Raw genomic sequence first — 70,140 nt, forward strand, 5'->3', positions numbered from 1 at the left:
AAAAAGAACTGCAAGGAAAAAGGGAGAACCCGCACAAGGGGAGAATGCAGAGCTCCGTTTTCCAAAAGGAGGGCAGCATTCTTTCCACCCTGGCCTGCAGCCACCCTCCAAAGGAGCAGCCAGGCTGGAATCTCCCCCATCTCTCCCCCCCCCCCCCAAATCTCCTCCGGCCCACGGACAGAATAAGACACTTGGAATCCTTACAGCGCTGGAGAAGGGAAGCCCTTCCTAGCAAACGCTTCCTCTGTTTCCACAGGAGTTCCTCTTTTCTCCCTCACGTGCGCTGCTGGCTACACTCTGCACAAGCCCAGAGGCACCGTTGCCGCACATGTTCCTGGGCTGAATGTGGGCCTCGGAAAACAGGCATCCCGGCTGGCTTGAAGCCCAGAACGGGCAGCTGATACAGCACAGCCTCCAGACCCTACATTCAAAGCCCAGCATCACAGTTAGAGGGGTTCCTCAGTGGAACAGGCTTCCTCGGGAGGTGGCACGTGCTCCTTCCCTGGAGGTTTTTGCAGAGGCTAGATGGCCATCTGTCAACAGTGCTGATTCATGAGCTGGAGGGCATCTTGGCCGTCTTCTGGGCATGGAGCAGGGGTCACTGGGGGTGTGTGGGGGAGGTATTTGTGAAATTCCTGATTTGTACAGGGGGTTGGACTAGATGACCCCGGGGTCCCTTCCAACTCTTATGATTCTATGATCACAAGCATATGGCTGTACATTTGCCCTCAAGGCTGACTTCATCTGCAAATGGGGATAGGATTCTGCCCTATCCCCCCACTTCCTTCAGCAGTAGCAGTTGTTATGGGGGGCTGCTTTCTTTGGGCAATCTGTTTTGAGACCGCCAGTCTCTGTAATAGATTATTTCTTTCCAATTATATAGGTTAGCCAAGCATTACTGGGCCCACAGAAGGAAGTGCCCAGGCAGGCAGAGATGGCCCTAAGAGTAACCCCCCCACCTCTTCCAGACGCAGCCAGCAAAACCACCACTGCTAGGTATGACCCCCAGTCTGGACAAAAGACATCAGGACCGTCTTCTGCCTGATACATGCAGCCAAGGCCACTCTTCTTAATAAGACATCTCAAGTCTCCATCTACAAGGGAAACCAGGACTTAAGCATCCGGTAATCCCTCTTAGCCCCTCAGGTTCTTAGAGAAGCAAAGGCAGTGTCATCTTTGACAATCTTTAGAGGGGGAATACACAGAAGGCTGAATTATTTAAATGGGCTGGTGGAAATTGTTTGAATGTTGCGTTGGTTGTCTGAATGTATTGTTGTGGGTTTTAATGCCGAAGGCAGGGTGGAATCTGATCTGGAGAACCGGGTTTGATTCCCCACTCCTCCACATGAGCAGCGGAAGCTATTCTGGTGAACCGGATTTGTTTCCCCTCGTATACACGAAGCCAGCTGGGTGACCTTGGGCAAGTCACAGCTCTGTTAGAGCTCTCTCAGCCCCACCATCCTCACAGGGTGTCTGTTGTGGGGAGGGGAAGGTGATTGTAAGCTGGTTTGATTCTCCCTTAAGTGGTAGAGAAAGTCGGCATATAAAAACCAACTCTTCTTCTTCTTCCATTGTTAAAGAGATCCAGATATGACATAAACGCCACTCGGTCGGGCCGGGCCATGCCTCGCCAGCCCAGATCAAGAGTGGGGTGTGTGTGTGTGGTTGCCTCCGCTGGATTGCAGGTCGGGTAAAAGTTCTCAAGGGGCCGGGGACGGCCCTTAGGCTTGACAACCGTTGTCTATGGCATTACCTGTATATCTGGAAATCGCTTTGAGTGTATGACAGGAAAGTGATATATGTCTCTTTTGAAGAAGTAGAAATTCCCACACTGCGGTGCTGTCCCTCAGTCAACAAGCCGACAGAAAAGCACTCGCCAAAGCAACTATCCTTGTCCCTTTTGCTCATTCCCTATTGTCCCGTTTCTTTACGATGCTACATCCATCCCTCAGACCCAGTGTACAAAATGGCTGCCACACACAGAGGTGTGCAAAATGAAAGCCAGGGCAAGGAAGAAGAAGAGTTGGTTTTTATATGCCGACTTTCTCTCCCACTTAAGGGAGAATCAAACTGGCTTACAATCGCTTCCCTTCCCCTCCCCACAACAGACACTCTGAGAGGCAGGTGGGGCTGAGAGTGTAACTTGCGCAAGGTCACCCAGCTGGCTTCGTGTGTAGGAGTGGGGAAACAAATCCAGTTCACCAGATTATCCTCCGCCGCTCATGTGGAGGAGTGGGGAATCAAACCCAGTTCTCCAGATCAGAGTCCACCGCTCCACCGCTCTTATGAGGTTGGGAATCTGATACACCCCCTTTTCTGAGCAAGAAGCCTTATGCACGAAGTCTCAAATTTGGACAAAAATATGTATTTATATTAATATTTATTTTGGGGCTGGTGGAAGGATCCCTCCTTTCGGCTGGAGTCTGTTGTGTTGCTTTTCCTCAGCCTGTTGCTCTTGTTCCTTCTGCTTGGCCTCCCACCTCTCAAGCCCGTGGTCCATCTCTGAAGAGATCATGGCTATACGACGCTGTGAGGGGAAGATGAGGAGAAGGGTTATCTGTGTCTGAGAAGGTCCATCCCCCCCCAAATGTTGTCCGCAGAGCAGAAACACACAGAGGAATCCTACATCCCATAATAAATACTCTGAATGCCTGTCTGCGGCACACACTGAAATAGGTTTCAAGCTTCACCCTCCCACCCAAGAGGCTGTGGAAAGCGGCTTTGGTCCGAATCATAAGAACATAAGAAAGGCCACGCTGGCTCCCCCATCCCACTCAAATTTTTGGGCCTTTAAAATACCCTAAATCCTACCGGGCACAACTGAGACTCCACTTACTGCAAGTTCTCTGTTCTTTTCCTGCCGACGAAGGTAACCTTTCATTGGTGGGGCCAGGCGCCCATCTAGGAAGAAGGGGAAAAGTTTCAGAAGATAACCAGAGCTTCTCTCTTTTGACCTTTCCCTTGCACATGATCCTGTGGGTTTGTCACTAGGGAATTCAGTTCACTTAAGCAGGGGTGTGGGTTTTCAGGAACATTTTGAATGGGAAGGTTTCCTGAGGGCCTAAGGTCAACATGAGTCTCATTTAGCCTCTTGGTTTAAATGATATTTAACAAGAACAACAAGTTGCCCATGTTCATCTCACGTGCTGTATAAATATCGCAACAACTTTCCAGAACCCCAAAATAGTTAAACTGAAATATCTGATTAGGAGAAAGAGCAGACTTCATGTAGCTTAACTGTTACATGTGGGGGACAGATTATAACACAAATTTTAATAGATTTAATTGTTGTTTTTATGTCTTTGTATGTGTTTTCAGCTCTAGTTTTAAATTGTTTGAATGACCTATTTTTTTGGGGTGTGTGTGTGGTTTTAATGGTTTTAAAATGTGATTTTATTATTTATGTTTACATGAGTTAGCCACTTTGTTGACCCTTTTGAGGGCAGACAGGTGAGATATAAATTTTGTAAAATGAGTAAAATAAAAGACCCAGAGATCTCCAACATGGTGCTCAACTGCTTCTTTCCCGAAACATCTCTTTCCCAAAGCAAACAGCGAATCCTCTTTCCTCCAGTTCATTGCCGGTACTTCCTCCAGGAGGTCTGCATAGAGGGCCCACGTTATAAGAGGACGCTTTGCTGAGAACCTCCCAATATTTTGCAATCGCCCTCAAGGGACAGCCATTTGGAGGCAGCACCCATTACCCTCCCTCAACATTTCCCAAAGCGCTCACAGGCTCAACACGGTTGAGAAGCCCTGTGCTAATATACACCCTTGTGAAGGACATTCTCTTGAAAAGACTTTATTCCAGCTTTGAAACTCCCCAGTTTTACCAGTAATTTATTCACGAAACTAGTAACAAATTTTGTGAAACGAGGAATAAAAAAAACAAAAACAAATTCACAGATCTGGGTAGAGGCAATGGAAATCTCCAAGTGGGAACCAGCCATGGCAATCATTCTGCATGAGAAGCAGTGGTTTTGTTCCAGATTAATCAATTGGGGGTGAGGAGATAATGATTTCGTGTACTGAGTTGGTTTGTATATGCCGACTTTCTCCACCATTTAAGGAAGACTCAAATCACCTTCCTCTCCCCTCCCCACAACAGACACCCTGTGAGGTAGGTGGGGCTGAGAGAGCTCTAAGAACTGTGACTAGCCCAAGGTCACCCAGATGGCTTCATGTGTAGGAGCGAGGAAACAAATTCAGTTCACTAGATTAGCGTACGCCGCTCATGTGGAGGAGTGGGGAATCAAACCTGGGTCTCCAGATCAGAGCCCACCGCTATTAACCACTACAGAAGAAGGATACAGGCAACCTCTCCACGCGCACTCCCACACACTTCTTACCAGCAAACGACCAATCAGGCAGGTCTATCATGGGGCCGTACTGCGAACCATTCTCAGGCAAAGCATGCCTGGAAGAGAACAAGGAGGTACAAATGCTAGAATGAAGGTGCAGCAATTATGCAGAACAGGAAGATTCACTTACGGGGAACCTTTGTCCTCTAACAATGCCAGCTAAGTTTTCACATGCATTTCAAACGACACAGCTCAGTCTTACCTCCAGAACCCCCTTCCTGCCTTCACCCCTGGCCAGTGGCCGCCGGACAATCCCCTATAGCAGGGGTGTCAAACATATAACCTGGGGACTGGATCTGGCCCCTTGAGAGCTCTTATCCAGCCTGCAAGCCAGCCATACTCCCCCTCGATCTGGGCTGGCATGACTCAGCCCGGCCGAGTGATATTTATGTCATATACGGCCCTCGTAACAAATGAGTTCGACAACCCTGCCCTACAGTGTCCAACTGCTCCTGAGTTCACTTACAGCCTCCCTATCTGCCATTCCCAGGATCCCCGGTCAGTTCTAACTTTGTATCTTCCATTTCTCGCACTCACTTCAATCTCCACGGCCTACCAGCCTGGTCCGCAGTGCCGCAATGGAAGCTCCGAGACACCCAAGCAACTTTTGCCAGCTGGGATCCTACGGAGCAAAAGCAGGACAAGGAAAAAACAACAACAGGCAATTGTCATATAATTAAGAGGCAGTATGGCATAGCGGTGAGAGTGTTGACCTAGCACTGGGCAGACCAGGGTTCAAACCCTCACTCCGCCTTGAAACTAGCTATCTGATCTTGCCCAGATTTGTTCGCTTGCCTGCTGCCACCCCGTATTTTCACAACAGGGCCAAACTGACTCAAGGACTTCACAGCTGAGCTCGTCTTTAAAATGATGCCAGGAAGCTCATCATTTGGGCAGTGAAAAATGGTATACATTTTACAACAGGCATATCCTCATTAAGATACTAGGTGAATCAAAGGCCACCACCACACAGTATTTGTGGTAACACAGTTAAATAACACAATATTTGTGGTAGCATAGTTAAATTGTGAAACTCCCTGCCCCAGGATGTGGGGATGGTTGTCAACTTGGAATGCTTTAAGAGGGAAGTGGATATGTTCATGGAGGAGAGGGGTATTCATGGCTAATAGTCAGAATGGATACTAGTCATGATGCATCCCTATTCTCTTCAGGATCAGAGGAGCATGCCTAGTATATGAGGTGCTGTGGAACACAGGCAGGACAATGCTGCTGCAGTCGTCTTGTTGTGGGCTTCCTAGAGGCACGTGGTTGGCCACTGTGTGAACAGACTGCTGGACTTGATGGGCCTGGGTCTGATCCAGGAAGACATTTCTTATGTTCTTATGCCACCTTCGAGATTTAAAGTAAAGTAGACTAAGGCTGTTTCCTCATGGTCAACCTGCCGACTACTTTGGGGCTTGCCTTGATTATGCGTGCATTTTCCGACTGTCAGAGGTTGCCTCACTCTTCCCACACATTTTACCCGTGTTTTCTGGATTAACGTTTAGCCCACATCCAGAAAACGCAGGCAAAACTTGTGAAAACACACAGCGAGATGGAGGTGACCTCTGACAGTCGGAAAATGCAAGCGTAATCAAGGCAAAGCCCCGAGGTACTCGGCGGGGTGACCGCGAGGAAACAGCCATGCATAAATGGCCTAAGATCCTGGAGATCCAGGTTCAAATCTCCTTGGGCCAGTCTCCCCCCCCCCCCATCTTTATCTACCTCTCTGGGTTAAGGATAAAACAGAGGAGGAGATAGCAGGATGGCTCCGTGGATGAAGGCTGGGATAAAAATGCATTAGGCACATAAACTCAGTGGATTACATCTGCTGGAAAGCAGTAAAGCACATGCTTCATTTTAGGGTCAAAAGATGTTAGAGCACTATTTCAGTTGCCCTCATAGCTTCTTCGCTTCACACTGCTAGGTAAACTGCAAAACCCCAGTTTTCCAAGGCAGGAAAACGACACAGCAGGCAGGATGGCTACAGCTTCAGTCACGATTGTTATTAACGGTGCAGCGTCGGATCCATTTAGGGTCGCCGACTCTGGGTTGGGAAATACCTGGAGATTTTGGGGGCGGAGCCTGAGGAGGGCAGGGTTCGGGGGAGGGAGGGGACTTCAATGCCATAGAGTCCAACTGCCCGAGTGGCCATTTTCTCCAGGGGAACTGATCTCTATCGGCTGGAGATCAGTTGTGATAGCAGGAGATCCCCAGTTAGTACCTGGAGGTTAGGAAAACAGCACTGGAGATAAAGTGTACAAGGTAACAGTTCTTATATTGTACCTAATTAACAATAACATACAAAAGTGAAATACATAAACACTAACACATCACAAATATATACAATATATACAATACATGTTTGATGCAGTCTCTGTGCAACAGAATAATGCAATTTTCTTGGTATATATTTGTAGCTAATATCAATGTAAATGGTCCAAAAGGTATACATTCAAACAATCCCAGTAGTTCACTTATTGAGAGTAGATATATACATGCAATATACAATACAAATATATACAATACATGTTTGATGCAGTCTCTGTGCAACAGAATAATGCAATTTTCTTGGTATATATTTGTAGCTAATATCAATGTAAATGGTCCAAAAGGTACACATTCAAACAATCCCAATAGTTCACTTATTGAGAGTAGATATACACAATATATACAATATACAAATATATACATGTTTGATGCAGTCTCTGTGTAACAGAATAATGCAATTTTCTTGGTATATATTTGTAGCTAATATCAATGTAAATGGTCCAAAAGGTACACATTCAAACAATCCCAATAGTTCACTTATTGAGAGTAGATATACACAATATATACAATATACAAATATATACATGTTTGATGCAGTCTCTGTGCAACAGAATAATGCAATTTTCTTGGTATATATTTGTAGCTAATATCAATGTAAATGGTCCAAAAGGTACACATTCAAACAATCCCAATAGTTCACTTATTGAGAGTAGATATACACAATATATACAATATACAATACAAATATATACAATACATGTTTGATGCAGTCTCTGTGCAACAGAATAATCCAATTTTCTTGGTATATATTTGTAGCTAATATCAATGTAAATGGTCCAAAAGGTACACATTCAAACAATCGAAATAGTTCACTTATTGAGAGTAGATATATCCAATATATACAATACATGTTTGATGCAGTCTCTGTGCAACAGAATAATGCAATTTTCTTGGTATATATTTGTAGCTAATATCAATGTAAATGGTCCAAAAGGTACACATTCAAACAATCCCAATAGTTCACTTATTGAGAGTAGATATACACAATATATACAATATACAATACAAATATATACAATACATGTTTGATGCAGTCTCTGTGCAACAGAATAATGCAATTTTCTTGGTATATATTTGTAGCTAATATCAATGTAAATGGTCCAAAAGGTACACATTCAAACAATCCAAATAGTTCACTTATTGAGAGTAGATATACACAATATATACAATACAAATATATACAATATATACATGTTTGATGCAGTCTCTGTGTAACAGAATAATGCAATTTTCTTGGTATACATTTGTAGCTCATATCAATGTAAATGGTCCAAAAGGTAAAAATTCAAACAATCCCAATAGTTCACTTATTGAGAGTAGATAAGTGAACTATGGGGACTGTTTGAATGTGTACCTTTTGGACCATTTGCATTGATATTATCTACAAATATATACCAAGAAAATTGCATTATTCTGTTGCACAGAGACTGCATCAAACATGTATTGTATATATTGTATATATTTGTGATGTGTTAGTGTTTATGTATTCCACTTTTGTATGTTATTGTTAATTAAGCACAATGTAAGAACTTTGTTACCCTTGCACACTTTATCTCCAGTGCTGTTTTCCTAGCCATATTGGTATAGACACGGAGGTGCCCTCCATTTCGGACAGTCCCTGGAGGTTGGCAACCCTAGCTCCATTTCCGCCCGTTCGCCCAAACCAAATTGCAATACGATCTCCCACCAAATAACTCTCTCCCCCCACCCCCGCATCCCAGAGCTCCATACCCAGCTTCCTCATCGCGCAATCCGCCATTCTGACGAGCAAAAGAAAGCACGCGTTTGCTTTCACAACTGTGGCGGAGAGAAATCGACGCCGGGAGCCGCCATTTTTCATAGGCGCACGATGGGCGCCGCCATTTTGGAATGGTTCGTTAGCGCAGGAAGCCGCCCCCTCCCCGTTAGGAGTCGCGAATACTGGGCGCCGCCATCTTGTACGGATAGTTTCGGACCTCTGAAAAGAACAATAGGGAAGGCGGGGGAAACAGTTGAAGGCTACAAAAGGGGGGCTCGGCCTGGCTTTTCGCTCCCAACAGCCTGAAATCGATTTATTTTTTCTGAGACACTTTCGCGTCCGCGTATTTATGAGCACAGCCATTTTGGCGCTGCCACGAGACGCTCCAACGGAGCCACCGGAAGTGGCAGCGGACGCCATTTTGTAAACGCGAGAACGTTCTTCTTGCGAAGCCGGAAGTGGCTTGCTCGGCACTGCCTTTTCAGGAGAGGGTTTTTTTTTCCAGTATCCGCATGGAGGATACCGCGATGCCTTCTTTTCTGATTAACTCAGACACCCACGTCCGTAGAGCTAGGAAAGCTGGCGTGGGGTTATTTTTTAACACCATTTCCGCCGCCTGGACCTTCATGAGGGCGGAAATGAGCTATCCCCCATCTTTGAAGTGGGCACGCTTTGGCCGGCGCCATCTTGGACGCGGGTTACCAAGGAAGCCGTCGCCCTTGGCAACGAAAGAAACAGTCGGCGAGTCACGAGGCGGAGGAGCCCCTTTGAAGACTTCTATTTTTTTAATTCTCAGATACGATTTAAGGGCATGCAGCAATGCTTTTTCATTAATATTTGCAAATGTGAAACAACCATGATCATGCACGGTAACTGTAACCCAGGACCTATTCCAAGGACAAAAGACCCAGGCACTATAATAAAAGTGATTTCATTTAAGAGAGGGGAAAAAAGATACAGGAATAGCTAGGGGGCGATTGGTAGGGTTGCCAACCTCCAGGTACTATAGGGTTGCCAACCTCCAGGTACTAGCTGGCGATCTCCTGCTATTACAACTGATCTCCAGCCGATAGAGATCTGTTCCTCTGGAGAATATGGCTGCTTTGGCCATTGGACTCTATGGCCTTGAAGTCCCTCCCCAAACCCCGCCCTCCTCAGGCTCCGCCCCAAAAACCTCCCGCCAGTGGCGAAGAGGGACCTGGCAACCCTAGCGATTGGGTGCCAGACACATCTGGACAGCCCATGTTCACACGACCACGTGTGCGCCAACCACGTTTTAACTCCAGTTTGCACATGAAGCTGTTGATGGAGATGCACGCAAAAGAGGCCAGCCTTTCCCCAGAGGTTTGTCCCCGTTCCAGGAAAAAAGCAACAGCATCTGTTGAATTTCTGTCTGGGATGCAGCTGTAGTTAAAAGTTTAAACATTTGCAATGGTGATTGTAAAGAGGGGGTGACACAAAAGCCCTGCAGTAAGAGATCTGACAATCCTGAGTTTCACTGCTGTTGTTCATGGGGAGATAAGCTGCGGATAAAAGGGATATCTGCTCCCCCACCTCATGTCTTATCAGTGTGATTCCAGTCCCTTTTATCATCTGTGACTATGCAATCTAGTTGTCCAAACATTTCCCAAAGAAACCCTTCCACAAAGGAAAGGGTGTGAGCTTGTTCATGCGTGCCGGGTGATGCATCTGGTTCAAGCATCTCCGTGGCACAGTGGCCTCCCTTTCTGAAGAAGAGTTCATTGAGAATGGGAAGTTTGCTCTCCTAGCCTCTTGACACAACAGAGTGAAGTGTTATTAGCTCCACCACGATGAATCCCCACCTCTCTTTCATTTGCCAAGGTTTTCAGACGTTAATCTCCTCTAGGATCTAAATACCTCAACAGGGCACAAAAACAACGGAGGCAGGAATGTCCCACGATTTGCTGGCTTGGCCACCTTTGGCTGACACCTTTTATTTCGAACCAGCGCCGCTGTTTGGAGTTGCAAGCTTTGGAGATACACCGGTTTCTTCCTCGCCGAAAGAGAGCTCTGTGCAGCCAGGAAAACGTGCTGCGATACAGGACATCTGGTACAGGAAACGGCTGCATTTTTGCCTCTGCGTGTGCAGGCACTTCAGCAGAGAAGCCTGCACTGTTCCACAGGGCACTGCAATAAGGAGGTTCCCGGCTCTGCCAGCCCCTTATCTTTGGTAATGCTGAGGTAGGCTCCCCCTGCCCCCACCTGGCATCAGACGGACCTTGGACCCGGTCAATGGCTCACCCTCCCTTACCCCTTCTCACCCCGCCCCCGCCACCCGGCTTAGTTCCTCAAGTTAAAAGTGCTGTCCCAGAGACTTCTTGTCTCTTTATTACGAAGCTGGCGTGGGTGTAGGCTGCCGGACCGGGAGTGGGAACGGAAGCCGGGAACGGTGAGTCTCTATCAGGTCTTGTGCTCCTGTCCCCTGCAATACCTCTTCCTGTCTTCTAGCAATCCAGATTCCCACCACTCACATGCTTGCCTTGGCAGATGTTGCGGGTCTCAGAGCTGAAACCAGCAACCCCTGGCTCCCTGCCACTGTGTTCTGACCACTAGACGTCACTCCCCTCCCCGTGACTCCTGGCTTCCAGCCTCTTCAACCGCCAGACGCCTGCTTCTTTGGCCTCTCACCTTTAAAGCTGGTGTCGAGGCAGCCTGAGCTCCTCTACTTGGTAGACTCCCTTCAAGACATGACGATCTCCCTCAAGATTCCCATGCAAACCCCTGGACTTTGCTTTCTTCCCAGAAGGAGGGAGAACTGAGCCCTCATTGCCAGTACTTGGAAGGGAGAGGAACTGTGCCCTGGTCCTTCCTAACACCTGCCTCTCCCCTGGAGTAGTGAGCCTACACCCTGGGAAGGGAAAGACTGCCCCCGCCAACTTGTCACCCACCCAAACAAGACTCATCCACTTTCCCTCAAAGCAGCCCATGGGAACCCAGAGGAGAAAGCCCCATGAGAAAGCCATCCTTTGGGTTGTGGGTGGGGCCTTCTACAGACAGCTGGGGTGGGGCCGTGGCTCAGTGGCAGAGCCTCTGCTTGGCCTGCAGAAGGTCCCAGGTTCAATCCCCGGCATCTTCCAGTTAAAGGGATTGGGCAAGTAGGTGAGGTGAAAGACCTCTGCCTGAGACCCTGGAGAGCCGCTGCCGGCCTGAGCAGACCATACTAACTCTGCTGGACCAAGGGTCTGATTCAGTGTAAGGCAGCTTCAAATGTCCAAGGCAGACGTTTGTAACCGCAATGCCTCTCTTTTGACCCAAGCGATGGCCAAGACCACCCACTATGCAGCAGCCTCCCAGGAAGACCCTCCTGCCAAACCGGTATCCAACGGGACCTCGGCCTCCACCCGTCAGCCTCCCGAGGACTCCATGCAGCTGAAGAAGGAGATCTCCCTGTTGAACGGCGTCTGCTTGATCGTGGGCAACATGATCGGCTCAGGCATCTTCGTCTCGCCCAAGGGCGTCCTGATGTACAGCAGCTCCTACGGCCTCTCCCTTGTCGTCTGGGCCGTGGGGGGCCTCTTCTCCGTCTTTGGGGCCCTCTGCTACGCTGAGCTGGGCACCACCATCAAGAAGTCGGGGGCCAGCTACGCCTACATCTTGGAGGCCTTCGGGGAGCTGCCGGCCTTCATCCGTCTCTGGACCTCCCTCCTCATCATTGAGCCCACCAGCCAGGCGGTCATCGCCATCACCTTTGCCAACTACCTGGTGCAGCCCGTCTTCCCGTCCTGCGAGGCGCCGTACCTGGCCGCCCGCCTTTTGGCTGCGGTCTGTATCTGTGAGTGAGACCAGCAGGGGCGTTACTGTGCAGATGGAGGTTGGGGAGGGTAGAACATCTGCTTGGCACACAGGAGTTCCCACGTTCAATCCCCGGCACCTCCAGTTCAAGGGACTGGGCAAGTAGGTGATGTGAAAGACCCCTGCCTGAGACCCTGGAGAGCCGCTGCCAGTTTGAGTAGACAATACTGACTTTGATGGACCAAGGGTCTGATTCAGCATAAGGCAGCTTCACATGTTCATGTGAAGGGATGAGGGGGCTATTCCCAAGCCGTAACTGGGGGGTGGGGTGTCACTGCCAAGCCTTCTGGTGGGTTGAAGGGCACCCTGGTCCCTATTATCTAATCTCTTTCACACATTCTCATCTTCTCCCTCCCATGGCTGGGACCTTCCCATCCAATTCGGTATGATTTCTCCCTTCCTTGGCGCCACTTCTGAATCTTGATAGTATGAGGGGAAAATGTTCAGCTCTTACACATCCCCAGAGAGACTACCTTCCTTTTCTGAACCGGGCAAAGGACCCAGGTGTCCTTAGGGATTCTGGAGCCCTGGGCAGAAGTCCCCCCGTACCCCTTTTATTCCTGCCCAACCTACTCTGAAGAAGAATACAGCACCCAGTTTTCACAATGCATGCCCCTTCGACGCATTTTGAATTAGCTGTATTTTCCACCCCCATGTTCTAGCACACCCACTGATCATAGGGGCCCTCCCAATGCAGATCCCAGGGCAATTGGCCAGGCTGCCTAGGGTTGCCAGGTCCCTTTTGGCAACCGGCGGGAGGTATTTGGGGCGGAGCCCGAGGAGAGAGGGGTTTGGGGAGGGGAGGGACTTCAATGCCATAGAGTCCAATTGCCAAAGCCACCATTTTCTCCAGGTGAACTGATTTCTATTGGCTGGAGATCGGTTGTAATAGCAGGAGATTTCCAGCTAGTCCCTGGAGGTTGGCAACCCTAAGGCTGTCCCATGGTTAAGACCACCCCTGGGCATCCTGGGTGCCACTTCTGCAAATTTGGGGGCAGATTCCAAGTTGTGTGGGCTCCTAGTCGATACCCCTGTTGTCCCTGGTTGGACGCAGCCCTGGCTTCCTGGTCCACTTAGGAGCCTCATTCCCCTGGCTGATAGAAGCATAGAAAGATTTCTAGGATTGCCATCCTTTTTGCCCGGTGGGGCTCTTCTGCCTTTTAACTGCCACTGGCCCATTAGAAATTAACCAAGTAAGGCTCTGCCACTGTTCCTCCAAACTGGAGAGATGCTTCACCTGTTGAATTTCTGCCTGTTGCTCAGTTATTAAAAACGGCTGCAGTTCTGCCAAAGGACAAGAAAAACCCCAATGACATGCTCCTCCACTACCTACTAGGCATTATTGCCCACTGGCAAAGCAGCAGAGACAACCCAGAAATCCTGCCGCTTAGGTCCCCTTGTCCCGAGGGAAGAGGGAGTGGAAAACTAAGCTCTTTGTGCATGCCTGGTGCTCAATGCTTGCTGGGACGTGACTCTCTATGGCTAGGCTATGACTAGGGGTGCGGGGAGAGATGGAGCAATGAGGCCAGGGCCCTCTGCATGTGCTCAGAGGCACTCTGTGCTCCCCATCTGTGTTTGTCTGGCACCGAAGGCAGGCTCCGGGGAGCCCCAGCGACGTCCCGCGCAGCCTTCTCCTCGGCATTTTTGGCCGCCTCTCACTCTGTCTCCCTTCCTCCCAACCTGCGGGTATTTCTGGGTCTCGCTCAGGAAACTGGTGACATCAGCTGAGCCACCAGGCCGTGCTGAGTCAGCAGCTCTTGTCTGGCTCCAGCTGACGGGAAACGCCGTGTCAGGCTCCCCCAAAACCACTCCTGTTGCAACACAGGAATGTGCCGGCTGAGGATGCAGCGGGCCTCTGGGCCAGGACTGAAAACTGCTGCTGGTGTTTACAGGAGGGATGGTAGGGTGGGACAACTGGCTGATCTGCTGCGGCAGGCCAAGAGCGGGGCTCCTGGTGGCTTAGAGTCTAGGATAAGATGCAGCCCCCAGGGTTCCGAGGGCTTCTCCTCTTTGCCCCAAATGCTTCTTTCCTCCCTCTCTCATACGGTAATACTGGAACGTGGGATCATCTGCTGAAGCTGGAGGGTGAGAGATTCAAAACAGAGGAAAGGAAGTATTCCTTCACAAAGCACAGAGTTAAATTGTGGAACTCCCTGCCCCAGGATGGGGCGACGGCTGCCTGCTTGGCAGGCTTTAAGAGGGGAGTGGACATGTTCACGGAGGAGAGGGGTATCCATGGCTACCAGTCAAAACGGATACTAGTCAGGATGCAGACCTATTCTCTCCAGGATCAGAGGAGCCTGCCTGTTATTTTAGGTGCTGTGGAACACAGGCAAGATGGTGCTGCTGCAGTCGTCTTGTTTGTGGGCTTCCTGGAGGCTCCTGGTTGGCCACTGTGTGAACAGAGTGCTGGACCTGATGGACCTTGGTCTGATCCAGCAGGGCCTTTCTTATGTTCTTTGCCACCCACCTGACAGCTCTGAAAGGCGAGCTGGAGTTATGACCCCACCACTCCGCCATAGCTTGGATGGAGGAGCTGAGAGAGAAAGGTTTTCCTTAGGCCCTTCCGGCAGAGCTGAGTCCGGAACCAGTGTCCCTCAGATCTCCCAGAATTACAACTGATCTCTGGACTACAGAGATCAGTTCCCCCGGAGCAAATGGTAGCTCCAAGGACCTGACTCTATGATATATCACAGAGTTGAGGAGAAACAGAAGTCCTAGAGTGACATGATCACAAATTCCTGGGCTCCCTCCTCTCCATAATCTCCACCATTTCCAGGTTCCACCCCAAATCTCCAGGAATTTTCCCACCTGGAGTGGGTAACCTTACTTTCTTGGGTCACACTCCCAATTATGGCTGCTTGCACCAAGTTGCCTAGGAGTAACATTGCCTTTCATGCCAGGAAAACTCCTACTACCTCAGGGCAGACTTTCCTCCTCAAGGCAGGTTGCCAGGCTCCTGTGACTCTTGCAATCAGCAGGAGGAAGAAGCACTCTGCTCATGGTCAGAGGTGCACTTAGGGTCCTTTGGTTTTTCAAACATGGTGGCATCCAGGGCTTGCGTGATCTATTTCTAGATGTCACTGGGATCGTGCTGTTCCATGTCTGGGAAGAGACAGGATTTTGGGGGCAAGGAGAAGAATGGACTGGAGGCAGGCCCTGGGAGATCCCAACCCCCCCCCCCCCAGTGGGGGGTGTCTCTTGCTGGGATGCTGCTGGAGCCAAATGGCAATGCAAACAACTTCAATTGTCTGCGGTTTCTCTGTTCTGGGCATGTTCCACGCCTGATAAGAGAAAGGAATTTATTGCCCTGTTTATAAAGAAGCAAGTGTTGTTTTGCAGTTGTCCCCAATTTCTCCCTCCCAGGACAAAAGCAGCCTTCTGTACCTGGGACCAGGAAGGGGGGGGCTCTGACCTCGGCATGCCGCCCCGTTCCGGTCAGTTCCCCCCACCCCCAGTGTGGTGTCTAGCAAAAAAACAAATCTTGCTTAGATCCTTGAGCTTGTTCCTGGAATAAAGATCAAGGTTAAAAGGAGGGAAACAGTGAACTTCGCGCTCCTCTTGGAAACTCAAGACAGAACCCAGGAAGACTTTCCCCTCGCTCCCGCCCTCCTGTTCATTCGTTCGCACGTTCATCACAAGATTTGTGACCCTTTGCAGACGAACGTGTCCATGGCTACACCCAGGACTTTGAGCAGTGCAGAACTGAGGATGTGCTGATGCTAGGGTTGCCAGCCTCCAGGTGGTAGCTGGAGATCTCCTGCTATTACAGCTGATCTCCAGCTGATAAGAGATTAGTTCCCCTGGAGAAAATGGCCGCCTTGGCCATTGGACTCTATGGCATTGAAGTCCCTCCCCTCCCAAACCCCGCCCTCCTCAGGCTCCACCCCAAAAAACCTCCTGCTGGTGGCAAAGAGGGACCTGGCAACCCCAGCTGATGCACTTGGAAGGCTTGAAATCCACTTAAAACATTTTGTAGTTGCCTTTCTTCCTTACAGAGCTCGAGACAGCTTACAATATAAATAAAAGACAACAAGTAGAGTAAGTGAACATACATAAAACCCAAAATTTAAAATCACAGGCTAGGGCTGCTTTAATCAAACGCAGCCCTAAAATAAAACCATGTTCATCTGCCTCCTAAAGATTGAAAGTGAGGGGGCCAGGCCCTCCTCCCTTGGGGAGGTTGTTTCATAGTTGTGGGGCTGCCACTGATAAGGCCCTGTCACTGGTGCCCACCAAATGAGCTTCTTTGATTGACGGGACAGTCAGGAGGGCCTCTCCCTGCAAACTTAATTAATGTATGGGAGAAGATGGTTTGCCAGATACTCCCTCTCAAGCCACGTAGGGATTTTGATAAGTAGATTAACGGAGGAGAGGTCTATTCAGTGGCAACTAGACATGAGAAATAAACAGAACCTCCATGTTCAGAAGCAATATACCTCTGAATTCCAGCTGCTTGGGGTTTTTGGTTTCCTGCCCTGCTTGAAGAAGAAGAAGAGTTGGTTTTTATATGCCGATTTTCTCTACCACTTAAGGAAGAATCAAATTGGCTTACAGTCTCCTTCCCTCCCCCTCCCCACAACAGACACCCTGAGTGGTAGGTGGGCTGAGAGAGCTGTGACTAGCCCAAGGTCACCAGCTGGCTTCATGGGGAGGAGTGGGGAAACAAATCCAGTTCACCAGATTAGCCTCTGCCGCACATGTGGAGGAGTGGGGAATCGAACTTGATTCTCCATATCAAAGTCCACCTCTCCAAACCATTGCTCTTAACCACTACACCACGCTGGCCACTGTGGGAAACAGGATGTGTGTGAGAAAAGGTTCAAAACAGACAGGCGAGTGGAGAATCCGTGTATCTTATTTGGCTGTTGGATGCAGCGGTGCATGTTTTTGCCCAAAGGTTGGGATCTGATCACATGAAGCTGCCTTATACTGGATCAGACCCTCGGTCCATCAAAGTCAGTATTGTCTACTCAGACCGGCAGCGGCTGTCCAGGGTCCCAGGCAGAGGTCTTTCGCATCACCTAATTGCCTGGTCTCTTTAACTGGAGATGCCAGGGATTGAACCTGGGACCTTCTGCATGCCAAGCAGGTGTTCTACCACTGAGCCACAGTTCCTGTCCTGGGGGGGGGGAACAGTCCGGAGGGCCCTCGTCTTGGGGTGACAGGGTGTGTTCTTTCTTGCAGGCTTACTCACTTTTGTGAACTGCGCTTACGTGAAGTGGGGTACCCGTGTGCAGGATCTGTCCACCTACGCCAAAGTGCTGGCTCTCATTGCCGTCATCATCGCTGGCATCGTTTGCATCGGACAAGGTATGAGGTGTAGGCGTTTTAGTCCATAAATCACTGAGCTGCACGTTGCATTCAGGCCTCACAATCGCTCTGCGAGGTAGGCCTCGCTTCACTTTCTACGGAGGAGGACTGAACCCAAGAACAAGCAACCTGCCTCTAGTAACTTAGGCCTCTTATGCATGGCAGTTTCCTTTGTGGTCACCCCTCTGATGACTTCGGGTCATTGTTTGGATTATGTATGCCGTTTCTGACCATCAGAAGTTACCTCGCTCTCCCGCTGTGTTTTCAAATTCGAGATAAAACAGGTCCTTGAAAACGTGGGCAAAATGCGTGGAAATGCAGGGGTAGAGCAAGGCAACCTCTGATGGTCGGGAATGGCATGCATAATCCAAACAATGACCCGAAGTTGTCGGAGGGATGACAGTGACGGAGAGCCAGTGGGATTTTGTAGTTAGGAGTGGTGGTTTGGAGTGGTGGACTCTAATCTGGGGAATCGGGTTTGATTCCCCACTCCCACACGTGAAGCCAGCTGGGCGACCTTGGGCTAGTTGCAGCTCTCTTTGAGCTCTCTCAGCCTCACCTACCTCACAAGGGAGGGGAGGGGAAGGTGGTTGTAAGCCGGTTTGAGTCTCCCTTAAGTGGTAGAGAAAGTCGGCATATAAAAACCAGCTCTTCTTCTTCATTGTGAGCACAAAGAGAAGGTGAAATTTGAACGGAGGTCCAAACTTAGGCTCCTTATATATTTTTTGCTTCTTATGATGCTTTGGGCCGGTTCGCACAAGCATGTTCTTCATGAAGAGTGCAGACTTAAACCCTGATTTGCATGTGTGAATGAACAGTTATAATTCCACAGACAGGACATTCCTTTCACTTCAAATCTTCTCAGGCACAGCACTTTTATTTATTTATTATGTATTTACTTCATTTATACCCTGCTTGTCTCCCCGGTTTACATTGTCCCCCTCTCCTCCATTTTATCCTCACAGCAACCCTGTGAGGTAGGCGAGTCTGAGAGTGTGTGACCAGCCCAAGGTCACCCAGCAAGCTTCCCTATTGGGGGGGGGGGCTGTGGCTCAGGGGGAGAGCATCTGCTTGGCATGCAGAAGGTTCCAAGTTCAATCCCCGGCATCTCCAGTTAAAGGGACTAGGCAAGTAGGTGATGTGACAGACCTCTGCCTGAGATCCTGGAGAGCTGCTGCTGGTCTGAGTAGACAATACTGACTTTGATGGAGCAAGGGTCTGATTCAGTAGAAGGCAGCTTCATGTATGTTCTTCATCTCCTGCTGCAGGACGTTCCGAGAACTTTGCTGACTCTTTCGAAGGGTCCTCTTGGGAAGTGGGGAACATCGCTCTGGCACTGTACTCCGCTCTCTTCTCCTACTCTGGATGGGACACCCTCAATTTTGTCACCGAAGAAATTAAGAACCCTGAAAGGTCAGTGTTCAAACTGCGGCATCATGTTGCTAGGAAAATACAATTTGTTTCGCCAGTGGTGCTACGCAGAATGTGGCTTCAAGCACCTATAGGATAGTATCCTTGCCGTCTCTGAGAACAAGCGGCAAAACTCTTCCTACACATGATGAGTGAGGAGGGGGCTTATAAGCCTGCTTATAAAGGAGGCGTAGGCAGGCCAGCCTTGAGTGGTTGCGGAAGTTCCTTATCCATTTTAGCACCCCACCCAGTCTTCTGTTTTTGCTTTCTGCCTGGGTGAAATCAACAAGAGGCTTCTCTGTATGTTATTGTCAGTGCCGGATTTACGTATAAGCTAAACAAGCTATAGCTTAGGGCCCCACTCTCTTGGGCCCCCCAAAAACATTTAAAGGAAAAAAAAACCTGGATGTACATTTCCAAAATATAAGATAAAAAACAAATAAAATGAAACCTACATAGAGCAGCAGTGTTTTGTTATGTGCAAATGGCTTTAGATACCTATTAGGTTCATAAATTACCATATAGCATATATTCAACACAAAAAACAGCGACAATTTGTTGTTGACAAAGGACAGCTGGACATATAAAGGGCCCCATTACCTTCAATAGCCTCATGAAACCTAAATCCGGCTCTGGTTATTGTTATTATTATTATTTCTATCTTCTATCCTGCCCTCCCCGATCGAAGTCAGGCTCAGGGCAGGTAAAAACATTACAACCATAATACAAAAAGCCATGATACGTATACATTTTAAACCAATAAATGTTAAACCATATCAAACAGCATAAAACAATATTAATGCCCCATTAATTAAGTCCCTCCCCTCTCCAGACCCCGCCCTCCTCAGGCTCCACCCCCAAAACCTCCAGGTAATTTCCAACCTGGAGCAGGCAACCCTATCACAGTGAAGAATTGTTCACACAGGGTTGCAGAAAACAAGCTGCCTTGACGTTGCCTCTCGGATTATTTAAATTTTGGCTCTTTTTGCCTTCTGGGCACAGTCCCTTCTTTGTGCTAGGACAGACATGCTGTAGTTGACAGAAGGAGAAAATGAAAGTAGTCGAGTTGGGGCACTTCAGTTATCTCTCTCCTTCCTCGGGATTCTGGGAACAAGGCATAATTGATAGAAGTTCAGCATTCTTTTGGGTCCCTAAATTTCATTCAAATGACCCGGCTCTGGGTGGGTTGGGTTTGTGTGGCTAGAGGTTGCCACCCAGTGGTTGACGTCAGACAGCGCAGCTTGGTCAGAGGGAAAAATTGTGGGTGCCCCGGGGATGTCGGGTTTCTCTTCCAGGCATGGTGGTGGAGGGCAGGGTGGGAGAAAACTCATTGGCTTTTGCAAAGCAAAGATGTCCCTTGTCAGTGAAAATCTAAGGATCCTCTTTTGCTTGCGCATTGAAGCAGGGTATGAATATTGATTAGACCATGGGTTCTCAACAAGGGGGAATTTTAGGGTTCAGCGGGGGGAGGGAGGGAATTGGGACCACTATTCAGCAAAGTGTGATGCCCTGAAGATTATGTACAATCTGTAAAATTGTATTGTCCAAGGCTTTCACGGTCAGAGTTCATTGGTTCTTGTAGGTTATCCGGGCTGTGTGACCATGGTCTTGGTTTTTTCTTTCCTGACGTTTCGCCAGCAGCTGTGGCAGGCAGCTGTTACTCCTCTGAAGATGCCTGCCACAGCTGATGGCGAAACGTCAGGAAATAAAAAACCAACACCACGGTCACACAGCCCGGATAACCTACAAGAACCAATGTAAAATTGTAGTTTGTTTTTAATTTAATCTGCGACATTCAATAAAGTTCATGACTATCTTGGGAAGGGGGGAATTATATTCTGAACAAAGGTGAAAGGGGGAAATGGAGCAAAAAAGGTTGAGAGCCACTGGATTAGACTGAATGAAGAAGGAGGGAGGACATCCTAGATGTTATATGGTCTTTAAATCCAGTTGTTTCATTCTTTCTGGGAGAGCCAGCATGGTGTAGTGGTTAAGAGCGGTGGACTCTGATCCAGAGAACTGGGTTTGATTCCCCGCTCCTCCACACGAGTGGCGGAGGCTAATCTGGTGAACCGGGTTCGATTCCCCACTCCTCCACATGAAGCCAGCCGGGTGACCTTGGGCTAGTCACAGTTCTCTGAACTCTCTCGGCCTCACCTATCTCACAGGGTGTCTTGTGGGGAGGGGAAGGGAAGGCGATTGTAAGCAGGTTTGATTCTTCCTTAAGTGGTAAGAGAAAGTCGGCATATGAAAACCAACTCTTCTTCTTCTCTTTGCTGTTCTCTCAGGAACCTGCCCCTCTCCATCGGGATCTCCATGCCCATCGTCACAGTGATCTACATCATGACCAACGTGGCATATTACTCTGTGCTGAGCAAAACAGACATCCTGAACAGCGAAGCTGTGGCCGTAGTGAGTAGCCTCTGCTGGATGACGACGGAGTCTAGTCAGATGTTCCCCTGAGGGCCGTTTCCTTTGGCTCCCTTCGGGTCCCGTCAGATTCAAAGGAGCCACTTCAAGAGTATCTGTTTCACCAGGAGGCTCCGGAACTGGCAACCTGTTAACCATTTTAACAAGGATTCCCGTCCAGCTGTCCCAACATCAGAGTTAGGAATTTATACTTGAGCCCTACGGCCAAAGGGGTGCATCTCTTGGTTGCACGCTCACAGGTTTTTTTCTTTGCAGACCTTTGCTGACCAAGTGTTTGGAGTGATGAACTGGACTATCCCGTTGGCCGTAGCGCTGTCCTGCTTTGGAGGCCTCAATGCGTCCATTCTAGCAGCTTCCAGGTAGCCAGTCAGTTAATCTTTCCCTGTCTCTTTCTGTATACATATACATCCTGTTACAACTGATCTCCAGGCGACAGAGATCATTTCCCCTGGAGAAAATGGCCACTTTGGCAATTGGACTCTATGGTATTGAAGTCCCTCCCCTCCAAACCCTGTCCTCCTCAGGCTCTGCCCCCAAAATCTCCAGGTATTTCCCAACCCGGAGCTGGCAACCCTATAAGATGGGGAACTAAGAAGCTTACCATCTGGTGGGCACAGATGGGTAAACTTGGTCTTGATGCAAGGGTCCTGGACGATGAGGGGCTTTGGAGACCTCTGAGATGACCGGAAGGGTTCTGGGGCCCACGCGGTGCTCCGTGGGACACTCTCCTCTTTGTGCAGCAGCTCCCCCTCCCTCCTAATCACGGGTCAGGCCGATCCCACTTGGTTTCACCCCGCGGCTTTCTCACGCTTCCTCTTTTTTTCAGGCTGTTTTTTGTCGGTTCCCGCGAGGGGCACCTGCCCGACTCCATCTGCATGATCCACATCCAGCGGTTCACGCCTGTCCCAGCCTTACTCTTTAATGTAAGACCTTGTGATGGGGTGGGGGGGCACACCCCAGTCTACATGGTGGTGTAGGGGTGGGGAGGGCCATTCTAGCAAGCCCTCGAAAAAGTCTGCGTTCTCTGGTCTTGCATGGCTTGTGTGGGCAAAGTAAACCGTGACGTGCCAGGGAAGGCTTTTCCAAAAAAAGGGTTTTCACAACTGTGACGATTCAAAATCCAAAAATGAGCCACAATCCACCTATAATACTATTTATTCATTTATATTTATTTATTTAAGACTGGGAGATTGAGACTGGGAAGGGCAGCCATGAAGGAGCTAGAAAAGATTTTGAAGTGTAAGGATGTGTCACTGGCCACCAAGATTAAGTTAATTCATGCCATCGTATTCCCTATTACTATGTATGGGTGTGAAAGCTGGACATTTAAGAAAGCTGATAGGAAGAAAATAGATTCCTTTGAAATGTGGTGTTGGAAGAGAGTGTTACGGATTCCGTGGACTGCCAAAAAAACAAATCTGTGGGTTATAGATCAAATCAAGCCTGAACTGAAACTAGAAGCTAAAATGACTAAACCGAGGCTATCATATTTTGGTCACATTATGAGAAGACTGGAGGGCTTTAAGAGGGGAGTGGACATATTCATGGAGGAGAGGGGTATTCATGGCTGTTAGTTAGAATGGATGCTAGTCATGCTGCATACCTATTCTCTCTAGTATCAGAGGAGCATGCCTATTATTTTGGGTGCGGTGGAACACAGACAGGATGGTGCTGCTGCAGTCGTCTTGTTTGTGGCTTCCTAGAGGCACCTGGTTGGCCACTGTGTGAACAGACTGCTGGACTTGATGGGCCTTGGTCTGATCCAGCAGGGCCTTTCTTATGTTCTTAAGACCAGAGTCACTGGAAAAGACCGTCATGCTAGGAAAAGTTGAGGGCAGCAGGAAAAGAGGAAAACCCAACAAGAGATGGACTGACTCAATAAAGGAAGCCATGGCCCACAGTTTGCAAGATCTGAACAAGGCTGTCAGGAAATTTTGGAGGTCTTTGATTCATAGGGTTGCCATGAGTCGGAAGCGACATAATAGCAGTTAACACACACATTTAAGAAGAAGTTGGTTTTTATATGCCGACTTTCTCTACCATTTAAGGGAGAATCAAGCCGGCTTACATCACCTTCCCCTCCCCTCCCCACACCAATAATGCTTTCGACGTCTGTTCCAGGGAGCCATGGCGCTGGTCTACCTCTGCGTGGAGGACATCTTCCAGCTGATCAACTACTACAGTTTCAGCTACTGGTTCTTTGTGGGTCTCTCGATCGCCGGGCAGCTCTACTTGCGCTGGAAGGAGCCCTTGAAGGAACGGCCCCTCAAGGTAAGGGCAGGGCGACGCTCTCTGATGGGGGAGGGCTTGTGTTTTCAGGACTTTGGTCAGGGCGTGGTTAAGTGATTCTGATTATGCCCTCAAAGATGGTGAGGGGTCTGGAGACCAAGTCCTATGAGGAAAGGTTGAAGGAGCTGGGTGTGTTTAACCTGAAGAGTACACTGAGAGGGGATATGATACTTCAAGTAATTGAAGGGCTGTCATATAGAGGATGGTGCTGAGTCATTTTCTGTTGCTCCAGAAGGTCGGACCAGAACCAACCGGTTGAAATTAAATCAAAAAAGTTTTCATCTAGACATTAGGAATTTTTTTCCTAACAGTCAGAGCGGTTCCTCAGTGGAACAGGCTTCCTCGGGAGGTGGTGAGCTCTCCTTCCCTGGAGGTTTTTAAGAAGAGGTTAGATGGCCATCTGTCAGCAATGCTAATTCTATGACCTTAGGCAGATGAGAGGGAGGGGTCACTTGGGGTGTCTGGGCGGGAGGTAGTTGTGAATTTCCTGCATTGTGCAGAAGGTTGGACTAGATGACCCTGGTGGTCCCTTCCAACTGTATGATTCTATGACCGCTATTCCATGAACACGGAGCCTCCATGTTCAGAGGCAGTATACCTTTTCTGGAAGCAAACCACCATCGCTTTTCCTGTCTTGCATGAGGCATACAAAAGCTGACCTCTCTCTGAAGCAGAACGCCAGACTGAATAAGCTGATTCAGCAGGCTCGCTTTAATGTTCTCCTTTGGAGTCTGGCGTGAAGGGTGGGAGACATAGGCGGGAGAAGACTCCTGCCCCCCATGTGACATCGGCTTCTGTCCCCCACCAGCTCAGCATCGTCTTCCCAGTGGTCTTCTGCCTCTGCACCATCTTCTTGGTCGCCGTCCCCCTCTACACCGACCCCATCAATTCTGCCATTGGCATCGCCATAGCTGCTTCCGGGCTGCCCGTCTACTTCCTGATGGTGCGGGTCCCTGAGCAGAAGAAACCGGAGTGCCTCCGGCGGGCCGTCGGTAAGTAGGGGATGCTCCGTTTCTCTGATCACATAAGCTGCCCCTTCCGAGACATGCTCCTTGCTAGAGTGGCCACAGGTAGAACACATGAAGCTGCCTTATACTGAATCAGACCCTTGGTCTATCAAAGTCAGTACTGTCTACTTTGACCGGCAGCTGCTGTCCAGAGTCTCAGGCAGAGGTCTTTCACATCACCTACTTGCCTAGTCCTTTTAACTGGAGATGCCGGGGATTGAACCCGGGACCTTCTGCACGCCAAGCAGAGGCTGTACCACTGAGCCACAGCCCCTCCCCAAAACGAGGGCAGAAACTGGTGCAGGAACGTGTGTGTGGGGGAGGGGGTCCTTGTGGCTCTTCTCCTTCTCTCCCTGGTCTAGCAAATTTAGACCAGCTGCAGAATTTTACGGCTCGGGGCTGGGGGGAGTCTTTTAACTGTATGAAAGGCCCTCAGAACCTCCTGCTAGCTTTGATTCCTCTCCACTTCTCTTCCCCCCCCCCAGCTGATGGGTGGGCCACTGGATTGCGTGCTGCGGTCCCGGCGTGGCCCCGCTGAGCACCCCAAAACAATCAGACCCTTGTGCTTCCTTGACCAAACACCAGCTCCGTGGCAGATACTGTAGTGGGGACTTGGCCAGGGGCAGTGGGAAGGTCAGGGTGTCCCCTTTTCGACTCCGTCTAGACATTAGGAAGAACTTTCTGTTAGAGCGGTTCCTCAGTGGAACAGGCTTCCTTGGGAGGTGGTGAGCTCTCCTTCCCTGGAAGTTTTTAAGCAGAGGCTAGATGGCCATCTGTCAGCAATGCTGATTCTATGACCGTAGGCAGCTGATGAGAGGGAGGGCATCTTGGCCATCTTCTGGGCATGGAGTAGGGGTCATTGGGGGTGTGTGGGGGGGGGAGGTAGTTGTGAATTTCCTGCATTGTGCAGGGGGTTGGACTAGATGACCCTGGTGGTCCCTTCCAACTCTATTCTATGACTGATTCGATCCATTCTCTCTGCAGCCTCCATGACACGGCTGATCCAGATCCTGTCTTTGTCCGTGCTAACGGAGATGGATCCTGACACGGAAGCCAAGTCTCAGTGACGGAGAGGCGGCCGGTGGGGGGCTGGATTCTCCTCCCTGCCCTCTTGGATGACGGACTCTTTCCTGCCCTTTAATTTATTGTTTGCTACATTGCTGAACTGGGGGTACCTGCTGGTGGAACTGAGGGGGCCTCCTCCGGGGTGTACAGAAGACCCCACCACGGCCTCCACCTCCCCAATGAACTCTCAGCACTCCCCAAATTTTGACTGGGATTTTTATCCGTACCTTCTCAGTGTTTCGAATTGCCTTCTTGGCGAGATCCACCACCTCTTTTCCCCTGTGCTCCTCGGTAAAAAGTTTTTCTCCTTGGCTGTTCTTCCTGGTCCTCCCAGTTTCCATTGGCATTAAACTTCCGCGGAAGATTTTTCTCCCTCTGTGCTCTGTTAGGAGACCGCTGCAGAATACAGGCAGGGAAACGTCATGCCTGTGTTTATGGACGGCATGTAGCCACGTACCAGATGACGAGGATGAATGACGGTGGATTCTATCTTGTTTGTGAGTTTCCCAGAGGCACCGGACTAAGAGTTATTGAAAACAGGATACCAGACGGGATGGTTGTTGGTCTGAACCTGCAAGGCAATTCCTATGTCTTGATGAGACATGGGGAGGGGCCGTGGCTCAGTGGTAGAGCATCTGCTGAGCACATAGAAGGTCTCAGGTTCAATCCCTGGTGTCTCCAGCTTAAAGGGTGAGGTAATAGGTGATGTGAAAGACCTCCACCTGAGACCCTGGAGAGCCAGCGTGGTGTAGTGCTTAAGAGCGGTGATTAAGAGCGATGGACTCTAATCTGGAGAACCGGGTTTGATTCCCCACTCTTCCATATGAGGTGCAGACGCCGATATGGTGAACCGGGTTGGTTTCCCCACTCCTCCACATGAAGCCAGCTGGGTGACCTTGGGCCAGTCACAGTTCACTCCGAACTCTCTCAGCCCCACCTACCTCACAGGGTGTCTGTTGTGGGGAGAGGAAGGGAAGGCGGTTGTAAGCCGGTTTGATTCTTCCTTAAGTGGTAGAGAAAGTCGGCATATAAAAACCAACTTTTCTTCTTCTTCTGATACCAGTCTGAGTAGGCAGTAGTGACTTTGATGGATTGCTGGTCTGATTCAGTTTCAGGAAAATTCATGGGTCCCTGTGCGTGACAGTACACCGACCCACCCTGGATTCTTCCTTCCCCTGCTGTTGAAGGAATTCCACTCTCCCCACACCCACATTACCCCGGTCTTTAATCGACATTCTCTGCATAATGTTACACTGCATTTAGAGGGATTGGGAGGTGAGGTTATCACACATTTATCTCAACACCGGCACCCGTGTCTGTCTGTCCCACACCTAACAAACTCCAGTATCACCCACAGAGGGAGAAGGAAATTTCATGTCCTTTATTACCAAAGATCACAAACTGGGTGGGTGGGTGGTGAGGGAGAAAGATTCAACTCTGCCCCTCCTCTACTGAGTCTCTGCTTTGAAGGGGGCTCCGAGGCCTTGGTGTTCATCGCTCAGCCCAACGTATCCTGCCAGGGTCTCTTTGGTGGCGGGGGTTTCGTTTTGGGAGGCTCATGCTGCTCCAGCGGATTGTGGGAAAAGGTCTGGCGCAACGGCCCTGGAAGCAGAAGAACCAGGGTTAGCTTCCGGTTTTTAAAAAAGAGACGCAAAGCAAGCACACAAAGGCAAACCAACCCTGTCCCATTCTCAAAACTGTAATGAAAACAAAGAACACATCAAGCAGAGCAAAAGCTAGCCTGGCTTCATTTGCATCGTTTCAGGCTGAAAATGTCAATTCTTGGCAAAGATGCCAAGCGCGCACAGAGGTCTGGTCCCAGATCGTGCCAGCATGCTCACCCTTCGCTGCCAAATCCAAGTGGTTCTTCATGCGCCTTTCTCTCTCTTCCATCTCCTGGACCATCTGAGCATTCTTCCATCCTGCAGGGGGAGGATCAGGCCCGGAGGGAGTTATCTCCAGACGAGCCCGAGCCGTTAAGTCCTCGCCCCCTTTCCCACGGCCTCTCCTCCTGACTCACCTTTCTTGAGGCTCTTCAGAAAGCCTTCCTGTTCGGGAAGGACCGAGGGGTCGTGCTGCACCCGCTCCGGGATGCGGAGGCGGGTGCGGACGGTGGGTACGCGCAAAACGGCCACCTGCACCAGCGAGAACAGGTTGGAGGTCATCCAGTAGGTGAAGATGGCCTGCGTGGAGGAACAGAGAGAACATAAGAAAGGCCCTGTTGGGTCAGACCAAGCTCCATCAAGTCTAACGGTCTGTTCACACAGTGGCCAACCAGGTGCCTCCAGGAAGCCCACAAACAAGATGGCTGCAGCAGCATTATCCTGCCTATGTTCCACAGCACCTAAGATAATAGGCCTGCTCCTCTGATCCTGGAGAGAATAGGGATGAATCATGACTAGTATCTATAAGAACATAAGAAAAGCCCTGCTGGATCAGATCAAGGCCCATCAAGTCCAGCAGTCTGTTCACACAGTGGCCAACCAGGAGCCTCTAGGAAACCCACAAAGACGACGACTGCAGCAGCATTGTCCTGCCTGTGTTCCACAGCACCTAATAGAATAGGCATGCTAATCTGATCCTGGAGAGTATAGGTACACATCATGACTAGTATCCATTTTGACTATCAGCCATGAATACCCCTCTCCTCCATGAACATGTCCATTTCCTCTAAAAGCCTTCCAAGTACATAGAATCATAGAGTTGGAAGGGATCACCAGGGTCATCTAGTCCAAACCCCTGCACAATGCAGTAAATTAACAACTACCTCCACCCCCATCTCGTGACCCCAACCCTCACCCTGCCATGCAGGATCCCACAATCAAAGCACTCCCGACAGATGGCCATCTAGCCTCTGCTTAAAGACCTCCAAAGACGGGGACTCCACCATCCTTCGAGGCAGCCATCACCACATCCTGGGGCAGGGAGTTCCAGTTTAACTATGTGTTGTGTGAAGAAATACTTCCTTTTGTCTGTTTCAAATCTGTCACCCTCCAGCTTCAGCAGATGACCCCGTGTTCTAGTACTGAGAGGGATAAAAGCTTCTCCCTGTCCACGCTCTCCATACCATGCGTAAGAGAGCATTCAGTGATACGCCCCCCAGCGGTCTGTTGTGGCACAAGGGAGAAAACCAGTCCACAATTTTCTACCTCCATGTACACAAAGGTATACACAATGCTGTGTGCATTCAAAGTGAGGGATATACACTGAAGTGTGGGGTGGAAGTGCTGAGAAAGCTGGTGCAGCCGACCCAAAGCAAAGGGTATTTTGATTCCACGTGGTTGTAGATTTGGAAAAAGTCCCCTTTATCATCACTAATCCAGGGCACCAATAGATCTAATTCTCAACCTGTCCAAATCCGAGGATGCTTAAATCTGGAGACTGAAGCCCTGAATAGACAAGGCAGATCTTTCTAAAGACCTTAAAATTCCACATGTTTGCAGACAAATCTGAGATCTTAAAAATATAAATTGGTGAGAAGGAAGCAGGAAAAGGGAAGCGTCTACAGAGGATTTCAGGGAAGGAAGAGGAAATTGTGTGTGTGGAAATGAGATGCTCTCGCAAGTCCTTGAGGGTTCCCGCTTGTTTTATATAAAGGTTGAGGTATGGTGGGGAAGTTCTTTTCACTAGACCAGGATGGGGTTTTTTTTTTTAATCAGCAGGGAAATGTGTGCAAATTTCAGAGTAAACCAGAGCAAACCACTGAAGCAAGCTAACAATGTTTGGACTGAGTGTGTTGGTTGGTAAACTCTGCCAGTTAACACTGGCCCCGGGATCCTTCCCCCCCCCATTCTGTAAATGCAGCTTCATCAGAGGAAGAAGAAGAAAAATGGTTTTTATACCCCAATTTTCTTCTACCTTTCTAAAGGAGCCTCAAACCAGATTACAAACTGCCTTCCCTTCCTCTCCCCACAACAGACACCTTGTGAGGTAGGTGGGGCTGAGAGAGTTTGGAAAGAATTATGACTAGCCCAAGGTTAGCCATGTGGAGGAGTGGGGAATCGAACCCGGTTCTCGAGATTAGAGTCCACCCGGCATCTCCAGTTAAAACGACCAGGCAGTAGGTGATGTGAAAGTCCAGCCTGAGACCCCAGAGATCCGCTGCTAGTCAAAGTAAGGAGGCTTTCAGGTACCAATCGTGTAAAAGACTCTCTTACCGTCGGGAAGGAGATCGTAAGAGGCAGGATAACGACCGGCATCACCCGGAAAACCGTTTTCATGACCCTCAGGTTTGGGTTCGACACACCTGACTCCGCCCCTAGCTGCAAGAAAGAAAAACACACGCCGTTACCTCCCGCTGATGGCTGCTTCTCTCCACCCTGCCCATCCTCTGAGAGATTTCCCCTACAGCACTGATTCCAGAACAGCCCACCGTCCTTTGGGGGGGGAGGGGAATGTTAAGGAGAGGATCCTAAGATAGGAGATAGCCTTCGTTTCCGCCAGCCGAGATCTGGGTATCTTGAATGCAACACCTCCTCTGGTGTAGGACCCTCACTGATTGCTACTGAAAACACGGGAATGACCGCATCCCATCGTCCCGTCATCGGAATGTGATTTGGGATGAATGGAGGAGCCGTGGCTCCGTGGCTGAGTACAGGTTTTGCATGCAGAAAACCCCATGGTCAGTCCTATCACATGGCTTGAGAATGAGGTCTGAGAGATCAGAGGAGCACATGTCAAGCTGGTGTAGCGGTTAAAAGCGGTGGTTTGGAGTCTGATCTGGAGAACCGGGTTTGATTCCCCACTGCTCCACATGAACGGCAGAGGCTGATCTGGCGAACTGGATTTGTTTCCCCACTTCAGCACACGAAGCCAGCTGGGTGTCACATTCTCTCAGCCCCACCTACCTCACAGGGTGTCTGTTGTGGGGAGGAGAAGGCGATTGTAAGCTGATTTGATTCTCCCTTAAGTGGGAGAGAAACTTGGCATATAAAAACCAACTTCTTCTACTGAATCAGACCTTCGGGCCCTCAAGGCCAGTATTATCTACTCAGTATTATCTAGTATCTTCTTCAACAGTCCAAAAACAGATTTGCCAAGGATGACTACTCTTTCCCCGCTGCAGATGACCCCAGCTCAAAGATCTCCCTTTCCTTTCTTACTCTTTTTCCAAGGCTTGTAGGAAATTCACCGGGGGAAGGTTCCTCGGCTCAGCTGAATCTGACTTCATCGGATTCCAGGCGTCTCCTTTCCTGCCCGGGCCTTACCTCCAAGATGGCCCACATGGTGAACGTCACTGTCAAGGGCAGGATGTACAGAGGGTCGGCGGCCGAGAGGTCCGTGAACCACCACAAGCCTCCCGTCTGCAAGCTGGGCACGGGCAGTTCGGCCATCTTGCGCAGGGCGATGAAGAACGAAATGAAAATGGGTGCCTGAGGAGAGAAGAGGCGAAAGCCGTGATTCACGGGCGTGGAGTCCCAGCAGGGGAGGGCGATTGGGGAGCTGAAATACCAGGCTGGGGGCAGGGAGGTGCGGACTTACCTGGACGAGGGGTACAAGGAACCCACGCAGTGGGTTAACGTCATGGGCTTTCTGGTAGAGAGTCAGATCCGAGTATGCCTTTGAGACTGAGGAAGAAAAGAGGAATGATTTTTTTGGGGGACGGGACAATACAGGGAAGCTACTGCAAATTTATATTTTACATTTTAGAGGTGCCTTAAATAATTTTAGGATATTTGGTTTATATAAGTTTTTTAAATGCCGTTTTAATGGTTTGTATCGATTAAATGGGATAGTATTTCCTTGTAAGCTGCTCTGAGCCCGGCCTTGCCCGGGGAATTAAATGAAATAATACATAAATAAAAATAAACAAATCTCCCTCTATCCAAACCCTTCCACACTATCCTGCCTGCCGTCAGCCCCACCCTTAACAAGCTCTGCGTTCCTCCGGCTCAACCACGAATCAGGGGCCTTCTTTCATAGAATCATAGAGTTGGAAGGGACCACCAGGGCCATCTAGTCCAACCCCCTGCACAATGCAGGAAATTCACAACTGTCTCCCCCCCCCACACCCCCGGTGACCCATACTCCATGCCCAAAAGATGGCCAAGGTGCCCTTGTAGCCTTTGCCCCTTCCCACCCAAGGCTCTGCCTCCCTGTTCTCTTTGCCCCGCCCCATTCTCGGCTCCTCCCCCTGCAACTCCGCCCCAGCAAGCCAAGCCCTACGTCCTCCAGTAAGAATCCAGGGCTCATCCTGACAGTTGCTGAGGTCCGAGCCACGCTGCTCTCCCCAGCGCTCCGACTTGCCCTTCCTGGCAACTCACATTCAAACTTGTTCCCGGTGCGCTTGGCCTCGTTCATGCGGCTCGTCAGCTCGTTAATCTGGGGCATGTGGTTGTTGAGCTTCACGGCCTCACGCTGGCCTTTCACGATGAGCGGGAAAACCAGGCACCGTGCGGCCACCGTCCCTACGGCGTTGTGGGGAGAGGAGAGATCAGTTCTTAAGAACCTAAGAAAGGCCCTGCCGGATCAGACCAAGGCCCATCAAGTCCAGCAGTCTGTTCACACAGTGGCCAACCAGGTGCCTCTAGGAAGCCCACAAGCAAGACAACCGCAGCAGCATTGTCCTGCCTGTGTTCCACAGCACATCATATAATAGGCAGGCTTCTCTGATTCTGGAGAGAATAGGTATGCGTCATGACTAGTATTAAGAACATAAGAAAGGCCCTGCTGGATCAGACCAAGGCCCATCAAGTCCAGCAATCTGTTCACACAGTGGCCAACCAGGTGTCTCTCAAACAAGACTACAGTAAAACCCTGCCTATGTTCCACAGCACCTAAGATAACAGGCATGCTCCTCTGATCATGGAGAGAATAGTGATGCATCATGACTAGTATCCATTTTTACTAGTAGCCATGGATAGCCCTCTCCTCTTAAAGCCACTCCCCTCTTAAAGCCTTAAGAACATAAGAAAAGTCCTGCTGGATCAGGCCAAGGCCCATCAAGTCCAGCAGTCTGTCCACACAGTGGCCAATCAGGTGCCTCCTGGAAGCCCCCAAACAAGATGACTGCAGCAGCAGCATCCTGCCTGTCTTCCACAGCACCTCATAGAATAGGCACACTCCTCTGATCCTGGAGAGAATAGGTATGCATCACGACTAGTGTCCATTTTGACTAGTAGCCACGAATAGCCCCCTCCTCCATGCACATGTCCACTCCCCTCTTAAAGCCTTCCAAGTTGGCAGCCATCACCACATCCCGGGGTAGGAAGTTCCACAATTTCTGAGGGAGACTGCAACCATGCTGATACCCATAATGCAACTCTAGAGACAACTACTGTGCATTGGTGGTCACAAAAACTCAGCTCAAGCTGGTGCAACACATCATTCACGACCAACAACCTAAGCTGGACAATGATACTCTTCTCTCACAGGCACTGGGAAGTGATGCTATTTCTGCCATTTTCCTACCTCATCTTTTTAAAAAGTTCATCGCCGCCTAGTCTACGGGGGTGTTACCCATAATGCCAAAGGCTTCACTGTGCTCCTTCTGCCAGCGAAAAGGCAGTCATATTCCTCTCCCCTTCAGATTCCTGCATCCCCTTTACCTGCTACGATGGCTCCCCACCAAGGTAACCCCATGTCCACGTGGAGGAACTCCAGCAAGTTCTGGATTAAGCCCACCGGCGTGTAGGAGCCGAGGCCCAATTCCTCAAAGCTCAGTTCTTGAACAGCCTGGCCAAGATCCCCCACAGAGATAACGCTCTCCACAGGCGGGGAGGCCGGGGGCTGGATGATCTAAAGACGGAAAACGAGACAGAAGGCAAATTAGTCCCATAAATCCGTCCAGGTGTCCTAAGTGACAGGTTTTCCCAATGCCCCTTCCTTCATGATTCTTAGCCTGTCACGTCCCAAAGCTTAAGAATGGGTTCTCCTTACCTGAGCACCAGCTATAGCAGCTGTACTCTGACACCGGATCACCAGCCTCGATAAGAGAGTGTGACGGTCATCACGGGGACGCTGACGAGGGGCAAGAGGGGCTTTAAGTCGCAGCCACGTTAGTGGGACGGACGTCCTGTGGATCTGGAAAGGAGGAGGCGAGGATCAGCACCCGAATCTGTCCACCGCTAGGAACATGGCCATTGCTAACGACAAGCATTTGGATTTTGTTATGTTCAACGTGTTACAAATATAACCTAATATAACAGCCCCTAATATAAAAGGTGTGCTCCTCCAATACTAGAGAATACTACTATACTAGAATACTATACTAGAGAATAGGTTTGCATCATGACTAGCATCCATGAATAGCCCTCTCCTCCATGAACTTGTCCACTCCCCACGAGGAAAGGTGGAATAGTTAACTTGTAGAACTCCCTGCCCCAGGATGGGATGATGGCTGCCAACATGGAAGGCTTTAAGTTGGCAGGGAGTTCCACAAGTTAACTATTCCACCTTTCCTCCTGGTTCAAAGCGGCTTACAAGAATAGTTTCCAGTTGAGACCCAAATATAACAGCAATCCCCCACTTGATATTTGATGAACCGATGCTAGTTTGGGACGTCCCCTCCTTCCAAAGGGGCTGGGACAAGCGCCAGCTGTCTACCCAGAGCCCTGCATGCTGTTTGTGGAGGAGGGAGCAATGCATATCTCGTATGTTAAAAAGAGACAGCGTGGTGAAGTGGTTAATAGTGGTGGACTCTGATCTGGAGAACCGAGTTTGATTCCCCACTCCTCCCCGTGAGCGGCGGAGGCTAATCTGGTAAACCGGATTTGTTTCCCCACTCCTCCACACGAAGCCAGCTGGGTGACCTTGGGCTAGTCACAGCTGTCTCAGCCCCACCTACCTCCCAGGGTGTCTGCCGTGGGGAGGGGAAGGTGATTGTAAGCTGGTTTGAGTCTCCCTTAAGTGGTAGAGAAAAGTCGGCATATAAAAACCAACTCTTTCTTCTGCAAATACTGAAACCAGACTTTTTAAAACAAATGCTCAGTGGAGATGGATCCTCAACAGGACTGCTCCTTGGGGAGGGGCTGTGGCTCAGTGGTAGAGCATCTATTTGGCATGCAGAAGGTCCCAGGTTCAATCCCCGGCATCTCCAGTTAAAGGGACCAGGCGCGTAGGTGATGGGAAAGACCTCAGCCTGAGACCCTGGAGAACCATTGCTGGTCTGAGTAGACAGTGCTGACTTTGATGGACCAAGAGTCAGATTCAGTATAAGGCAGCTTCACGAGTTCATGTGTTTCCTGTGCCTTTCCAAGCTGCAGAACGGGAGGGAGAGAGGAAGGCAGGAACTCAACAAGCAGTGCTGGATTTACTTATAAGCTAAACAAGCTATAGCTTAGGGCCCCACTCTCTTGGGCCCCCCCCAAAAAAATTTAAAGGAAATAATAATTATTTCACTATTAATATACTTCTTCTGCATTGTATCTCAGTTCAACAATTACTTTGATAAAATACATATTTTGTTATGTGCAAATGGCTTTAGATACCTATTAGGTCCATAAATTACCATATAGCATAGATTCAACACAAAAAACAGCGACAATTTGCTGTTGACAAAGGACAGCTGGAGGTATAAAGGACCCTGTTACCTTCAATAGCTTAGGGCCTCATCAAACCTAAATCCGGCCCTGTCAACAGGTGAAGCTTTCCTCCAGCAAGGAGTGCTGCAGTGGGAGGGAAAGCTTTGCTTGCAGGAGGAGGGGAGGAGAGGGGGGAGGGGAGGAGAGGGAGGAGAGGGGGGAGAGGGGGGGAGGGAGGAACTCAACAGGTGAAGCTTTCCTCCTGCAAGGAGCGATGCAGTGGGAGGGAAAGCTTTGCTTGCAGCAGGGGGAGGGGGGGAAGGAGCAAGCCATTTGCAAGGTCATGACCCCAGGGTGGGAGAGGAAGGCTGGGGACCCTCCCCGCTCCCGCACGCACCTGCCTGGGACTCCCCGCGGCCAGGGGGAGCGTCCCCGCGGCCCCCGCCCGGCTCCACGCTCGCCAGGCTGCTGCGGAAGCCGCCATCGTCCCCGCACAGGGCCCGCCGCCCGCCGCCCGCCGCCCGGAAGGCCTTTGGGCCCACGTGGGCTCTGAGCATGCGCGCGGAGACAAAGTGAAGCCGCCTCCGCCATGTTGTCTGCGGGCAACGTGTTCCCCCTTTGCCGCCGCCCGGAAGGCCTTTGGGCCCACGTGGGCTCTGAGCATGCGCGCGGAGACAAAGCGAAGCCGCCTCCGCCATGTTGTCTGCGGGCAACGTGTTCCCCCTTTGCCGCCGCCCGGAAGGCCTTTGGGCCCACGTGGGCTCTGAGCATGCGCGCGGAGACAAAGTGAAGCCGCCGCCGCCGCCATGTTGCCTGTGGGCAATATGTTCCCCTTTGCCTCTGCCGGGAATCAAGGCCTTTTTTTGGTCTTTCCAAGATTGCAGATGCTGGGTGTGTGTTTGTAAACACGTGTCATGGAATCAGAGTTGGAAGGGGCCACAACTACCTCCCCCCCCACATCACCAGTGACCCCCAACCCTCCCCCCACCATACAGGATCCCACAATCAAATCCCACAATCAGTGTCGTCGAATCGCAGCCGATTTAGGGGGACTGACAGAGCCCATTGCCTGCCTCTGCAGTAGTGTTGCCAATCTCCAGGTAGTGGCTGGAGATCTCCTGCTATTGCAACGGATCTCCAGCTGATAAGAGATAATTTCACCTGGAGAAAATGGCCGCTTTGGCCATTGGACTCTGTGGCATTGAAGTCCCTCCCCTCCCCAAACCCTCCCCTCCTCGGGCTCTACTCCAAAAATCTCCAGGTATATCCCAACCTGGAAAAGACACGCTAGGAAAAGTTGAGGGCAGCAGGAAAAGAGGAAGACCCAACAAGAGATGGATGGACTCAAGAAAGGAAGCCACGGCCCTCAGTTTGCAAGACACACACACACACTTCCCAACCTGGAGCTGGCAACTCTAGCTCCAAGAGCCAATTTTTAGCTAGAATGATTTCTACAACTCCAGAAAAGCACTTTGGCCCTTGAAGCAGAGTGAATTCTGGGGGACTGGCTTCTTGCAGACTAGGGTGCAAAGAAAAGAGCAAGAGTCCAGAAGCACCTTAAAGACGAACAACGTTTCTGGTAGGGTATGAGTTTCTGTGACTCACAGCTCCCTTCTTCAGGGTGCAAAGGAGAGCCTTGACTTTGAGACTTGCCTATTGGCCCAACTTTCCCCCCTCTCTTCCCCCCCCCCACCAATACATAATTTCAACCTGTAAGTTCTCATGCCCATTTCTGCATCTGAATAGAAGTTTGTTTGGGAATTGCAGCCCAAAACTTTCTTCCTTCTTGTTATTTATTTCCCTTTTTCTGCAGGATGTGCTGTCCTGTCCAAACCTTCAAAGTGATGCATTCACACCTGTGCTCTCAAACCGCATTCTCCAGCCATAATTGCAGCAGCCACATACTTCATCTCTGCAACAGGTGTGTTGCGTGCTACATTGACTTCCTACTGGTTTAGTTGGGAATACAAGACGGAAGCAGATCACATTCTGCTCAAGGGAATGAAACAAATGGGCGAAAGCTACTTGCTATATGCAAGCATACGCGCAATCTCCCTCTGGCCTGCAGGAAGGGAGGAACCGAGCCAAGATGCGCGGATGGGTTGATTTCAGGACCCTGCAGTACTGATGATGTCCGCTGGAGGACAGCAGTGCCTTAGGGAAACAGCCTAAACTTGAAAGATTCAAGTTACGAAATTCATAAAGAGGCTAGAGAATCCAATCAGGGAAAGTTCCAGCCTCCATTCAAGACAGCCATGCAGCATTAACAAAAACAACCACCAGCAAACCAAAATAAGTAAAAATCCTCTCCAGTTCCCTGGTTTCTCAATTTTACATTGTTAGAACATATTTCTAGGCTCGGGAACGGGGTACAAGAAGAAGAAGAAGAAGAAGAAGAAGAAGAAGAAGAAGAAGAGTTGGTCGCTAACTTTCTCTACCACTGAAGGAAGAATCAAAATGGCTTACAATCAGCTTCCCTTCCCTTCCCCACAACAGACACCCTGTGAAGTAGGTGGGGCTGAGAGAGCTCTAAGAGAGCTGTGACTAGCCCAAGGACACCCAGCTGACTTAATGTGTAGGAGTGGGGAAACAAACCCGGTTCTCCAGATTAGAGTCCACCGCTCCAAACCACCGCTCTTAACCACTACATCACGCTGTGTTCACCTTAGCTCTGAGTTTGGAGGAGGGGGCTTCTTAGGGGGAGATGCTAAGACAATTTAACTACGGTTAACTTTCCTACAGAGGGCAGTGGGATCTCTTATCCCGCCATCTGTGTTTTTGACTTGATGGTGCCCTGATTTCAGACATGCAAGCACTCCTGGCAAAATGAGCTCAACTTCTGTGCCACATTTCAACTGCCTTGAATGCATCTTGAAGACATGAGTATTCTCTGCCGGTTTGAATGCCGTAAAGCAGAGGTTGGGAATGTCAAACCCGGGGGGCATTTAAGGCCCGTGAAATCATTTGGTCTTCTCCTTAGTGGGTCCTGGCAGATCTCCAGCTCAGAAGGATCTAAGACTGGCGATCCGCCCCCTCCCGCGGACAGGAATAGCCTCTATTCAAGGTGGCTGTGAGTTTGTTTTGCTGTTTCTTCCCCCTTGCAGAAGAGTCGTTAGCTATGGAGCTGCTAGGACCGCCCAAGAAACTTTGTTCACCCTTTCCCACCCGGGCCATGGAGAAACCTATTGCCTCTGTACTACAAGAGGGCTGGGGGCGGAAGTGGAGACAATGGAGGAGTTAAAGGGGGCAGGGCCAGAATGCGTGGGGTGAGTTCTTAGCCAGTATGTCCTCATTTCATCCCTGCAGGCGGAGGTAGCAGGAGCTGGCTGTAGAATCCGGCCCCGACTATGTGGAGCAGGAGCAACTCTGGTGTGTGGCTGGGCGGCTACTCCCGGCTGATGCAACAGACCATCCTGTGCCACCAGGTGGGCGAGTGTGCCACCGGTTGGATGCCTGCCTGCTTGCCCGCGCAGGGGGTGTCATCTGGGGCAGCTGCCTGCTTGGGGCTTGGCTGGCTAATTTTTAAGTTGATAATTTTGTATGGCCCTCGAATAATGTTATAAATATCCAAATGGCCCTTGGCAGAAAAAAGGTTCCCCACCCATGCCTTAAAGGTAGTTCACCCATAGAGACCAAGGAAGAAAGCAAGAGACGGCTCTTGAAACTTTTATTAGGGAACTGCTGGAAGCCGCTGTCTTGCCACCCTCTGCTCCCATGGAACATGTGGAGTGGAGATCACAATGGCGTGAAGAGTCTGGCTGGGTCAAAGACTGCGATCCAGCGGGATGCTCTTTCGTATGGGTTGGGAAAAAATACTGCAGTGCTCAATGTGTCCACACGAGGGCGGCAGAGGATTAGGAAAGAATCAATTTTGGGTGAAAATGAGTGAAAAGACAGTCTCGGTTCCTGTTTCCACTCCAACCTGCAGACATCTGAAACTAATACTTACATTGAAAAAAATAAATAACCTCCGGGCTTTCACTTTTTTCGGTGGTGGGGACGACATGCTGCCATTGAATGATAGCATTGATAAAATGCTGGCTTAATTACTCCCCACCCCCTATGAGCTGTTCCACAGATCCCAACAATAAGGGGGGAAATGGTGTCAAACGTTACGTGGAAGCCGCATTTCCAGACTGGGATGGTCAGAGCAAGACTTTTAAAAGTCTATGCATTACTAGCTAATGAAGGGAGCCGTCTTGCACAAGGGCAGCTCTCTGTATTGCACAATGCCGAAACATGTGGCCTGCAATCAGTGATGATGATAATGATGAAGCATGCAGCCTTAGAAAGAGCAGATGGCAGAAACCTGGAAAATGAGCCTCAAATTGGTACCTTTTCTGGCTACAAAGTAAAGTAAAGGTCCCCTGTGCAAACACCGGGTCATTCCGGACCCACGGGGTGACGTCACATCCTGACGTTTACTAGGCAGACTATGTTTACGGGGTGGTTTGCCAGTGCCTTCCCCAGTCATCTTCCCTTTACCCCCAGCAAGCTGGGTACTCATTTTACCGACCTCAGAAGGATGGAAGGCTGAGTCAACCTTGAGCCGGCTACCTGAAACCAACTTCCGTTGGGATCGAACTCAGGTCGTGATCAGAGCTTGGACTGCAATACTGCAGCTTACCACTCTGCGCCACAGGACTATGGCATCATCTTAATAAAGGGCTGACATAGGAGATGTGGGGCTGTGGCCCTATTTGAAAGGGTCTTTTCACTTTAACAATACGATAAAAGGTTCAGCTATGTCAGCTGTGCTTTCTCTTTATGGTCTTCGGTGCATGGCTGTTTCCCTTGCGGTCACCCCTCTGACGACCTGATTCTATGACCCCTCCGATGACCTGATTCTACGACCGTAGGCAGATCATGAGGGGGAGGGCATCTTGGGCATCTTCTGGGCATGGAATAGGGGTCACTGGGTGTGTGTGGGGGGAGGTAGTTTTGAATTTCCTGCATTGTGCAGGGGGTTGGACTAGATGACCCTGGTGGTACCTTCCAATTCTGTGATTCTATGATTACATAAGAACATAAGAAAAGCCCTGCTGGATCAGACCCAGGCCCATCAAGTCCAGCAGTCTGTTCACACAGTGGCCAACCAGGTGCCTCTAGGAAGCTCCCAAACAAGACGACTGCAGCAGCACCATCCTGCCTGTGTTTCACAGCACCTAATATAATAGGCATGCTCCTCTATGACCTCAGGTCTTTGTTTGGACTATACATGCCGTTTCCATTGGTCAGAGGTCCCCTCACTCTCCTTTTGTGTTTTGCCCACATTTTCAGGGACCTTTTATCTTGAATTTGAAAACGCAGGCAAAATGCGGGGAAATGCAGGGGGAGAGCAAGGCGACCTCTGAGGCGGCATGCATAATCCAAACAAAGAACCGAAGTCATCAGAGGGGTTATGCCATGCATAAAAGGCCTATATAGATGTCTTTTTGCGTCCCATATTGCGCACCATGCAGGGAAATGTCTTCTATATGGGAAAACAGTCAGACCAAAGGCCTATATGTACTTTTATGGGTGCTGGGAATTGTGGACTGCTGCCTATTCTAGAAAATAACCACAGGGGGGCGGCAGAGGACTGTGTTTGACTGCCAAAAGGTTCTCAATAATCACTGTTCAAAACCTCAGTCTAGAGATGCCGAATAAAGAGCTAGTAATGATGGACAAATAATTTCTGTTTGTGCAGATATAGACTCTTGTTCATAAATTACAGCAAACATTCTGTCCCTGTGCCTGTTCATTCTCACCAGACTGTAATTGTATCTATAGTTAGGTAAAGGTAAAGGTAGGCCCCTGCGCAAGCACCAGGTAATTACTGACCCAAGGGGTGACGTCACATCCCGGTGTCCAAGAGCGCCAGCATGGTGTAGTGGTTAAGGTGTTGGACTAGGATCTGGGAAACCCAGGTTCGAATCCTGACTTTGCCATGGCAACTTGTTGGGTGACCTTGGGCTAGTCACACACACTGAGCTTCGAGCCTGGCAAGTATTTGGACGGGAGACCTCCAAGGAATACCAGGGGCGTGACACAGAGCCAGGCAATGGCAAACCACTTCTGAATGTCTCTTGCCTTGAAAACCCTAGGGGGTCGCCATAAGTCAGACATGATTTGACAACAACAACAACACCACACACACACACACACACACACACACACACACACACACACACACACACACACACACACACACACACACACACACACGCTATTTTATAGTTGCAATACTCATGGGAATTTTTGTAATGGAACAACATGGCTATCTAAAAAGGATGTAAATTGCGATAGAAAAACCTAAACCTATTCCAGAAAATGGCCACAGGAGGGCAGCAGAGGACCTATTTTAGCTGCCTAAACCTGGCGACGCTCGTATTCTGTTTCAAGGTGAGAACATTGTATTTTTGGAAGACTTCTGTATAATTTCTGCCCCACATTGGATAAGCTGTGAAAGGGCTACTGAAGTATGTTACCCCAGAAACAACAGCTGGATAAGAATTCCTGCTGTTTTCAAATATAAGCATCACTCCCCCTCCCTAGGATGCAAGAAGGGAAAAACTAGAAGGAGCTGGTGCTGTGAAGGATCTAACTGGATCAGGGTGTGGAATGGCCTGTCTCTCACACACTCTATGCAGGAGGGGGGGGGGAAACCCCATATAAGGAACCAATACTGTGAAGATGTGTGTGTTAAGTGCTGTCAATTCGCTTCCGAATCATAGAATCATAGAGTTGGAAGGGACCACCAGGGCCATCTAGTCCAACCCCCTGCACAAGGCAGGGAATTCAGAACTACCTCCCCCTCCCCACACCCCCAGTGACCCCTACTTCATGCCCAGAAGATGGCCAAGGTGCCCTCCCTCTCACGATCTGCCTGTGTGTGTGTGTGTGTGTTAATTGCTGTCAAGTCGAATCCGACTCATGGCGACCCTATGAATCAATGTCCTCCAAAGTGTCCTATCCTTAACAGCCTTGCTCAGATCTTGCAAACTGAGGGCCGTGGCTTCCTTGATAGAGTCAATCCTTCTCTTGTTGGGCTGCCTCTTTTCCTGCTGCCTTCAACTTTTCCTAGCATGATTGTCTTTTCCAGTGACTCTTGTCTTCTCATAATATGTCCAAAGTACGACAGCCTCAGTTTAGTCATTTTAGCTTCTACATGATCTGCCTAAGGTCATAGAATCAGCATTGCTGACAGATGGCCATCTAGCTTCTTCTTAAAAACCTCCAGGGAAGGAGAGCTCCCCACCTCTCGAGGAAGCCTGTTCCACTGAGGAACCGCTCTGTTAGAAAATTCTTCCTAATGACTCATGGTGACCCTACAAATCAATGTCCTCCAAAATGTCTTATCTTTGACAGCCTTGCTCAGATCTTGCAAACTGAGGGCTGTACCAGACGTGTCCAGAAGGAGGCAGTAGAGGGTTGGGGAAGAAACTAGCAAACCTCAAGTGGAAGGGATGACGTGGGGAAGTGATGGTGAAGGAAATTCCAGCCAGCAGACTGAACCTTTGCAGCTGCAATGTAAATATTGACTGCAGGTGGCATTAAGAGGGCTGGCCATTGGGACCCAGCGTACATGTAGAGCAGTGGTTCCCAACCTTTTTTTGACCAGGGACCACTAGGACTTTTTTGCTCGGCGCAGGGACCCCAAGGTTCAAAATAAAAATTCCGGGAATTTGAAAATAAACTTGAATCATAACTGTTAGTTAAACATTAAACTTAGAATTAGGTTTGAATATATATATATTATAATAGAGAACTTTTAATTGAACATATTAATTGATTATGGGTTTCTAACTTTCGCGGACCTTAGTTTAGTTCTCGCGGACCCCTGGGGGTCCATGGACCCCTGGTTGGGAACTAGTGATGTAGAGGGTTGCCTTTCCCCAATTAAGTGTTTTGGGATCTGGGTGGAAATTCATTATTGCAGCCCCTTCCCTAGCATGCCAAAGCATCCAGGATTTTGCTGGACCTGTCAAAAGTTCATCTTTCAGACTAGCTGCCAGTCTAAATGCTTTTGGGCGAATACATTTGAAGTTGTTGGACTCATTAAAGAATTTTTTTTAAAAAAGACCATCAAATTTGAGTTTAAAATGTTTGCTCCCAAGGGCCAAAATGTTGTCCAGTCCTCTCAATGTTTTCGCATACTTTTAGCCAGTAGACTGGAAGCTGGGAACAGGTTTATGCCTTATGGAGCAGTCGGGCAGAGTTCTGCCTGAATAAAGTAGAGAGGCAGTGTAGTGTAGTGGCTAGTGCAGCAGAGTAGGGTCTGGGAAACTTAGGATCAAATCCTCAAGTGGTTTGGAAAACCACCGAAAACAAACAAACAAATATCCTGAGAACAGACAGATTTGACAAGATGTGTTTGAAAGGTGCAACACCCCCTGCTGCACTTTGGTCGCAAAACCGTAGGAAAAAGCATTTCTGAAAGCGACTTTAATCTTTAAGGTGCCATAAGATTCCTCTTTATTTTTGCGGGAACAAAAAACATGTAGGGTTAGCCAGCCTCCTGGTTGGGCCTGGAGTCCAGACTACAGAGATAATTTCCCCTGGAGGAAATGACAGCTTCAGAGGGTGGACTCTATGGTATATCATAGAGTATAGAGAACTGGACATCCTAGATGTGTTTTTAGACAGTGGCCAGTGGCCAGGTGGGGCTTTTCTGATTGGCCACTGGAGATTTGATTGGCTGTGCAGATGTTTAAAAAGGTTGCTTTGGCAGCAGCTGCCACCACATCAAAGGAAGAAGCACGATGGCTGAAGGTGACCTGGTGAAATCATTTTGCAGCGACCTCCTGCCGCCGCCGTTTTGCGGCAGCCTTTTCGTGGCTGTGCCCACGACGCTGTGTCAGAATTCCCAAGGAGCCAGCAGGCTCAAAAAGGTTGGGGACCCCTGCCCTAGAGTGCCCGCATATCCCACTGAGCTCCCTCCCCTCTCCAAACTCTGCCACCCCCTAGAAACACCCCCAAATCTCCAGGGATTTCCTGTGCCAGAGCTGGCCACCCTAGTAACTGGGCTACTCTTCTGAAATTATTATCTAAGGGGATCAGTAGGGTTGCCAGGTCCCTCTTCGCCACCAGCGGGAGGTTTTTGGGACGGAGCCCGAGGAGGGCGAAGTTTGGGGAGGGACTTCAATGCCAGAGAGTGCAGTGGCCAAAGCGGACATTTTCTCCAGGGGAACTGATCTCTATTGGCTGGAGATCAGTTGTAATAGCAGGAGATCTCCAGCTACTACCTGGAAGTTGGCAACCCTAGGAATCAGGCCTTTGCAGACCACCACTTACAACACAGATAGGAATGCAAGTGTTCTTTAAGTGGGTGCCGGAAGGTAGCAGTTCTGGGGAGCGCTGGCCAAGGACTGAAATGCAGGGCAGGGGCCGTTTTGAGATCAGGTGGAGACCGGAAGTGTAGCACATTAAGTGCAGCTTGTTCTGCATTTCAGTTTCTCGTGGCACCATTTCGCAGCAGCAAAGATTATGTCCACCCTGAGGTGATGATGGGAGGCCAAGAGCTTGGGCCCCATCGAGGTCTACCAGAACTGATGTGGGTCCATGGCTCAGTGGGGGAGCCTCTGCTAGGCATGCAGAAGAAGGTCCCAGGTTCAATCCTCCGGCCTCTCCAGATAAAAAAAAAGGACCAGGCAGTAGGTGATGTGAAAGACCTCTCTGCCTGAGACCCTAGAGAGCCACTGCCAGTCTGAATAGATATCCAGCTGAGCATATTGCGGGCCACAAGGTCTTTCCTGTGCCTGGCCCTGTCGTTGCCAGCCTGAGATGCGAGGCAGGGCAATGCATTTGGGCAAAAAGGTCACAATGTCGTGTTCAAGCCAATGTTACAAAGGGGGGACTAGGCTGATGAAACTTGGGTTGGAAAATTTCTGGAGATTTGGAGGTGGATCCTGGGGAGGGTAGGAAGGGAGGGAACCTCAGTGAGGTATTATGACAGGGGCTGTGGCTCAGTGGCAGAGCATCTGCTTGGCATGCAGAAGGTCTCAGGTTCAATCCCCGGCATCTCCAGTTAAAGGGACTGGGCAAGTAGGTGATGTGAAAGACCCCTGCCTGAGACCCTGAAGAGCCGCTGCCGCTCTGAGTAGACAAAACTGACTTTGATGGACCGAGGGTCTCATTCAGTGCAAGGCAGCTGCATGTGTTCATGTGTTCATGCCATAGAGTTTGCCCTCTGAAGCTGCCATTTTCTTTCATGGACCTGATCTCTGTAGTCTGGAGATCTGTTATAATTCTGGGACATCTCCAGATCCCACCTAGAGGTTGGTAGCCCTAGGGGGAGACAGACTAGTTGCAGAGAGCCAGTGTGGTGTAGTGGTTGACTCTGATCTGGAGAACAGGGTTTGATTCCCCACTCCTCTACATGAGCGGCAGAGTCTAATCTGGAGAACCGGGTTGCTTTCCCCACTCCTGCACATGAAGCCAGCTGGGTGACCTTGGGCTAGTCCCAGTTCTCTCCGAACTCTCTCAGCCCCACCTACCTCGCAAGGTGTCTGTTGTGGGGAGAGGAAGGGAAGGCAATTGTAAGCCAGTTTGAGACTCCTTAAAAGGGAGAGAAAGTTGGCATATAAAAACCAACTCTTCTTCTTCTTTGTGTTCCTCAGAGAGACCCTTAGATTCTGGACATCAAGCTTGTGAAGAACATCTTTTGTGGTTCTTATTTTTCTGCCTTCTTCCCTTGCATTCACGTTGCTTTGTATCTCTCCTTTTGGTGTGTTTTACGGTAGATTTTGAACCCTCGGGACTAAGAACTCTTGGTTGGAAAAACTGGAAATGGTAAAAAAAAACAATATTCCCAATAATTTGTGTGATTTGAAATATCTCCCTCATCCCCTAGCAGGCTTGGGGGCTTTCCCATCCCCTCCTCATTCACAGGCCGGAGCCTCAGAGCTGTCCTTTCCTTCTCCTGAACTGATATCCAGAGGACCTTCAGAAAAGGATGTGAACCTCAAAAGGATTATCAGTCTAAGGGCTATAATATTCTGTAAAAGTCATAAATTCATACCCGACAGAGTACAATCGGTCCCATTGCCAAGAAATGTGTGTTCGACATGTTCTGTGTAATACCTAGGGTTGCCAGCTCCAGGTTGGGAAATACCTGGAGGTTTTGGGGGTAGGGCCTGAGGAGGGCAGGGTTTGGAGAGGAGAGGGACTTCAATGCCATAAAGTCCAATTGCCAAAGCAGCCATTTCTCCAGGGGAACTGATCTCTGTCGACTGGAGATCAGTCGTAATTGGGGAGATCTCCAGCCACCACCTGGAGGCTGGCAACACTAGTAATAACCTCCCCATAGCTGCATCTGTTGGTTGACTTCCTCTGCCTTCTTTTCATTAAAAACACCAATGCTGTCGGTCACCTGAATCGTTTGCTGCTTTACGGATTGCTGACTCCTTGACGGATGGATGGGCCGGTTATGCAAATATCCCCCCATCCTGCCTTGGGGGTGTTTACCCTGCCCAGCACCTGGGCCTTGTTGTGACCCCCACGTTCTGGGCTAATTATAGCCTTGTGTTGGTGGGGCCAGAAACTGAGAGGAACCAAGAGCAGCAACCGAGAAACGCCCGGCAAGACTTGGCTCTCTGGAAAGCCTCTCTCTTGCATCTCCTGGTTTCCTCCTCAAAGAATCATAGAGTTGGGACCCCCAGGCTCATCAGGTCCACCCCCCCTGCACAATGCAGGAAATGCACACCAGCCTCCCCTCCATGCCCCCAGGGACCCCTACTCCTTGCCCACGAGAGGGAATTGCTTCCTGACCCCCAAGTGGCTCAGTGGTAGAGCATCTGCTTGGCATGCAGAAGGTCCCAGGTTCAATCCCTGGCATCTCCAGTTAAAGAGACCAGGCAAGTAGGTGATGGGAAAGACCTCAGCCTGAGACCCTGGAGGGCCGCTGCCAGTCTGAGTGGACAATACTGACTGGTGGACCTGGGGGGGGGGGGAGTCTGTGAGGCATCTTCCTGTGTTCACGCTGAGCAGCACGAACCCACTCAAGTCCCAACTAAGTAGTTATTACCTGAGCACTTCGAGGCATGTTTTTCTAGGTCCCAGGTTCAATCCCCGGCATCTCCAGTTAAAGAGACCAGGCAAGTAGGTGATGGGAAAGACCTCTGTCGGAGACCCTGGAGAGCCGCGGCCGGTCTGAGTAGACAATACTGACTTTGATGGACCAAGGCTCTGATAAGGAAGCTTCATGTGTTCATATGTCCATTACCCTGGGCATGTAAGGAAGGGCCATGAGAGCCTTAACGTTGTGAGCTTAGAACCTTCAGAAAAGGGTGCGAACCTCAAAATGATTATTAGTCTAAGGGTTAAAATATTCTGTAAAAGTCATAAATTCAAACCCAACAGAATAAAATCTGTCCCAACTCCAAGAAATGTGTGTCCAACATTTTCTGGGTAATACCTAGGGTTGCCAGCTCCAGGTGGGGAAATACCTATCCATCCTCCTCCATTTCCCCACATCCCACATAGTCCCCGCATGGCCTGCAACGCTGCGCAGATGAAAATAGGAACACGTCTGTAACACGGCACGGATCACTGTCTGATAGCTCACCCCCATCCTACATTGCTGGAAACTCCGTTTCTCTTTTATGTTCCTCTGTAATAGCTTCTCTCCCACTCATTAAAAAGCCAAGCTGGTGTTAGTGCTTAGTTAAAGAAAAATGTTGCTGTCTTCCGATATGTCACCAACAGCTTAAATATATGCCGTGTCAGTAGGGTTGCCAACCTCCAGCCCAGGTGGTGGCTGGAGATGTCCCGCTATTTCCACTGATCTCCAGGCAACCGAGATCAGTTCACCTGGAGAAAATGGCCGCTTTGGAAGGTGGACTCTATGGCATTATACTCCAGTGAAGTCCCTCTCCTCCCCAAACCCCACCCTCCTCAGGCTCCACTCCCCAAATCTCCAGGTATTTCCCAACCCGGAGCTGGCAACCCTACGTGTCAGCCTCACTGTGTGAAATGACCATTGCCTGGGGCCCATTCAGAGATTTCACTTCTAGACACCCTGGGGAAGGAGCTGACTCCTGGAAAAAGAAGACTAAGCTGGGGTCTCATGGTAGCGAAGTTTGTGTGTGTGTGTGTGTGTGTGTGTTAGGGTTGCCAGGTCACTCTTCGCCACTGGTGGGAGGTTTTTGGGGTGGAGCCTGAGGAGGGTGGGGCTTGGGGAGGGGAGGGATTTCAATGCCGTAGAGTCCAATTGCAAAAGCGGCCATTTTCTCCAGGTGAACATATCTCTATTGGCTGGAGATCAGTTGTAATAGCAGGAGATCTCCAGCTAGTACCTGGAGGTTGGCAACCCTAGTGTGTGTGCAAGGGATAGCTTCAAAGGCAGACATGGGGAAAAATAGGGACAGTGATTTCTCCAGGGCAAGGATGAGAAAATAAGGATTAGGCCTAGTAAATGTGTTCAGTTGGGGATGTGTGTTCCTGTTGTGGTCTTGTACTGATTCAGATGGAAGACAGAAGATCCTAATTTATGAAGAGTCTCCCTATAAACTAGCAAAACAGAGGCAGGAGCAGGCTCATACCTTTCTCCCTGGTGTTTAGTTTTCTCTCAACAGAGAAGCTTTTCGTTCACACAGAGCTTTTCTTTCATTAAGCAAGGCTGGCTTGTGGGAGTGGGTTCCAAGGGCGAAGGGTGGTTTGCAAAGGTCTAACCGCGTATGCCTCACAACCACCTTGGAAAGGAGGTTATGTAGGGTTGCCAGCTCTGGGTTGGGAAATACCTGGAGATTTTTGGGGCAGAGCCTGAGGAGGGTGGGATTTGGAGAGAGGAGAAACTTCAATGCCATGGAGTCCAGTTGCTAAAGAAGCCATTTTCTCCAGGGAAACTGATTTCTATTGCCTGGAGATCAGTTGTAATAGCGGGGGATTGGCACGGGCCAGGGATCATCAACAAGTTGTTGGTAGATGAGCCAGCATGGTGTAGTGGTTAAGAGCGGTGGACTCAAATCTGATGAACCGGGTTGGTTTTCCCACTCCTCTACATGAAGCCTGCTGGGTGACCTTGGGCCAGTCACAGTCCTCTCCGAACTCTCTCAGCCCCACCTATCTCACAAGTAGGGTTGCCAGGTCCCTCTTCCCCACCGGTGTGTGGTTTTTTAGGCAGAGCCTAAGGAGAGTTTGAGAGGGGAGGGATTTCAATGCCATGGAGTCCAATTGCCAAAGCAGCCATTTTCTCCAGGTGAACTGATCTCTATTGGCTGGAGATCAGTTGTAATAGCAGGAGATCTCCAGCTAGTACCTGGAGGTTGGCTATTTCCAAGGTGTAGTTGGCTATTTCACAAGGTGTAGTTGTAGGGAGAGGAAGGGTAGATGATTGTAAGATGGTTTGAGACGCTTTAAAGGTAGAGAAAATCAGGGTATAAAAACCAGTTCTCCTCCTCCTCCAAGGAGTGTATTTGGAGAGGCAGTCCCGAAGGCATTCTTAGGTTGCTGAATTCTGTGAAGAACTTTGACCCATTATGTCAGAATCCATTTAATCAGTCAAAAAACCCTACCACCCTCACACTTTTCCACATGTAAAGCACTTGATTTCTGTCCTTGAACTGTAAATTCAGTTGACCCCCACTTCCGTCAAGGAGAACATTCCAAGTAATCCAGTGAAAGTGGCCTATAGAAGTACCAGGGAGACATTTTGTTCACCTTGCTGATAAAAAAGCTATGGGCAGCGTTCCAGCCAAATGGGTCAGTGGGCAGGGTAACAGCTGATTGGTGGGATATGAGAAGCAGGAATAGTTTGTGGCTATTGTTGTCCATTAAGTTGAGGACTAGGCCAGTGGTACCCTACCAACTCTGCGGATCATGGATAACCATATTTGCAATTACCACCTACCAAGAGCCCCCTAATCATTGTATGTCCCATGAGTAGGGTTGCCAGCTCTGGGTGGGAAATACCTGGAGAATTTGGGACTGAAGCTTGAGGAGGGCAGGGTTTGGAGAGGCGAGGGACTTCAATGGGCGATAATGCCAAAGAGTCCACCTTCCAAAGCAGCCATTTTCTTCAGGTGATCTCTATTGCCTGGAGATCAAGTTATAATAGTGGGAGATCTCCGGCCAGCACCTGGAGGTTGGCAGCCCTGTGATCCATGCCACCAAACACACACACACACACACACACACACACACACACACACACACACACACACACACACACACACGATATAACTATTATATCAGATGCGTGACTAGAACGTTTTATCCAACTGAAGTTTGTAGAATGGAAGCGTGAGACCCATGTGCTTCAAAAATCTCTGGATAAAAAACCTTCTGAGAGAAGATTTTACAAAGAACTGGAAATCATATTATGAATATATTGCTAAGTAATCCAATTAGGTGGAAAGCCATAATCTAAGCTGATTTTCTTTTTCTTCTGCAACCATTAATCCATGCCAGTTTAGTATTATATAGAATAATTAGATATTAACGGGACACTAAATAAGGTTATGATATATGAAAACATTTTATTATCTTTATTTTTTTAATCTGCCTTTTACATTCTATATAAGCTAACTTTTGATATCAGCAAACTGAGTTTAACTCTATTAACTATTCATTGATATGAAAGTGTAATCTTTTAGTAAAGTAAAATACATAGATTAAATATATGGCAGGCCAGTGTAGTTTTATCTAATCAATATTATGTTTTGTAAGCATTTCATAGTTCTATATTAGTCTAGGTTAGAAGGATTATAAACCCATTCCTGTTATCCACAAATAGTAACTTGTCCTAGAGTTGTATTGACAGGCAGAACTGTTGTGTCATGTGGTTTGTATGTTATTTGTTGTATGTTTTATAATATGTTGGGAAAAAATTAATAATTTAAAAAAATCTGTGGATAAAGATCTGCGTCTCTCATCTTGTCTCAGGCAAATTTCGTTGATAGCATTTTGCCCCCGTCAACATTCTGGGCCCCTTTTTAGCTTTCTTGATTCTCACTTCCTCTTCTCGCAGACCCATCTGTTACTCCGGGTATCCTGTTTACAGCTTTCTTACACACAGATTAGCAAGAAAGCTGGCAAGTTACAGAGCGAACATCGTTTACAAGACCTGGGAAAACTGTGGTAGACAACAAATGAACCCTATTAATGGAGAGCAATCAAACCAAATGAATGTGTATTGCTGCATTTTGGAACCTTAAACATGTCTATCGGCCCAACTTGTCTCACAAATGTCCCTCTGTGGCCAGCCACTTTACTTCTAGTGAATAAACTTTGCCTTAGAGCCCTAGTTATAAGTACAAAGGAAAAGCCCTGCTGGATCAGACCCAGGCCCATCAAGTCCAGCAGTCTGTTCACACAGCGGCCAACCGGGTGCTTCTAGGAAGCCCACAAGCAAGTCGACTGCAGCAGCATTGTCCTGCCTGTGTTCCAAAGCACCTAATATAATAGGCATGCTCTCCGATGCTGGAGAGAACATAAGAAAAGCCCTGCTGGACCAGACTAAGGCCCATCAAGTCCAGCAGTCTGTTCAAACAGTGGCCAATCAGGTGCATCTGGGAAGCCCCCAAGACGACTGCAGCAGCACCATCCTGCCTGTGTTTCACAGCACCTAATATAATAGGCATGCTCCTCTATGACCTCAGGTCTTTGTTTGGACTATACATGCCGTTTCCGTTGGTCAGAGGTCCTCACTCTCCTTCTGTGTTTTGGACTAGATGACCCTGGTGGTACCTTCCAACTCTGTGATTCTATGATTACATAAGAACATAAGACAAGCCCTGCTGGATCAGACCCAGGCCCATCAAGTCCAGCAGTCTGTTCACACAGTGGCAAACCAGGTGCCTCTAGGAAGCCCCCAAACAAGATGACTGCAGCAGCATTATCCTGCCTGTGTTCCACAGCACCTAATATAATAGTCATGCTCCTCTGATACTGGAGAGAACATAAGAACATAAGGAAAGCCCTGCTGGATCAGACCAAAGCCCATCAAATCCAGCAGTCTGTTCACACAGTGGCCAACCGGGTGCTTCTAGGAAGCCCACAAGCAAGACTACTGCAGCAGCATTGTCCTGCCTGTGTCCCACAGCACCTAATATAATAGGCATTCTGGAGAGAACATAAGAACATAAGAAAAGCCCTGCTGGAACAGGGCTTATGTTCTTCCGTCCTCTAGATCTCCTAGTGTTGTTGTTGGAGCTGGCTCTAGAATCCAAGAAAGCTGGCGTCCAGTCCACATGCTGTAACACCCAGGATCACTGTCTTCCTGGAGTTGGGGCTAGAAACCAGGGGTCCTAGCAACCAGAAAACCCTACCCCCACTACACATTGTTAGGCACCCCATCCCAGAAAGCAGACTGCTGTTTTATATCTGACCAGTTCTTTCCGCTCTGCTTATCTATTAATCTAACACATTTTAAAATCTCATTCTTCTTCCATGGAATTCAGGATGGAGCAGTTCTCTCTGCTGTTTTACCCTCCCAGCTACCCGGTGAGGTAGGTCAGGCTGGGAGAGAATGCATGACCCCAAGATATTCTGTCTACTTTATGCCAGAGTGGGGGTCTTACTTTGCACTAGGACCCAGAAATCTTGGTTTGCAGCCTCCCAGATCTAACCCAGCCCATCCTACCCGTCTCAAAGAATTTAGCAACTCTTCCTGTTGGGACCCCCTGCTCTAACATACTAAGCCCTGTGCCCTTCATGAGCTCCACTGGATTCCTGTCTCACCAGTGCTGCAGATTGACCCCAGATAATAAACTCTTGCGGGTACCCTGCTGTACCCTTATTCCCATCCCAGTTGTGCAATGATAACTGCTGCTGTCATACTGCCCTTGTGCAAATCTATGGTGAGACCACACTTGGAATACTGTGCACAGTCTGGTCACCACACCTAAAAAAGGATATTGCAGAGCTTGAGAAGGTGCAGAAAAGAGCAACCAAAATGATCAAGGGGTTAGAGCAACTGCCCTATGAGGAGCAATTAAAACGCTTAGGGCTGTTTAGCTTGGAAAGGCGGTTAAGAGGAGATATGATAGGGCTGCATGATGAGAGAGGAGATATGATAGGGCTGCCAGCTTGGAGGGCTTTAAGAGGGGACTGGACATATTCATGGAGGAGAGGGGTATTCATGGCTATTAGTTAGAATGGATACTAGTCATGATGCATACCTATTCTCTCTAGCATCAGAGGTGCATGCCTATTATTTTGGGTGCGGTGGAACATGGGCAGGACAATGCTACTGCACTCGTCTTGTTTGTGGCTTCCTAGAGGCACCTGGTTGGCCACTGTGTGAACAGACTGCTGGACTTGGGCCTTGGTCCGATCCAGCAGGGCCTTTATTATGTTCTTATGATAGAGGTCTATAAGATTATGCATTGCATGGAGAGAGTGAACAGGGAGAAGCTTTTCTCCCTCTCTCACAACGCGGGGTCATCTTCTGAAGCTGGAGGGTGAGAGATTCAAAAGAGAGATTAGGAAGTATTTCTTCACACAACGCATAGTTCAGTTGTGGAACTCCCTGTCCCAGGATGTGGTGATGGCTGCCAACTTGGAAGGCTTTAAGAAGGGAGCAGACATGTTCATGGAGGAGAGGGCTACTAGTCAAAATGGATACTACTCATGATGCAGACCTATTCTCTCCAGATTCAGAGGAGCATGCCTATTATATTAAGTGCTGTGAAACACAGGCAGGCTGCTGCAGCCATCTTGTTTGTGGGCTTCCTAGAGGTGCCTGGTTGGCCACTGTGTGGACAGACTGCTGGACTTGATAGACCTTGGTCTGATCCAGCATGACTTTTCTTATGTTTTTATGTTCTTATGAAGTTGCAAATAGTACAGCCACTTTTGGGTATCCACAAACACGAGTCTCATCTGGTTTCACTAGATATTATGAGAGGCTTGGAGCTCCTGCTTGTGACTTTCTTCTTTGTCTAGAGTTACCAACTTCCAGGTAATAGCTGGAGACCTCCCTCTATTACAACTCATCTCCAGGTGACAGAGATCAGTTCACTTGAAGGAAATGGCAGATTTGGAAGGTTGACTCTATGGCATTACCCATTGAAGTCTCTCCCCTCCTCAAACCCTGCCCTCCTTAGGCTCCACTCCCCAAATCTCCAGATATTTCCCAACCTGGAGCTGGCAACCTTACTGATCTCCAGGCAACAGAGATCAGTTCACTTGAAGGAAATGGCTGCTTCAGAAGGTGGACTCTTTGGCATCATACTCCATTGAAGTCCCTCTCCTCCTCAAATCCCACTTTCATCAGGCTCCATCCCCAAAATCTCCAGGTATTTCCCAACTCAGAGCTGGCAACCCCATCTTTGTCTCATAATGTATAGTTAAACATTTATGCATGGCATGACATAACTGCATTATGCATTTGTATGTTCGCTTTCAAACATTTGGGACTCAGAGCTCTACTTTTTAAACAATTTGGGGATGTTGACACTCTTTCGTCTTCGAGGCTTTGGACAAATGTGAGGAGCGCCTGATCTTTGTGAATCCCCCAGCCCTTGACCAAATGTTTGTGCTTCTTATCTCCCTTATGGGCCATTTTGCGGCACTCACGGGATTGGAAACACTGACTGGAATCCCCAGAATCCTTTGCTGCTTTGCGCACTACCGACTCCTTGACGGGTGGATGGGCCTGTTATGCAAATATCCCTCCCCATCCTGCCTTGGGGGTGCTTACCCTGCCCAGCACCTGGGCCTTGCTCTGACCCTTGTAGCCTCCTGTTCTGAGATAACTATAGCCTTGTGTGAGTGGGGCTAGAAACTGAGAGGAACCAAGAGCTGTAACCGAGAAACGCCCAGCAAGAACTGGCTTGCTGAAACAGCTGTCTCTTGCGTGCCATTGTGAGCTATGTTTTATCCATCTGAAGGATGCCAAATTCCTTTGAAATGTGGTGTTGGAGGAAAGTGTTAAGGATACCCTGGACCGCCAAAAAAACAAACGAGTGGGTTATAGATAGGGTTGTCAACCTCCAGGTACTATCAGGAGATCTCCTGCTATTCCAACTGATCCCCAGCTGATAGAGATCAGTTCCCCTGGAGAACATAAGAAAGGCCCTGCTGGATCAGACCCAGGCCCATCAAGTCCAGCAGTCTGTTCACACAGTGGCCAACCAGGTGCCTCTAGGAAGCCCACAAACAAGACGAATGCAGCAGCACCATCCTGCCTGTGTTCCCCAGCACCTAAGATAATAGGCATGCTCCTCTGATCCTGGAGAGAATAGGTATGCATCATGACCAGTAGCCATTTTGACTAGCAGCCAAGGATAGCCCTCTCCTCCATGAAAATGTCCACTCCCCTCTTAAAGCCTTCCAAGTTGGCAGCCATCCCCACATTTTGGGGCAGGGAGTTCCACAATTTAACTATGCGTTGTGTGAAAAAATACTTCCTTTTATCTGTTTTGAATCTGTCACCCTCCAGCTTCAACAGATGACCTCGCGTTCTAGTATTATGGGAGAGGAAGAAAAACTTCTCCCTGTCCACTCTCTCCAAACCATGCATAATTTTATAGACCTCTATCATGTCTCCCCTCGGCCGCCTTCTTTCCAAGCTAAAGAGCCCTAAGCGTCTTAACCGCTCCCCATAGGACAGTTGCTCTAGTCCCCTAATCATTTTGGTTGCTCTTTTTTGCACCTTCTCAAGCTCTGTAATATCCTTTTTTAGGTGTGGTGACCAGAACTGTACAAGTATTCCAAGTGTGGTCTCACCATAGGTTTGTACAAGGGCAGTATGATACCAGCAGTTTTATTCTCTATTCCTCGTCTAATTATGGCCAGCATTGAATTTGCCTTTTTTATAGCAGCCGCACACTGGATTGACATTTTCATTGAGCTATTCACTACCACCCCAAGATCCCTTTCTTGGTCTGTTGCTGCTTTGGCCGCTTTGGCAATTGGACTCTTTGGCATTGAAGTCCCCGCCCCAAACCCTGCCCTCCTCAGGCTCCACCCCCAAAATCTCCAGGTATTTCCCAACCTGGAGCTGGCAACCCTAGCTTGGGGGGAAGAAAGGAAGGAAGTCATCTCTAGCTTTTCTCTTGGGAAGAATCTGAAAGCATAAATGGCAGCTAGGGAGAGAACATAAATTGTCTTTCAAAATGGTTGAAAGTGCTTCCTGAAAGCTTCTGAAGGAGGAAATAAGAGACTTCATCCAACTCAGAATTTATTTCTGTACATATTTATTATTGTCCAATAAAAACAGCAAAGATCACAAAATAGGCAACCTATGAAGCCAGCAAAAATGTCCTTAGTAGCATTCATCATTCTGAAGGACATGGTGATGGAGATAATGGGAAGCCAAATGAGGTTATAGGACTGTGTTTGAAGGAACTCATTGTTGGGAAGGTGAGAAGGGACATCATGTATACCGAAGGTCAGAATTTTCCATGTTCAAATTGGGCTGGAAGCCTAATTGTGTGCGTGGGAAGGGTTGGTAGAGACGTTGGATGATTAGGCCCTGTACATGGTAGAATGTGGTGTGTGTACAAAAGAAAGGGACTGGTTGTGTGGTGGAAATAAGGACTGGAGTCAGTTGAGGTAGCTGAGCCAGAAGGCACCTTTCCAGGTGGCTTCTCTTCCATCAGTGCAGGTATGTGTGTGTCTCTGGTTGTACGTAAAGGTGGTGGCGGGAAACCAGAAAGTTTTCCTCCTCATGATATTTATCTGAGCACATACCTTACGTCTTGCTCTAGATCAGGGATTCCCAACATTTTTGAACTTCTGGGTACCTTTGGAATTCTGAGACAGGGTGGTGTGGGCACATCTACAAAATGGCGGCCGCAGGAGGCGGAGTCAACCACACAATGTGAGAGAGTGAGGGCAAAAACAAAATCTAACAAAGGAAGACCTGTGTGTGACTCTAAGTGTGAATCACAACAAACACTCTAATAAGCCAATGTAAAGAGTCAAGTTCATTTGCAATGCAGGTAGTACACCCACTATAAATTTCTCCAATACAACTGGGATGGTGGATATTCACCACAGATGACTAAATCAAGTCCATAAATCGAAGGCACTCCGCAGAAGTCCCTGCGAGGAAAGGAGTGAGGGCATGCGTCACTCTTCAACATAATAACTCTTCAACATTTCAGGCAGAAGCTGTGTTCAAAGGGATGCTTTTGAAGATGAACCTATTGTTTTAAAGTATTTTCTCAAATACACGTAGCTTACTGTCCATCATGCAGGAAAGATCCTTGTGGTCTGGTTGAAGCTGCTGCCAAAGCAACTTTTAAGAGATCGGGCCAGGCAATCAGACCTCCAATAGCCAGAAGCCCAGCTGGGCACAAACCCCACCCGACAACACACTAAAGTTGCCAACTTCCAGATAGGGCCTGCCGATCTCCTGAAGTTACAACTGATCTCCAGATGGACATAAGTTCCTCTGGAAAAAAAAAGGCTGCTTTGGAGGGCAGACTCTATGGAAGTATACCTCACTCAAGTCCCTCCCCAAATGCCACTCTTCCCAGGAGCCACCTGCACATATCTAGGAATATCCCAACCTGAATTTGTCAACCCTACCTTGCTCACTTTCCAAAAACACTTGGGGGACACAAGGAACGATGTTCGTGGGCACCATGTTGGGGGCTCCTATTCTAGATTCTAGCAAAATTGACTGCCCCCCAAGTCCTGGACTGATATAGTCTCATATTTATCTGTTATGGAAGAGTCAAGACAGCTGGAAGACCAGAGCACAGGGAGAAGTCTTGGAGCAGTCAGAGTGAAAATGGATGCCTAGCCAATGCCTTTTTCTTTGATGCCACTTTCCTTTCATGCCACTTCTGAAGCTGTAGGGTGGAGTTCCCAGGGACAGGAGCCTACAGCATTTCCTGGATTACATTCTTGTATTCGGGGCCTGCTGGCTTGTTCTTCAGGTGCAGCACGGTGGAGAAAAGCCATTTTACCTGTTAGGGATGGGGCGGGTGGGGGGAGACACATAGCATAAGAACACAAGAAAAGCCCTGCTTGATCAGAGAAAGGCCCATCAAGTCCAGCAGTCTGTTCACACAGAGGCCAACCAGGTGCCTCTAGGAAGCCCACAAACAAGACAACTGCAGCAGCACCATCCTGCCTGTGTTCCACAGTACCTAAGATAATAGGCACTCTCCTCTGATCCTGCAGATAATAAGTATGTATCATGACTAGTAGCCATTTTAACTAGTAGCCATGAATACCCCTTTCCTCCATGAATATGTCCACTCCCCTCTTAAAGCCTTCCAAGTTGGCAGCCATCACCACGTTTTGGGGCAGGGAGTTCCACAATTGAACTACGCATTGTGTGAAGAGATACTTCCTTTTATCTGTTTTGAATCTCTCACCCTCCAGCTTCAGCAGATGACCCCGTGTTCTAGTATTATGGGAATAATATAGGAGACCAGGATCTGAAACGTTCCCTCCAAGGATATCATTCTAATAGTTATACCTTTCCTGCTTTCACGCCTCAGCCCAATCAATAAAACAACCATTCAAATCTCTTTGTCTCTCTTCATCTCATTGTTTCATTTTCCCCCACTGATTTTTTTAAAATCTCCTCAGACTCATGGCATCTCACAATGCAACAAGGGGTTGCAGGGACCCCAAATGCAACAGAGCCAGGGCTAACACACCAGCATTCAAAGCCAGCAAGAACTCTGGACGGGAGCAGGATTAGGGTTGCCAACCTCCAGCTACTGGTTGGAGATCTCCCGCTATTGCAACTGATCTCCAGGAGACAGAGATCACTTCCCCTACAGAAAATGGCCGCTTTGGCAATTGGACTCTATGGCATTGAAGTCCCTCCCCTCCCTTAACTCCGCCATCCTTGGGCTCCACCCCCAAAAACTCCAGGTATTTCCCAACCCGGAGCTGGCAACCCTAAGCAGGGTGCACCTCTGGGGCTGGGACACGAAACCACAGACCGATTGACCATCACAACACAAAAGGCTCTGTGTTTGTCTCTTCCCGCTCTCCCTCCCTTTCCCCCTCTACTCCTCCCCATCGCCGGAGGCAGATGCAGAGCCGTAACGTCCCTTCCACTCACTTTGAACAGTGTCACGGTGGCGCTGTAGCTGATGCTGAGGAGGAAGAGAATGAAGAAAACCAAGATGGTGGTCCACAGGCTGTCCAGTTCTTCCTCTTTCTCATCACTGTAATCGCCAGCTTTAACAAAAACCTCTGTGGTGGAAGAATGAGAGGTCAGTTCGCAGACCTGAACCGCTACGCATTTTGCCCCCAACAACATTCGAATCTTTCACTAATACACATTATCAGCTTCCACCAATCCTATAACATTTTGAACCTTCCTGTCTATGCATCCTGACTGCACCCATATAAAGGTTCTATTTACACAGCCCAAATAATGCACTTTCAATCCACTTTCAATGTACTTTGAAGGTGGATTTTATTGTGTGAACTGGCAAAATCCACTTGCAAACGACCGTTAAGGTGCAGTGAAAGTGGATTGAAAGTGCATTATTTGGGCTGTGTAAATAGCACCGAAAGGATCTATAACAACCTGAGGAAAGGTCAGGAGCTGAAAACAACTGGAAATGTCTTAATTCAGCCTTCACGAGGAAGTGGTTCACTAAGAAGGCCACCCAGTGAGTTTCATGACTAAGCATGGAAGAATGTGGGTCTGTAGCTGCCAAACGTAGCACTAACCCAGGACAGGGCCTTCTCCGTCATGGCACCAAAGCTCTGGAACCCTCTCTTCAGAGAGATTCATCTGTCCCTTTCTGTGGCTGTCTTCCACCAGTGAACAAGGACTTCTTTTTGTTTCGTTTGGCGTTCCCTCAACGATCCCTTCTTCCTGACCAATGTTTTAATTGCTGTTTTTATGTTTTGTATGTATTTTAACTTTGTTTTTTCAGTTGTCTTAATAAAGTTTGGGAGGGGGGGTTGATTTTAGCGGTTTTTAAATGTGATTTTATCACGTGTGTTTTAAATTGTTAGCCGCCCTGGTCGCCCTTGTCAGGGCAGAAAGGCAGGATGAAAATTTTGTAAAGAACAACGGCAACAACAGTCGCTACACTGAACAGGAAAAACTGGCAACCGAAGAAAGGAATAATGAGGGATTAAACTCTGTACTGGTATTTGTGCAAGCGTAAACTCAAAAGGACAAATAGAAGGCCGTCGCTACACCTCTACCTTGCCGTTTCTAAAACACGGCTCCTAAAATTTGGATGACCATATCTTTTCAGTTATGAAGTCAGCATAATGAAGCTTTTCCCCATGCACATTAGTGCCAATGCGTGCATCCCTTTTATGCGTGAATGTGTGTATTCTGGAATGCTTTTGTGTTTCATGCTTTCTTTTCATGAGCGCCGTTATCCCTAAGAATTTTCTCCAGCACCCCTTTCTAAATTGAATCAGTCTTCATAAAGTCAGGGCAGGGAAAAGATGCCTAAATTCCTAGGAATTCCTAGGGGCTTGGAATGTTGCTAGCTTCAAATGTTTATTTTTTTATGGGCCAGTGTCCAAATGGTATATGCTTCAGATGGTTCTAGGCTTGTGCTTGAATGTGGACACGTGTCTACCACTGTGTGTGAAGTGTTCAGTCCACTCAGCACCCATTATTGACGGGTTGTCCCTCATTGAGCGACTGTTTCCCCTGTTTTCCTTCATTTAGAGAAGTCCTTTATCAAGAGACAAAGCATAACTAGGGCATGTTTTCATTATGAATGTTCATCAATGTGCATTCCAGAAGGAGCATGTAATCTCACAAGGTCAGTCGTAAACCACAATTCTGTGCTAGACATCCTTGGTAGTGGATAATGACATGAAGTCGCAGCCAACTTATGACGATCCCATAGGGTCTTTAAGGCAGGAGACAAGCAGAGGTGGTTTACCATTTCCTGCCTTTGTGACCCTGGATTTTCTTGGTGGTCTCCCATCCAAGTACTCACCAGGGCTGACCCTGCTTAGCTTCTGAGCTCTAGTGAGAGAGGGCTAAGCCTGGGTCATCCAGGTCAGGGCTTTAGTACCCCCCCTTTTTTCTGTCAAGTCACAGCTGACTTATGTCGACCCCCTTGGGTTTTCAAGGCAAGAGATGTCCAGAGGTGGTTTGCCATTGCCTGCCTCCACATCGCAACCCTAGTATTCCTTGGCGGTCTCCCTTCCAAATAGTAGCCAGGGCCAATCCTGCTTAGCTTCTGAGACATGACGGGATCGGGCTGGCCCTTCCTTAGCTATAATTTCTAGGATAATTTGGGGGGAGAGCAATGACAGTCAAGCTAATTTAACTTTGTTATGTAGATCTGAGAAAAAGGAAAGCAGAGTGTATGAGGCCTCTGTCTAAAATAAGGGGTTCCTGAGATCAAGTGTGCCTGGAAATCCCTTCCTCATTTAACATAGAAGTTTATCTCCTTAACTGTCAGAGATGTTGAAGAAGATATCTACTTTTGTCGTGCGGCGCTTCTGGAAGTGATGGGATTGCTCTCGGCCACGTGTGTGCGATCCATACCCCAAAAATCTCCAACTGGAGGAGGGGGGGAAATCGGGCAACCCTACTCTCACACCTCCCACTCTACAAATAAGTTATCAGTCCATTAACCCACCTCAAGGAATATACCTGTCCCCTCTCCCTACCTCAAGGAATATAGAAGAAGAAGAAGAGTTGGTTTTTATATGCTGACTTTCTCTACCCCTTAAGGAAGAATCAAACCGGCTTACAATCGCCTTCCCTTCCCCTCCCCCCTGCTTAATTATGACTGGGAAACACTAGTTAGGCTCCGCTGAAATCCCTTGGTATAAAGCTGTTTAAAGCCAAATTTGAAACCTTTGCGATTTGGATTGTGAACATTTTGAATCTTTGATTTCCCCCAATTTCCCTTACACTGCATCAGTCTGCTAGATTTACCCACTCCATGGTCCTCCACACCAGCTCGGCTCACCCATTTCAGTCATTTTGATGAAAAACTACCCCTTGCTTGCGGGCAACTCTCGTGTGGCTCCACATCCCAGCTACTTCCTCTATCTTTCCTTTTATCCCTTAGAAGCTCCTTGATCCATGGATCTTCAGCACGTAAATCTAATGTTTGAGGGATCTAAGGACTGAAATAAATCTTGCCACTGACAATGTAGCATTGGGATCCCTGTCACTTAATAAACAAGGCATTATTTCAGACACAGAGGCATTAGATTTATATGTTAAAAGGGGAGAGATATAACGTGATCGGAGTTCCTCATAAAAGCGGCATTCCAAGAAGGCACGAGCTAATGGATCAATAGAGCCAGAAGAGCAAGGACAGGTCCTGTCTGGGTATGGTATAGTCAAAATTCTGCCCTGCATAACCATAGAAAGGTTAGCATTCAGTCTAGCTAAACAGAAGGCTCTAGAAAGATGAGGAGTTGTCAAATAATAAGTACAAGCGGGCAAATGGCGTGGTGGTGGTATTCCGAAAAATGGAGATGAACAAACGCGGTGAGAACGAAAAGTAGTGCTGTTATAATCAAGCTCTTTAATGCGCTGACCAATGGGGTACGCATTTGCAAAATAGGTGTGTCTGCCGAGAAAAATGCGAAGGGGAGGAGCCCAAGATGTCCACCTGTCATAGTATTTACTCAACATTGAGCGGTCGTAGCTACAGCCATCTTGTGCATTTATAAGATCGGCACCCCGCTGTGTCCTGTTTGTTGGCCTGTCCAATTAAAACCAACTTGGAAAGCCTGGCTGGGAAAGACCTCTCTGAGATCAGTAGATGTGCTCTGATGGGCCATACCAAGACTCCTTCTTTCCCAGCACGCTACAGTCCTCCAAATGTTTCTGGGAAGACCATAATCAGGATACATATACACCAGTTTTCCCAGTTTTTTGTTCTTCACCAAAGGAATATGAGGTATTGGGTAGGGTTGCCAGGCCCCTCTTCTCCACCGGTGGGAAGTTTTTGGGGCAGAGCCTGAGGAAAGCGGGGTTTGGGGAGGGGAGGGGCTTCAATGCCATAGAGTCCAATGGCCAAAGCAGCCATTTTCTCCAGGCGAACTGATCTCTGTCGGCTGGAGATCAATTGTAATAGCAGGAGATCTCTAGCTAGTACCTGGAGGTTTCCAACCCTAGTATTGGGCCTGAATAGGGAGGCTCTGTGTAGCTAGCTGTGATGCTTATAGACCTATTTCTCTTATCCTCTTTTTAAAGTCGTCTATAAGATGACTAAAGATTCACTGGGGCCAGTGGGCCGCGTTGCGCTGGATGGTCCATCGATGTAACTCATTATGAGGCAGCTCCCATTCTTTTGTGTGTAAAGGGCAACATTTAGGGATTTTTGTGGAGAATGAAAATGTGAAAGCAGGGGTTTCCCCCCATCTTTCTACTGTTGATCGGATGTTTCACAAGTAGGTGTGTATTGATGTTAATTAGGCAAAGTTATTTAATACGATGGGCTGTTATTTATTTCAGAATGTGTGACATTAATGCATTTAGTTATTTCCCTCATCAGTTATGTCAACCTGCTCTAGATTTAGTCCATATGCATATGGCATCATTGTCTTACATTAGTAACTCAAAACCACCTAGATTTTGCTTCCACACCCATATTGTGAACTCATTTGGGTTCAGGCATGTCAGAGACCTGTTTTATCTTGTATTATATATATATTTTAAAAATATATAAAAACACACAAAATGATGAAGTGAACTTGACCTTTGTGGGTTAGAATACTGCAGCTCTGCCCTGATTGGCTGGTTTAAAACTCAACGGGCCTGGTGGCAGTTGGCCGAGAGAGGTGTTTGGTGAGGGGGTGGAGAAGGAGTTGGCGTCACAATGGAAGCCCTTCTTAATATCACAACTCTCTTGAATTTCATGCCCTAAAATAAAATGGAGGGAGTCTTACTGTGTGCTGAGAGAAGTCAGTGTGGAATATTGGGCGGAGCGTTGGGTGAAGTGACCCGAGTTGAAATCCCTACTTAGCCATGAAAATTCACTGGGTGCCTTGGGACAAATCGCTTTTGCTCCCGACTTACTTCACAGGGTTGTCATGAGGTCGAAACAGGATAATTTCCACCTACTCAGCTTTAGGGCCCTTGATGGAAAAATGGGATACCCAATTTGACCACGGAAAAGACATTCCACCTCCGATGCCAACCGTTCACCTTTGAGAAATCTATCCTGACCCGGATGGGTTCTAGGATCTGTCCACCCACCCCACACAAGTCACTGATGCCCCAGGAAGAGATCATAACAAAGATTATCTGTGATTGAACCTTTGGGCGAGTTCTCTTTTATTTGGCAAGTAACTTTGAACGAATGCGTGGAAGTTATTTACACAGGGTTAAATCTGACAATGCTCGAGACAATTCGGTGAATTGGGGTCGGTGGGAAGGGTAACAATGCCACTCTTCATTTTTTACCCTGAATTTTCTCAACGGTCCTCTGGGTGTACTTCATTTCGAGCTCTTCGTGGACAACATGGCAGGTGTAGGAATTGCCATCGTTCCAGCTAGCCTTGGGGACCGTCAGCTTGCTGTAGATAAAATAGGAATCCTGACTGCTGTCCATCTGGACTGGGGTGGTCACGTGGTTGTTTTCAGTCACGACGTTGTGATTCTCGAGCCACCGGATGGAGATGTCCTTAGGCTTGAAACCTTTGACCAGGCAGGTAATGGACACAGTTGGATCACGAGATTTCAACTCTTCGTTGTGAGGGCGGAAGAGGTACACGTGGGGGCGGGAGCTCGGGCCTTGTTGTGAAGAGAAGCAGAGTTCAGCAGAGAGAAAGGTAATCATGATACCATTTAGGACAAAGGCCACAGGTTTATGCAACATGATACACCTTCACCATCAGCTTCACACACACACAAATTTGCCATTGCCTTCCTCTGGCAACACTTTTTTCAGGGTTTTTGGAAAAATTCAAAATCCCTTGAACAAAGATGGTAAGGTGACTGTGTAGACCCCCCCCCAGACAATGGTGTCTCTATCAGACAACTGTCTACACGCTGAAGAAGATGAACATCTGCCACCATCCACTTTGCTCATGGGGAACTGCAGATGTTCCAAAGTATGCTGTTGTAACTCTTTCAGACATCCCTGCTTAAGGGCTACCGCAAACTAAGGTAGAGAGTCGGACAGTGGAGAAGAACGCTCCCCCCACCCTCTTACCTGTATTCCGAGAGATCGTCTTGGTAAGGGGAGCGGCGAAGCTTGGATGTTCTGCTTTGCAAGTGTAGACGTCCCCTGCCAGCCAGTTCTGCTTGGAGATGATCAGGGAGCTCCTAGCGGTGAAGGTGCCATCTGATTCAGATGTGGTTTCCAGTGGTTCGGGGTTCAGGCGTCCTTGTTTCTCCCAGGACCAGCTCACATCTAGCTCTGCATCACTATCAAGACTGGATACCAAGCAGATGAGCTTGGGGTCTCCGTTCATGTATAGGTCAACCGGAGTTGGGGGTATGATAGAGATCTTAACGCCGTTGGTCACAAGGCTGCCACTATCACCTAGGGATGCAAGAGCCCAAGTCAAGCCCCTAGTCTCCCCCCTACCATTTCCCCCACCCTATTAATTGCCCCTTGGTCTCATCTGCCATTCCCTCCTCTTTCCGAATCATCAGTACATCTCAGCTGTGTCAGGATTCCCCTCTTGATCACCGTAGCTACTTCGTTCACCTCCTTCCTTAATTGAGGCCTTGTGAAACAGCACATCTGGGAACAGGCCAGGATCTCCCTTGTAGCATAATGCAGTTCTTCACAATTTAAAGAGTTAGCATTTGTTTCACAAAAGCACATTCCTTGGTGATGGGGGTGGTGAAGAGTGCTGTCAAGTCACAGCCAACTAATGGCGGCCCTGAAGGGTTGTCAAAGCAAGGGCTGAACAGAGGTGGCTTGCCTTTGAGACCTGGGACTTCCTTGGAGGTCTACCATCCAAGGACTAGCCAGCGCTGACCGTGCTTTGCTTCTGAGATCTGATGAGATCAGGCTAGCCTGGTGTGTGCCTTACAGCAGAATAAAGAAGCAAGTAGGCATCTAGGGCAACATGGGGACACCCTTGGCACTGGTCAACTGATGCACCTCCAATGTGGAGCTGAGGAGGCAACCGGCTGCTCATGGGACAGCTAATGGAGGATGCACGGGAATTAGAGGGCACCGGGAGGCCCTCGGAACTAATACAATCAACCCTTCAACCAAAATGGAATCCATCAGCCAGACGATGGAGAGAGGAGCTGTGGCTCAGTGGCAGAGCATCTGCTTGGCATGCAGAGGGCCCCAGGTTCAATCCCCGGCATCTCCAGTTAAAGGGACTAGGCAAGTAGGTGATGTGAAGGACCTCTGCCTGAGACCCTGGAGAGCTGCTGCAGGTTTGAGCAGACAATACTGACTCTGGTGGACTGGGGGGGGGGGCGAGTCAGATTCCATATGAGGCAGCTTCCTGTGTCCACGAAGGGCAGCACGAACCCACTCAAGTCCCAACTAAGTAGTTATTACCTGAGCACTTTGAGGCCTGTTTTTCCACCGTGCCACCCTGGTGGGTCACCTGGCAGGTGTAGGTCTTCCCCTCCTTCCAGGCAAGTTGGGTTATGTTGGCTGTGCTGGTGGTGCTGAAGGTGTACCCGGTGGCGTCTTTCTTGGGGATCTCAGTACTGGATGCAAGCACCCCACGCTTGCCGTCTACCAGCCAGTTCACTGTAACTGCATTGGGGTAGAAACCCGAGATAAGGCACACGAGATGAATGGTGGCAAGGTCAGTTCTGTGGTTGCAGGAAGAATGGAGGAGGTGGACTTCTGGAGTCACTGGTTCACGATGGCGAGAGCAGGCTGAAAGAAAAAAAGGTTCATTGGAAGTAAGACTAAGTGGTAAGTAGTAAGTAAGTAAGCGCCAGCGTGGTGTAGGGGTTAAGAGCGGTGGTTTGGAGTGGTGGACTCCGATCTGGAGAACTGGGTTCGATTCCCCACTCCTCCACATGAGCGATGGATGCTAATCTGGTGAGCCGGGTTGGTTTCCCCACTCCTACACATGAAGCCATCTGGGTGACCTTGAGCTAGACACAGCTCTCTTAGAGCTCTCTCAGCCTCACCTACCTCACAGGGTGTCTGTTGTGGGGAGGGGAAGGGACGGTGATTGTAAGATGGTTTTATTCTGCCTTAAGTGGTAGAGAAAGTCGGCATATAAAAACCAACTCTTCTTCTTCTAAGTAAGTAAGTAAGTAATTAAGTAAGAACGCTCTCTTTCTGATGATTGAGCGAGCGCCACACTATTTCTGAGCTCCTATTCAATATAACCTTTTAAACTCAAAATATATCTAGGGGTGAAGAAGAGGTAGCACCACCCTTGCGCCATACGTGGTCCATCTCAGGACCACAAGCCACCCAGACTCTGCTGCCATTTTGTCTCATTCGCCGTCCTCCTGACTTTGCCACAATGCCCCTCTAGACCCTCTGTGCTCATCTGACTCACTTCCCTGCTGTGACTCTTGACTCAAAAGGTGTCTTTTCTGGAAAACAAGTGAGCATCACCTTGCCTACACCCTTACAAGGGAGGGCAGGTAGGGTTGCTAGATACCAGGTAATGGCGGGCAATTGCCTGCCAATTAAGGGGGCTTCCTGTTGCCCCTCAGCTAGCTGGCAGGTGGAAGAAGACCAGCTGAAGGGGGGGATTGCATCACTCACCCCCCCCCCAGCCCCACCACAATGAAGCTCCCACTGGTGGTGATGGGGACCTCGCAACTGTGGAGAGTTTATTGATCACTTAAAATATTTATCCCTCACCTTTCCTTTTGACTCACATTTGAAGCTTTCCTCCAATCTAAGGAGACTTCCTCCAAACTAAGTGGCTCCTCCATTTGAGGATGGTTGATTCCATCCCAATGTAACTATTCCCAGGCTAGGGATTTCAACTCTGGGTTGAAATTCCTGGAGGTTTGAGGGTGGGGCCTGGGGGGTGGAATTTGGGGAGGGGAGCAGTGTCTAATGCCATAGAATCCACCTTCCAAAGCAGCCGTTTTCTCCAGGGGAACTGATCTCCACGGTCTGGAGATCAGTTGTAATTCTGGGACCTCTCCAGCCCCTACCTGGAGGTTGCCAGCTCTATCCAATCCCACTATTAACCCAGTCAGCTTTCCTTCCTTCCTGCCCATCTATTGCCCACTAAAGACAGGAGAAAGGAAGCGGCAAAGACCCTGCCAGTCTTACCTTCAATCTTTTTGTTGAGGGCAGATCTGGTAGCTGCATGTGCCACGTTGCACTGGAAAGTCCCGGATTGCCAGCTGGAGGCTGGTACGGTGAGCTGGCTACTGAACGTGTAGTGGCTACTGGATGATCGCTGTACCGCAGGGAAGTTCTGGATGCCAGAGGTGACGGCGCCGGAATTCCACTCCACGGTGGCCGGTTCCGGGAAGTAACCAGAGATCAAGCAGCCCATGGCGATCTGGGAGGCGGAGGAAGTGTCTCCGCAGCATGGCGACAATGGGAACACGGACGGGGATGTGGGCGTTGCTGTGGGGGCAGAGAGAAAGAGACAGGGTAATGATGCACTCACTCCACATAGGTGTGCCCATGTCTTCCAAGGGTGAAAGGCAGCTTGCAAGGTAGCATTTTGTCCCCACATCCGCTCTGTGTGACAGGTTAAACTGAGAGATGCTTCCATGCACAAATCATGAGAACATAAGAAAAGCCCTGCTGGATCAGACCCAGGCCCATCAAGTCCAGCAGTCTGTTCACACAGTGGCCAAGCAGGTGCCTCTAGGAAGCCCTAAAACAAGACGACTGCAGCAGCATTGTCCTGACTGTGTTCCACAGCACCTCATATAATAGCCATGCTCCTCTGATCCTGGAGAGAATAGGTGTGCATCATGACTAGTATCCATTTTAACTAGTAGTCATGAATATCCCTTTCCTCCATGAACATGTCCATTCCCCTCTTAAAGCCTTCCAAGCTGGCAGCCATCCCCACATTTTGGGGCAGGGAGTTCCACAATTTAACTATGCGTTGCATGAAAAAATACTTCCTTTTATCTGTTTTGAATCTCTCACCTTCCAGCTTCAGCAGATGACCCTGCGTTCAAGTATTATGGGAGAGGGAGAAAAACCTCTCCCTGTCCAGGGTCCTGCCCCGACGCTTCCAAAACTACCTGGAATTAAGCCAATTATGAAAAGCAGCTGCGAAAATGACACAAGGTGATATCTTGGGCACCGGAACCACTGAACTGCCTACACCAGTCCATGAGATTTCACCAGGTATCACCCCAAAAATGTTCAAGTTTCACGAGGGAGAGAAACTTGCTTTAAAAAAGCAGACCGAAAGTTATTCGATGCTGAATTCAGAGCAGGATACCCATGGCCCTGATACTAGCCACCAACACATCAGATCTCTCTGAATTTTGTCTTATTTGTTTTTGAAAAGCCAAATACCCATTCACATTCAAAGCTCTTGACTCTCATCTCATTCTAACTGATTTCATATCGATCAAGTAGTGTTTGCATGCGAAACTGAACATGTGGTGTTGCAGCCTGTAAACATGTGGAGCAGAGACATGAAAACTGGTAACTGATGGTCCCATCCCCTCTCCCTTTTCATAGAATAGAATCATAGAGTTGGAAAGGACCACAAGGGTCATCTAGTCCAACCCCATGCACAGTGCAGGAAATTCACAGCTACCTCCCCCCACACACCCCAGTGACCCTACTCCATGCCCAGAAGATGGCCAAGATGCCCTCCCTCTCATGATCTGCCTAAGGTCATAGAATCAGCATTGCTGACAGATGGCCATCTAGCCTCTTCTTAAAAACCTCCAGGGAAGGAGAGCTTACCACCTCCAGAGGAAGCCTGTTCCACTGGGGAACTGCTTGAACTGTTAGAAAATTCTTTTATTGGCCTTGCTCCTGTACAGGGTTTCCAACTCCAGACTGAGAAATTCCTGGGGAAGTGGGGGTGGAGCCTGGGGAAGGCAGGGTTTGGGGAAGGGAGGGACCTCAGAAGGGCTGGCATGCCAGAGAGTCCACTGTCCAAAGCTACGTTGTTCTCCAGGGGAACTGATCTCTGTAATCTGGAGATCCCTGTAGTCTGGCGATCAGTTGTAA

At 48.9% G+C, this 70,140-nt stretch overlaps 3 protein-coding genes and 1 gene segment (V, D, J or C); 1 reads left to right on the forward strand and 3 right to left on the reverse strand.

The window, feature by feature from the left end:
* Positions 1-2,380: 2,380 nt before the first annotated feature.
* On the reverse strand, positions 2,381-8,454 carry MRPL52 (mitochondrial ribosomal protein L52). The gene is made up of 5 exons (XM_056863945.1): positions 8,424-8,454; positions 4,899-4,983; positions 4,350-4,417; positions 2,837-2,901; positions 2,381-2,527 (listed from the first exon to the last, which is right to left on the reverse strand). Exons 1-5 carry the CDS (start codon positions 8,449-8,451, stop codon positions 2,381-2,383), a joined length of 393 nt encoding a protein of 130 aa, XP_056719923.1. The 5' UTR covers positions 8,452-8,454.
* Positions 8,455-11,709: 3,255 nt separating this feature from the next.
* Positions 11,710-25,759, forward strand: SLC7A7 (solute carrier family 7 member 7). Its single transcript, XM_056863672.1, has 9 exons — positions 11,710-12,223; positions 17,431-17,556; positions 18,825-18,969; positions 21,255-21,378; positions 21,652-21,755; positions 22,223-22,319; positions 23,518-23,667; positions 24,494-24,677; positions 25,677-25,759. Exons 1-9 carry the CDS (start codon positions 11,710-11,712, stop codon positions 25,757-25,759), a joined length of 1,527 nt encoding a protein of 508 aa, XP_056719650.1.
* A 1,493-nt stretch (positions 25,760-27,252) lies between these two features.
* Positions 27,253-35,916, reverse strand: OXA1L (OXA1L mitochondrial inner membrane protein). Its single transcript, XM_056863673.1, has 10 exons — positions 35,620-35,916; positions 33,636-33,779; positions 33,305-33,494; positions 32,021-32,164; positions 31,239-31,324; positions 30,965-31,129; positions 29,915-30,019; positions 27,778-27,940; positions 27,599-27,679; positions 27,253-27,359 (listed from the first exon to the last, which is right to left on the reverse strand). Exons 1-10 carry the CDS (start codon positions 35,914-35,916, stop codon positions 27,256-27,258), a joined length of 1,479 nt encoding a protein of 492 aa, XP_056719651.1. The 3' UTR covers positions 27,253-27,255.
* A 28,476-nt stretch (positions 35,917-64,392) lies between these two features.
* On the reverse strand, positions 64,393-68,668 carry LOC130489881 (immunoglobulin heavy constant epsilon-like). The segment is given in 4 exon segments: positions 64,393-64,811; positions 65,233-65,565; positions 66,550-66,879; positions 68,254-68,668. Coding segments are annotated over 4 exon segments (1,497 nt in total).
* Between the last annotated feature and the right edge of the window lie 1,472 nt (positions 68,669-70,140).

The sequence above is a fragment of the Euleptes europaea genome, chromosome 18 (assembly GCF_029931775.1).
Source record: "Euleptes europaea isolate rEulEur1 chromosome 18, rEulEur1.hap1, whole genome shotgun sequence".
NCBI classification, from domain to species: domain Eukaryota; kingdom Metazoa; phylum Chordata; class Lepidosauria; order Squamata; family Sphaerodactylidae; genus Euleptes; species Euleptes europaea.

Excerpts from the sequence above, each read along its gene's own strand:
- OXA1L (XM_056863673.1), bottom strand. The coding sequence starts at position 35,916 with ATGGCGGAGGCGGCTTCGCTTTGTCTCCGCGCGCATGCTCAGAGCCCA. Across the intron at positions 33,495-33,635 it reads CTGCTATAGCTGGTGCTCAG|ATCATCCAGCCCCCGGCCTC; the intron begins GTAAGGAGAACC and ends TTCCGTCTTTAG. Across the intron at positions 27,360-27,598 it reads CTTGGATTTGGCAGCGAAGG|GGCCGTTGCGCCAGACCTTT; the intron begins GTGAGCATGCTG and ends TTCTGCTTCCAG.
- MRPL52 (XM_056863945.1), bottom strand. The coding sequence starts at position 8,451 with ATGGCGGATTGCGCGATGAGGAAGCTGG. Across the intron at positions 4,984-8,423 it reads TTGCGCGATGAGGAAGCTGG|GATCCCAGCTGGCAAAAGTT; the intron begins GTATGGAGCTCT and ends TTTGCTCCGTAG. Across the intron at positions 2,902-4,349 it reads GCCTGATTGGTCGTTTGCTG|ATGGGCGCCTGGCCCCACCA; the intron begins GTAAGAAGTGTG and ends CCTTCTTCCTAG.
- SLC7A7 (XM_056863672.1), top strand. The coding sequence starts at position 11,710 with ATGGCCAAGACCACCCACTATGCAGCAGCCTCCCAGGAAGACCCTCCT. Across the intron at positions 18,970-21,254 it reads GAAATTAAGAACCCTGAAAG|GAACCTGCCCCTCTCCATCG; the intron begins GTCAGTGTTCAA and ends CTGTTCTCTCAG. Across the intron at positions 23,668-24,493 it reads TGAAGGAACGGCCCCTCAAG|CTCAGCATCGTCTTCCCAGT; the intron begins GTAAGGGCAGGG and ends GTCCCCCACCAG.